A 71,490-nucleotide genomic window follows, 5' to 3' on the forward strand; every position below is an offset into this window, starting at 1 on the left:
GCCTGAGACTCCACAGATGGAGCGCCCTCTTTGATCCATCCAAAGACTCCACAAAGGCTCTCTGACGTACATGCACAGACAACAGTCAAAGCCTTACCTTCTGCCTCTTAGCTTGACTTGAAGTCACACCGAGGTCACCTTCTCACTTTCTAAAACCTTCAGAATGGCAGTGCTCAATCAGAAAGGGAGCGAGTCCAGTCCTTCTGCAGGATCCTGAACACTTGCCTGCAGAGCTGAGCCCAACCAGATCTGCTCAGCAGAGCTCCACCTCCTGTGATAGTGCAGGTTCCACCCCTGCCAGTGTGGTTCCTGTCCCAGAGACCAGTCTGTGATGCCAGGGTTCCCACGCCCAGGCCCCAACTTTGGCTACCACCCACCTCACACCACATCCAACCCCAAAGCCTATCCACACAGGTGGGGTGAAAGCTACGGAGCCCCTCTGATGACATGGTCCAAAAAATGAATAAATTGTGGCCACAAAATACTATTTCGAGGGCACGAAATGGGTATAACGTGCCCACGAAATGCTAATTTGTGCGCACGAAACACTTGACCGAGAACCGTGATCCTTCCCAGGCCCTTGCAGTTGGTTGACAATAAAATCTATCCTGGCGTCCAGGTCGTGCTTAGGTCTGTAAAGCAACTGGGCTCTCAGTATCCTGTTTAAATGTCTCTCCGTAATAATGGTTCCTTGCATTGCAGGCTTTTCAGAATGCATTTGTAGCTCATTCGCAGCCTAAAATCAAACCCAATCATACCGTCTCTGTCCACGGTGTGTAGGTTTAGCCTACTCTCATGCTTATGTCTCTACGGAGCTGTCCAGGAATTGCATCAATATGATGTGCGTATGTTATCCATTTTGTTGCCAAAAATGCGTAATTCGTTGCCACGTTATACCTATTTCGTGCCCTCGAAATAGGTATAACGTGGCCACAAATAAGTATTTTGTGGCCACAATTTATTTATTTTTTGGCCCATGTCAGAGGGGCTTCGTAGAAAGCTAAAGAACACATATATGGTCAATAAAATGTTTCACTCTGTGTCTAATCCAACTCTAAATCATATATTTAAAAAAATAATTTCATATAAATAATCATCATCTTCACTTGAAAGCAACTGCAGATCTGCTTCCAAACAGCCTAAACCAGCGGCCATGGACCGGTGCCGGGCTGCGAGTCGTTTTTATCGTTAACTCGGTTTCCCTGGGTCTTTTCACGTGTGTTATGAATAAATCTTCTTTTTTTGGTACCAGTGCTGGTTTTATTTTGTTGTATTTATCTGCGACACCTTAAATCCGTGAAAATATTGTCGCACATAAACCGGACCGTGGTGCCAAAAAGGTTGGGGGCCGCTGGCCTACACCACCTTTCCTTACCGTTGTCTGTGGTCCATGCCACTTGTTGTGGTGCTGAAGTAGCACTGCTACCTGAATTGTATTATATGAATACTTGTACAATAACAGTATTACATTATTATATTATTACGCCGTAGAAATAAAATAATATAGGAACAGTATACGTCCATTATAAACCCCAGACTGCTCCTATGCTGTAGATGAGACCAATACAGATTTTACTATAGCTGAACCTGGAGCACATAATAAACTGAGGAAATTAACCTGCACTGACTGCAGTGCACCCAGCGCTCACAATTACACATTACTGAAGGGGCCCTGCTTGTAGTGTTCGTGAAAATACATCTGACTAAACTCAGTCCACTGGAGAAAATGTCACACTTTGATAGTAAGAAAGGAGAATAACTGCAGGGAAAAGTGAAATGATTTAAAGCTCGGATCAGGTTCAGTCAGGTTGTCTGATTTACAAAAGCAGTGTCACCAAAATAATCCCACAGATTATTAAAGAAGTGTTCAAACTAAGATGACGACTCATCGAGTGGACTCAGGCCGCTGTCCCCGCTCTTTGCATCATTTAACATGTCAAAACATTAGAAACATGCAGATACAGGGAATAACATCATTTACTTTGTGATGGAACTAACCCAGGCTCCTGTTTTCCCAACGACAGGTCAAACTGGATTGGTTTGGAGCATCAACAGTAAATTAATGACAGGCACAGGCCGGTCGCTGTAACACAGAGGGCTACAAGCAGCGCTCCACCAACTCCATCACAAACACATTTTAAACACTCTTTAAGCCTCTCTGGCTGTAGTGATGCTTTCCAGCAGACGTGCAGATGTGAGTGTTTTCACTCTCTGCCTGTCGTCTATAAACAGAGGTACAGGTATAAAAGCAGATATCACCACACAGGTCTGATGGTGTCTGCATCCATCACATGGCTGAAAGCAGCCGTGCTTTGTACATATTAGACGTGTTAACAGCCCTCTCTCTTATTTGTTTATCAGCATTGTGTGATTTTAACCCCTTAACTTTATGCACGTGTAAAATTTTACTTCCAGTGCGTTGAAATATCAGAGAACATCTTCTCGTGTTGAGCTGCGTGCGGAGACGCCCGATAGATGCAGTGGTGTATGTGAACAAGGGGAGATATCGGTTTTCACAAGAACAACTTTATGAGAAGACAACATGATGACAAGCCAGACAGTCTGGTGTCTGCATCTGTCTCTGTGCATGGCTGAAAGCAGCTCCGCTCTGTACAAATTACATTTGTTTGTCTTGGTCGGCACATTTCGGTCAGTACGCCTGCTGAGACTTCTCAGTGTAGCATCAAACACGTGCACAGGTCATTATTTATACTCTGTGTTCACATGCACGCGTTACTGTGGGCTCACCTGAAGCCTTGGCTGATTGTGACCCACCCCCATTTCCACACCTTGCCACATTTGATTAGGTAGAGGATCAATAGGGGGTCCACGACCCTCTTGGGGACACTCCTCTACACCAGTTGATCTTAGAACTGAAGAAGCTTCTCGGATGAAACATCTTCAAGAAACCTGAAGAAGTCCAGATGCTTTTCTTTCCGAGCTCCTCAGACTACGATGACCTGGGTGAACCTTCACACACGTACTTCAGTGATTTGGTTTTCACAGAGGTGCAGCGGTCTGCACGGCCTCACAGAGAGAAGGCTCTGGGTTTGGGCCTCCTTGTGGGCAAGGACATGTCAGCATGTTGTCTGCACTGTGTTAGTGCTGTGGTGCACTCCACCTCTCACCTGATCGCTGGAATCGTTTGCAGATCCCAGCTCAGCCACCCCAAGCAGCCGGAGAAAAGGTGGATGAGTTTGTCTGGGTTAGATCCAATCTGAAGCGTCTCCAGTTCATTAAAATACTTTTTTCCTGAGATCAGTGTAATAACATTTAAAAAGTCCCACTGTAGCTAAACTGAAGCTCCTTGTACACAGTGTGCACATCATGACGCACTCCCACATTTCACCAAGAACTCCACAGAGAGCATGAGAATCACATCCTGTATGCTTTTAGTTTGCAGGGTGCACGCAGACCTCCACAGTCCCGGGAAACCTTTCACACATGTGACACACTCATTTATGTCTGCAGCACTGATAACATGCTTTCAATACATTATGATTAATGAGGATCTAACTACAAATGATACTGCTCCTATTCAGTTAAGATGTGAGCTTTCATGTACTACCTAAAATCTGCAGCTATTAAACAAAGACCCCAAAACTAAATGAATTTGATATGCTGTCAGTCCTCTGTGCTGATGCAGCCTCGACCCGAGCCATCGATTTAACAGATTGATTAAACAATCTTGTGTCCTTTGTCTCAAAAGCTTTAATGTTTTTGCACTTGTGATTTGTCTGTTTGCAGGGTTACAGACCTCATTCTCACACACCGCAGTGGGAAAGCCGAGTGTCCTTCTTGTGCCTCTGCACTGGTAGCACGGCGACTCCTCTCATGCAACACTGCAGCTAACCAACCATCAGCAGCTCGGGTTACTCGGTCTGATTCGCTCTTTCTGACGGCGACATGAAAAACGTGCGACTGCGAGTCTGTGTTACGCCCACCTGAGCTCTTAAAACCTGTGAGAGATGCAGACATGCTGACGGTTGTGTAACGTTAACAACAAACACACAAACTGGGAAACGTGGATGAATAGCCTGTCTCTGTTACAGCACCCGTCGTACTTATTAATTATACTTCGACAGGTAAAGCAGCTTTAGCAGGAACGTTTTGTGCATTTGTGTAAAATTATGAACAAAAACGCTAAATATTTTCAATCACAGGACTTTTGTTAAGCTGCTGATGCGCAGGATCGTACTCGAAATGCAGCGTCCACGTTTGCAAAGCACATGCAGAAATGTAATTACATGCTGCCTGAACCACGAGGTTTTGGCTAACTGACGATCACTGTTACAGCTGAAGTGAGGTTTTATGCCTGCAACGCAAAGAAATGTTCAGCACAGTGCCAACGAGCTTTGATTATCCATCTGTAAAGGGCCATCAGCAGCCGCGGACCCAACAAGCAACGGGATTAGCGAGAGATGCAATTAAGGCCTCGGCAGGGACTCTGTGTCTGATGCGTGCTGATAGGATTGAGGCTGCATCTCCACATATGCATGCATTATGCTCAGACTGAAGTGGAAAGCTCACCTTGAGTCGCGTCGGTTGACTTCACCATCAATTTATTTGTCTGCGCCTCGTTGTTGGTGAGAAGCCCAAATACTTGGTTATTGGCAATTACCTGCTGCACTCGCTGATGCAAACCAATTATCACATGCAAATGAATGAAGCTGCTGTAGGATTATCTTTGCAATAATACATTACAGAGCGACAAAGATTAAGTGGGACTGACACTCAGAGCCTTCAGTGGGCACAGGAAGAGTCTCCAGTTCAGAGATTATTTTATATGAGATCGTCTGTATGCAACAACAGGACAGAATAATACAGCTAAGCTGGAAAATAAGGTGAGTGATCTCTCATATTGGATTCATTTTTAAATTATTTAGCAGATGATTGCAGAGAGAGCTGCACTGAAAAACATCTTTTATAAACCCACATATAAACTTTCATTTATTGTTTTAGTATCCAAAACATACAAGTTTCATTTATAGAATTTTTCAAGGGATCTTATATCTGTTTTCACTCTTGTAGGTTTTTCATACAAGTTTCACACAAGACAGATACAAACTTCATCTTTTCCATGTGGGGAGCAGCTCAGCCGTGTGGCACAAACTCAGAAACACTTTCTCTGCACAGTCCAAGCAAAGCAACACAACACACGTGTGTGCAGTGCACATGCATGTTCCTGTCTCACAGCATCATATGGGCTGTGCGTGAATCAATTACTCAAACGGGATTATTTTACATCTCACCAGTATTTTAAATGCAGCTGCCAACCAACTAATCCCAGTGTGAGGATGCAGACGTACATGATTCAATAACATGTCCTCACTATCAGTGTGAAACTGTAGGAATGCATAAATGCAAACACAGGTGAGTGTGTCTGCATGTGCGCTGAATAAAAAGAATGCATAAAGACGTGTGTCCACATGTTTATTCTTACTGTCAGCAAAATAATGCAGCAGTGTGTTTTTTAGGATTTTGACAACAGGAACCATCTGTTCACACGTCTAACTGCTGTTAGGAGAGCTGCACACAGCGATCAGAGCCTCAGGCATGAAGCTTTGAAGCATCAAAGCATCTGATTCCAGTCAAACTCTTTAAATGTGCTTTATCACAACATGCACCGTGTTCTTAGTTAACCAATGAGAGGGCTCAGACCTGAGCGGAGAGATGTTCATGTGCCTGGCCAAGCCTTACTTCCCCTAAACACCTGTGATGTACTCTACTGTGCTCTACTGTGCTCTACTGTGCCTTTATCAGTGCAACATGACCAACCTGTAAAAAGTCAAACACAACCACAGTGAGTGTGAATCACTGCGTCACTCACCGACAGCAAGCATGACAAACTGCTGGCTCATTTGCTGTCAGCACTTTCATGGTGTCATTTCTGGTATTATTGCATTTATGCTTTTTTAAATCTAAATAGGCTCACAGAGCTTAGTTTAAACAGGAATACATGTGTGTGACCCACAGTGTTGGAAGGTTGCTTTTCAAATGTATTCCACTACAGATTACAGATTACATGCCCTAAAATGTATTTTGTAACGTATTCCGTTATGTTACTCAATGAGAGTAACTATTCTGAATACTTTGGATTACTTAATATATTATCATGCTGTTTACAACTACATGAATGTCCTATTGCTGTGTGATTTATTACTATTACTGAAGGTTACTCTCCACACCAACACCAGCCACATGTTTAAATCTTGATATAAATGAGTAACAGTAGGTGGACATTAGGTAAGGCTGCACGTTTTGCTTCGATCTCATATAGAAACTATTCCTCGCGTATATAAAACAGGTCCGCGGCTCTGAACCGTAGTAAAGGGACCTCTGGCTGATACGTCGGGTTCGTGTCGGCTCGTAGCTGAAAACTAGCTTTACTTTGTTGTGTGGGTCAACTTTGCTAGCGAGAGACAGAGAGAGGCGTTGAAAGGCTCCAACAGAACTTATTGTTTCAGAGGAAAACAGGAACACAGCGTACAGTCGAGTCTTAACAGCTTACTTACAGCTGGGCTCGTCAGGCTCTCTGTTTGGCTGCAGTGGTTATTATTATATTTACATGCTTCCAGCTCCTGTTCCTGCTCGGTGACAGCTCGTACTTTTCCTTTCTCTCCCTCCTCGCTCACAGACACATCACGGGTACAGCAGTCCATCCTCCCAGCAGCACAGACTACACTGCCCATCAGGCTGCGTGCTTTGGGGCGATGCCTGTAACTCTGCCTGTTGCCTTCATATTAAACCATTTTTTGAATAATAATTTTTAAAAATATTTCTTCACATCATTATGCGGCTGCAAGTAGAGGAGACATGGGCCATGAGATTGACACACAGACATCAGAGCCTCTTAATGCGTGTATGTTTGGGTTTCCATCAGCGTGGAAACTAAAAATAGAGAGAGCATAGCCGAACATATGAAACAGGAAAATACCGCCGAGTAATCCATTTATTTCAGCAAAGTAACCTGAAAGTATTCTGAATACCACCTTTTTAAACAGTAACTGTAACAGAATACAGTTACTTATATTTTGTATTTTAAATACGTAACGGCGGCACATGTACTCTGTTACTCCCCAACACTGCGACCCATCTTATCATTGTGGCACACCAACACCACACGTCAGCCAAAAAGAAGAAACTAAGAGCTGAGCCCCACACGTGTTTATCAGTCGTGTTCGGCTGCAGTGGAGCCATCTGTGGGCACAGTCCTGTCACACGTGTCTTTGGAGGCTGTTTGCTGCTAAATCTGGACTTTCTCTCTTTACAATCACCATTCAGGACGCTTCCCAGATGTTCTGAACAACAGGATTTATGGGCCGTCTAGCATGAGCTCTGCAGTCAGTATGGTTGTAATTCAGTTTATTACCTTCATGGACTCGGGTCAGGCTGCTTTCACAGCTCAGAGTCACAAACTTTATCTAATTTACATTTTTTTAATCATTGCAATTTTTTTGGTCTTGTTTTCTTCTCCAAGCACTTTGTTGTGTTTATTGATCATCAAGTAAAACTGACAACAGCATCACAGTCTGCAACACACTTTGAAATTACATATCAAAATTCTTCAAATTACTGTTTGGAGGAACTTTTAAACCCTTATGTCCCTGCCAGGGCTTTAAGGTCATCCTCGCAGTTATTGTTAGTTCAGCCCAGATCTCGGTTGAAATCTAGAGGCGATCGATCGTTTGCCTTTGCTGCACCTGAGTTATGGAACAGCCTCCCGATTGGCATTCGGGAGTCTGATTCTATTTTTTCTTTTAAAGCACGCCTTAAAACTTATCTTTTTGAACTTGCCTTTTCTACCCGTTAAATGCTGACTGTTAACTGCGACCTATTGCATTAACTTTTTACTATTCCTTTATTCTTGGTGTTCTCTATCATGCGGCACTGGGTCTGCTATAATCTATGTGCTGCAGTCCATTTTATTAGTGGCTTTCTACTGTGAACATTGTCTGCTGTTCTTATTATATTTGATATTAATGCTCTTAACTGTATTATTTTATTGTTTTTTGTAAAGCACTTTGGTATGCCTAGGCTTTTAATGTGCTCTATAAATAAAGGTTGTTATTGTTTGTTGTTGTTTTCTCAGTTACTTGAATAAATAAAAAAACTTAATCTTCTACAGTGCAGAGTCTGTTTGAAGAGCAGCGTCAGGTCCTGTTATGAGCTGACAAACAGAGATCCTGGTGTGATGCTTCAGCAGCAGGAGTCAGTGAGTCTGTATGTCTGTGCACGCCATCATTACACACAGTGGCAACAGATACTGACGGTCTGGTGAGGAGGGTTAGCTCTCTGCTATGTGTTGCTTTTGTTCACACTGTTTACAACCTTGTTCCAAAAAACTTGTAAACAGGAAGTGAACACGATGATTTGATCCCATAAAACTAAACATTTTCACATTAGAACACAGAAATATATTAAAGGTTCAAATAGAAACATTTTAATATTTCACAGAAAATCTTCGCTCATGTTGAATTTGATGGGAGCAACAAAAAAAGTAAGTGATGTTAAAATGAAGCATCTATAGAAACATCATGTGACTGATTAGGTTAACTGGCAGCAGGTCAGCTGGGCAGAGGTTCACCAGTCTGCCACCATCAGTGACAGGGAAACGACATACTGGGACCATCTGTCTGTAGCAGCTTCTCGAGCCAAAGCAGATGAAATCGAATTGTTGTTGGAAGGAGAAACATATACACTTATCAGAAGGAGTTTCCCTTTGAAAGCTGAAACTTTGAAGGATAAAGATGCCAGATTCAACATAAACTCTTCAAGTTTCCCTTTTTTAAAGACAACCTACCCCCGGCCAAGCTTTTCCCCCTAAAACAACCCATGATACACTATCCTCCTATCAATGGACAGTTGTAAAGACTTGTAAAGGTTAAAGGTTAAAAGCAAATGAGCCAGAGAGCCACAAGCAACGTTTTGAACCTTTAAAAAAAACTTTGTCTGCAAATTGTTGAACAATTTCAAAAGAATGTTTCTCAGCGTAAAATTGTAAAGACTATCTCATCATATACAGTACACGCACAGTACACGCACAGTACACGCACAGTACGTGTGCATAATATCATCCAAAGATTCCAAGAATTTAAAGAAATCTCTGAGCGTAAGGCTGAGTGTGATGTGCCTGATCGTCCAGCTCTCAGGCTGCACTGCATTAACACAGACATGAAGTCAGTGCATGGGATCACTTCCAGACATCACAGTGCACACAGCTCTCATCTGCGCTGATGGGTTTTTGTGCACAGAAGAAGCTTCATGTGAACAAGATCCAGAAACTCCGCTGTCTCCTCTGAACCAAAGCGTCGTTTAATGGACTGAAACAAAGCAGAAAACTGTTCTGAGGTCAGACAAACAAAATAATCCTGTGACTGAAGAGGGCAGGGCCACTGTAAGCCAGTGTATCTGTGTATTTCCGATGGTATAGAGGTACATTAGTGCCACATCTGGAAAGACACCGTCAGTGCTATTGTAGAACAACCACGATGCTAACCCTACCCCTGCAACAGCTTTAAAGTAGAAGAGTCCAGTCTGCCTGCAGTCCAGACCTGCATTTGGAGCACTGTGAAACAAAAATACTTCAGAGAAGACCCAGGAGTGTTGGGAATCCTCCTTCAGATAGGAATGGGACAACATTCCTCCCCAGAATCCAGAAACTGCTCCCCTCAGTTTCCAGATGTTAGCGGAGCATTGATAAAAACAGAGGAGACTCCACGGTGGAGTAGTTCATATGTTTCTGCCTTCAAAGTTAAAATGAAACTGATGGAGGCCCGTTTCCTCCTAAAAAAGAAAAAAAAGTATCCATAACTTGAAATTTCGAGTTATGGATACTTTTATTTTCTCGAAATGTCAAGAAAAGTAGCTCGAAGTTTAGACTTCCTTTCCTCAAATTTTTGAGTTAATAACTCAAAATTTCGAGTTAGCGCTGCCAATCAGTGATCTATGTGAATGACGTCATTTCCTTGTTGCCCGGAAGCCCTCAGCTCAAACGCTACAGCTAAGCTACCAGTATTACAGCCAGTCATGACGCACAAATTGAGTATTTTCAGCTTCACACATGATGAAATCCTTGTGTTATTATCTGAATCACACGGTGTTACTATCAGCAAACCTACTCTGGAAAGCGCCAGTTTGTTGTGAACTGGTTTGGAGTGTGCATTCCTCCTTCCCATCCTTCTGGGTAACGAGGAAATGAAATCGTTCAGGTAGATTGCTGATTGGCAGACCTAACTCGAAAGTTCAAGTTACTTTACTCAAAATTTCGAGACTTTTTTTGTGGCGTAAACGGGCTCCCAGACAAACCCATTCTTACTTTAAACAGTTTTTAATGGGATCTGTTCTGCTGGAGATGAAATGTGAGATTTCCAGTCGATTGCGTTCTTTTGGAATTAGGGTTTTACTTCCTCGACGTCCCCAGTGCCGTACGCATGTCCCCAATTATGACTGCCTTCCACACTGGTCCACTGACTGCACGCACACAGCTTTGTCCTTACTCTCTGCTGAACTGTCAGTGAATACTCTGTATGTTGTAAGGACAACCAGCTCATCCCCACTGTAATGACCTCCACTGAGACCCGTTGATGCCACTGGTGAATCCCCAGTTGTTTGTTGGAAGACTTTGCTGTATTAATAAAGAGTTGGGGTCAGTCTTTTGTGCAGATCAGCCCCTTGTTATCAGTTATCCTGCCACTCCATACTGGTCCTGCAGCAGAGGACTGTCGCATTGCCCCCATCTTTTCTTGTAACAGCGATTCTCATCACACACGATGTGGTTTGTGCACAAGATGGGCGACACATTTAGCTCAGCCTCATAGTGGCAATTAAAAGAGCACTGAGATTTCTGAAGGCTTTATATCTCCCACCTGGTGTCCCACACTGGAAAACTGTGTCAACACAGGCAGTAAACACAACCATTAATCACATCAGGAGCCCACAGTAATGAAATTCAAGAATTATTGGTGATAATACACGACATTAATAGAGCTGCTCTGTTTACGCAAAACAGAAGCGAGAGTAAAGTTGTGCACTAAGCAAGATTTAAATTTAAACCTACAACACGCTGTGGAGGTCACTTAATGACAAACAAAGGGAAACATCAATTAATAATTCCTGAAAAGCGCGCATAAATGTTTGTAATTATAACGAAGTGTAAGCAAATGTTTTTAGGACCACAGGTTCAGAAACGTGCTTCACAGTGATGCTCTTGCTGCGTATAATAGAGCGCATTGATCATTGCTGCCACAAACCACAGTCGTTCATCTCAAAGGCTGCAGCTGCTGTTGAAATATGAAGCTGGTGATTGCTCGAGTCTTCATTAACTTTTACCAAATATGCTGGATGTGTTTTTCCACCCAAAAGAAATCTAATAAATGTTTCACTCCTCTCCAATAGTCCACAGACATGAAATCATTCTCAGCATTTAATAAATGTTGAATTATTTTTAAATATTTCACTGATGGTTTTGAAGTTTTCCATATTTAATGTTATATTTCTTTACAGCACTGATGATATGTGCAGACGGTTCATCGTAGTTTCTGTTCGGCTGATTTTCTCTCGTCTGCTCCGTCAGATGTTCAACAACGAATCATTTGGGTCACGAGCTTCCCTTCGTCACTTCATAGGTTTCAGTTTTGAGCATCGTGTTTCTGTTAGCCTGGTCTAATTTATCAATTTTAAACGTGGTCAGAGAATTAAAAATAAAAGAGTCAAATAAATGTTTATAATAAGATGTTTATAATTAAGAACTAAGGGAACACATGAGATCTCAATAGGAAATCTATACTGACGTGGAGCGGGTGATGTGTTGGGAATGAAAGGAAGTCGCATCATTTGATGGAAGCGCTGAAGTCACAGACGCCGTGAAAATCCGAGCGAACAAAAATGATGCAGCAGCCTGGTAAATCTGACAAACAACTCCTGATGAGACGACGGACGCTGTCCCGGGACCTCCTGCCACATCTGGACCAGAGCATCACTGAGCTCCTGAGGTGCTACCTGGCACTGCTAACATTAGCATCAGGAACACGTGAACATGGGCGCCAATCAGTGGTGTCAGCGCCCACGAGGCTGGGTATTGTCACGCACCAGGTAGAACCCAGGACCACCGCAGCAGCAGCGGGACCGATAGCGGGTCCAAGAATCTCATTCTGACTTCTATGGCCTGGCTTATGTCTCCACATGGACGTGCGTCTCCAGACTGAACCGTTCATGTTAAACGACGTTCTCCACGACTTCTCCAGACATGTTCACATCTGTCACACGTGCTCAGGCTGAACCTGCTCTCGTCTGTGAAGAGCACAGGGTGCGATCGGTGGACCTGCCAGTTCTGGTATTCTATAACCAGTCGGGCTCCACGGGGCAGTGAGCACAGAGCCCGCTAGAGGGCGTCGGGCCCTCAGGTCACCCCCCTGAAGTTCTGACTGACGGTCAGGAGTATTCAGACCAGTGGTTGATGGTCATTTTGTAGTTCGTGCACATCCTGCTCCTCCTTCCACACATACTGGTCCTGCAGACAGTTTACGGCCCTGTCCAGCTTCCTGTTCCTGGAGTCTCTGTCATGCTCCTGAGATCATGCTGGGAGACTCACTGATAAGCTGTCCTAGAAGAGTTCAACTCCCTGGAGCGTCTGCAGATTGTCCAAAATGCTGCAGCGAGGCTTCTGACAAAAACATACTCTCATGTAACACCGTTGCTTATACAGCTGCACTGGCTCCCTGTTGAATTCAGAGTCCACTTTAAGATTCTGGTTCTGACATTTAAAGCTCTTCAAGAACAAGCACCAGCGTACACCATTGAACTTTTACAGCCCTACGTCTCTAGCAGGTCCCTGAGGTCTTGTGATCAGGGCCTACTTGTTATTCAGTATACAAGACTGAAAACCAAGGGTGACAGAGCTTTTGCTACTGTGGCCGCCAGACTGTGGACTCTCTTCCTCAGAACTTAAGATCTGCAGACTCAGTGATTACTTTTAAAAAACAGCTAAAAACATCTTTTTAAAATTGCATTTTGTTAACTTTTGACTGTTTTAGTTTCATACCTCGTGAAGCACTTTGTGATCTTTTATCTAGAAATGTGCTATATAAATAAAATTTTACTTTTTACTTACTTGTCTTTTTTTTGCCTGTTTGGTGAGTTTTCCTGACGTGCACCACAGACCGGCTCTGCTGCACCATCATTCTGTCTTCTGTGCTACACTTAAGTAATCATCATATTTCTAGTTAACTGGAGATGAACAATGTGTTAGGTGATGTGCTTCTGCTATGAGTGAATCAGATACACCTGAGTTATTTGAATGCAGTTTTATTGACAGATAGAAGAAACTGCAGTGGCGGAGGCAGGGTCTTTTAAGTGGGGGGACTTAAATGTCTCACAAAGATACAGGACCTGAACCTTTAAGGACTTTTTATGTGTCACTGCTGTGCTGAGAGGAGATGCTCAGCTTATCACCATCAGCATCAGCCAAGTATTGATAAAGTATCTCTCATCCTAAACCCTGGCATGTTTGAACTGATGCTCTGCTGTTACACATTACATGCCTGCTATCAGTTGAACATGAAAGATCGTGCTCGTCCACTAACACCAAGCCGAACAGTGTTTTTGTAGCACCAACGAGCTGTTTAAGAAACGCTCTATAACAAGTGGCACCATGTTGCTGAAAGTCCAAAACATTTCCTGTCTGCACTTCACAATAAACGTGTGGTTGGTGGGAGGTTTGTATCAACAGTACTTTCAGCAGCTCTGGATCAACTGCTGCCGAAGCCATCGTGTCTGACCCGCAGCCACTCTGTGGTGAATCTCTGACCACGCACAGACGTGCACAGAGTCCCGAGGAGCTGCTGCAGGGACGGCTCAGGTTCAGGAAACGAAAATAGCACCGGTGATGCTTGGAGGGGGCGATATGGTGGCCACTCCCCCTCCACCTGTACAGATGAGTTAAAACAGGCTAATTTGCTTCAGTTTGATGGCTGACCTTTAAATGTAACAGCTTCATCTCTTTAAAGTGTTCTTAAATCCTCGAGTCTTTGACGTTAAGTCGATCGAAGAGACAGCACTTAACATTACTCACACAATAAATGGATCAAGGTATGTTGGAATAAAATAAAAATATCTGGATTGCATTCAAATCACACAAAAATTCTGAATATTTACCTGTTTAAAAACAGTTGAAAAGAGACTTCTTCTTCCAGCATTTCTATTTAAATGTAAAAAGTCTGAAAAGCCTACACTTGAAAGTTTCCCAAAGTGAAAATTGGTTTTCTAATGACATGTTGTCAGTAATGAATGTCAGCAGCCCAGTTCTTCCTCACAGCCTGCAAATGAAATTGGCAGTTTTCAAGCAGCATTCGTGCCGGGCCCAAGGACTTGCTAGCTTCCATTTAATCTGTCACACACCGCCATTAAATGCAACAGTGACAAAAAAGCGTAAAAAAGCATCTGCATTTTTCCAGGAGACTCGGTGTACCTTGTTCTTGATTAAAAACAAATGCTCCAACAAAATCATTACATCTGTTAGAGTCCTTTTTGGAGCCGAGCCCTCAGTAACAACAGCTGGATCTGTGGCATTTCAGCCCAAGTGAAGAGTTTTCATTGTGAGGCTGCTGTGGCTTCAACAGGAGATGCTGTCTGGCCCCCTGGTTCAGGGTTGGTCAGGATGAAAAGACTGAATTTAATGTTGCTATTATAGCATCTGACAGTCCTGCTGACGATGTACCATCAAATATACAAACTTTGTTGTCCTGATGTTTGCCCAACACGAGCAGATGTAGTGTTGCTTTCACTGGTTTGGACCAGGCTCCATGTTTCTCATCTGAAATTTAGAATAAGGCCACAGCCACCGAGGGGTCCTCAATGATTAATGCTGCTTAGCTGTGTGTGCCACCTGTGTCTCAATCCCAGTGAAGCCAGCTTTAAGCTCTAATACAGTTCGTACAGGCGAGTTTAATAAATGGATGAATGTTTATTTCCTCTGTATTTGAACGTGGGCCTGACTCACTGGTGACCATCTGAGGAAGTCAAGGATTTGGCTTCATTGAGCCACTGTGGCACTGGGTGACTGGGCTGTCCACTGGGAGGCTCTGTGGCTCAGCCCCCATCATCAAATCTGCAGGTGTCCTTGGTCAGGATACTGAACCCCAAACCTGAAGCATCCACCACTGTTTGAGTGGTTAGAAGCTCTTCGTTTTAGTCCTGGAGCTGCATTCATATCTATGTAGCATCATGCATGTTGTATAAACACGAGTAATATCACTGCAAAAGCTTCTTATGAAGTGGTCACCTGTGACTGCAGTCACCGTGCATCAGCAGCTGCAGTGCCAAGCAGCACACGGACCCCAAATCTGTGTCAGCAAGAGCAAAAACCCTTTGCCCACTCCTCAAAAATCAGACCCGCCCACTCTGCGGGGTGACAACCATCCCACAGGACAGAGGGGTAAAAAGGTTCCAGCGCCAACAGCTTTTCAGATCACTTTCTGAAACGAGTGGATAATTAAAGGCGTCTGTTTGTGTAATCGGTACATTCTGATAACCCAGAAAATGAGTTCCTCTCAGGAATGATTATTCTTCAGTAGCCCCAATGGTTCCTCTTTAAAATTCATCTTAGACGGATCCTCTGGAAACAGGAGACCTGCTATAACCAAGGAGGCAGCGGGGATTTGTTAAGCTTGATCTCAGTAATTGTTCTGTGGGTCTGTAAGCCCTTTATGAAACACTTCTCCTTTTCCCGCTCTAGTCTTAATAAAACTATGTATAACTTATTATTTGCCCCCTGGGATCAGCTGTCTTATAGATGAATTCTTTTTTTAAAGTGAAAATGAAACTGCACATCTTGATTATCCACGGCTTGATCTTATTGCTTTAGTTACTTAGTATCCTCGAGGTCTGAGCTTGTCATTGTTGCACCTTTGAACAGGATTATGTTTATGTGTATAAATATGTAGAGAAATGCAGTTTTGCCTGTGCCATCGCAGTGACAGTGAAGGTCTCGATATTGTTATATGTGTCTAATGCTCAGCTCAGTCTCCACCCAGGGCAGCAGGTCCATTAACTGAAGACAGATAAACTCCTGCCATGCTATCATCATTCTCTAAATGAATGCGTGTCTATTAGGGTCCCTTATAGAAGAGGATACCTGCTACATTCCTCTGGAACAACCTGATAATTGTCCACAAGGCCTTTCTTATTAGAGTGATTTACCATTAAAGCCGGGCGCAGTGAGTGACACCAAGTGCTGCTTGGCTGCCATTAGCGGTCACCTTTCCATTGGTGCTGGCTTTTACGATTGCCGTTATGGAGATGTGCTGTGATCATTGCTTTTACAGCCACTTTTCACTTCAACGTATTTGAAGACGCTGAGCACCACTCATCTCACAAACACTTCTGTTTGCCCTTGTGAAAGCATTAGGTAGTAAATCATGAGCATAATAGGCGTTATTACTCTGCAATTAGTGACTTTCTTGTCTGATGCAATTCGATTTTTTCTTTGCGACGGATGTTTTGTCATTGAGAAGAACTCACACATCAGTTCCTCCCAACAAGAATGTGGGAATGTTAAAGCTGCAGACGGCAGAGGAAAATAGCAGTCCTCCCATAAACAGCAACAACGAGCTTCTACATTACACTGAAGTATAAGTGAGGTTTGGGGAACATCACAGAGCTTCCTCAGCTCCTCTGCACCGGCTACTCTTCTGAAACATGGTTGCTGCAACAATCAATATGGATCAATCAGCAATTTATCTTCTGTGAAAACACTCACTGTTTAAAACACAACCAGCCACTGTGGAAATACGTCGAGTGCTGAATGACACCACAGATGTAATCCTGTCACAGGTCCCAGCAGGTGGAGTTAGTCACACCTGATTAAGCACCCGAAGCATGAGGTGATGGACAGCAGCTTAGACTCAAGATCAGTTTGATCATTTTTGAATATTATGAATAAATTCCAGAAGCTGAGAGTAAATCAGGATCATGTTAAAGTTACAGAGTTTTATTTTGGTCACAGCCGTCTAAGAAACATTCTTCCTAAACCAGTTCAGCCACTAACCTCAGGGAAGCGGATACTGGGAGGATTCTTCCAGATTTCTGAAACTAGTTCAGTGCTGAGACGTCTTCTCTGACATATTTTGAAGATAGTTGTAAGAAACGTTTTTAAACCTCAAACTTCACGCGGGAGCCTCTTCAATGGACATCCAGAAGGAACTCGTGCTTTCTCTCTGACATGAAATTCATATGAGCTGTTCGCACTAAAGTAAAAAGCACCATCACTTCATGCGGAGACCCCTTTGGCGCCAGCAGCAAGGCTGGAGCCGAACAACAACACCCTGATTACGACTGTGTTGAGTCTGTTCTTCCCATTCATGCAAGGCCACCTGGGTTGGCTGGAAGACTGTTTACTTAGCCTGGCGGGGCGAAGGACACTGTCTCAGCTGAGCTATGGACACGCACACACACACACACACTTACACTGATATGCACACTGATCCCCCCTCCCTTTCCAAACGCCTTCGATGCTTGTGCCCTCCCGGGGAAGATGGCAGTCGACTGGACCAGCGCAGACATGCTGCAGGACCGGATGCGCTGTCTACACCGGCTCTCTCTTACCCTTTACCCGCCCTGTTGCTTGTCTTGTGTTTCTATGGTGTGTTGATAGTCATGTGCTTTTGTGCTGAGGTGTTTTTTCTGTTATCAAACTGTTCTCCCACTAGGAGCTCAGTCTGAGTGGAGTTTTTTTCTCCTCCTCTCACCTCATGTTGTTTGTTTTTTCCTATCAGCTGACCTCTCTGACATCCCCAATGTGATGTTTGTGTAAAGTAGGTCAGAAGGTTCCTTTGTAAGTGCGCATGCGCCATTAGCGTGCTGCCTGCTGTAACCCTAATTTCCTTCGGGATTAATAAAGTGTTCTGATTCTGCTATGCAGCGACCTGCAGGTGGAAATACTCTGTAAGAGAAAGCAGACTGCAAAGCTTCTTGGCCTGTAATGTGAAAGCGTGTGTTTGGATACAAACCGTCCTAATAACGTGGGTCACCACACACACGCTCAAAGAATCACTCAGCAATCAGTTCAAATGCCAACAGCTGGTCCAACAGAGGCCCAGAGAAAGAGCAGAGATGTGGAGGGAGGCTAAAAGGGCCGTCGCCGTGACAAACGCTGCCATGGTAATGCAGCTTTAACAACGCTGAGGTGTGATGTAGGAGTTAATTATGAGCCAGAAGGTGAAAAACTGGCTCCAAACTCAGGAAAGCGACTCAGCAGACCTACTAACTGCTCTTCTTTCCCATCCAGCTCCTCCACACTCCTGTCTCCACAATGTCTCCATCTCTGCTGCTATCAGTTAATGAAGCCGGTGTGGAGCAGGGAGCAGCACTAAGCCAATCTGCAGGGCACAGACGAGGAGCGGGGGGGGGGGGGGGGGGGGGGGGGGTTGTGGACAGCGAGACACTCGCAGGCGGTTAGCTCGGGGGCGTCGAGCTTTACTTTGCAATCTGATACAGCCAAAGTTTGACTCTACATACTAAATAGAAAAAGCCTAAATATGGTAATAGAATAAATTGCCCCGAGATTTACTGGATGTCACGAGCGTGGGCACCAAGGAGGCATGTTGCTGAAGTGTAAAGCCATCTGAAATTGAGTTGGCAGCAGCACCTCTAAAAGAACCAGCCGAGGAAAAAAGCTGAAGATAGCTGAAGAGGAATATTCCTCCGAGGTGTCTGAATTGCACCAATAAGGAAGGAGTTGAGCCCTGTGGGTGGAAGGTGCAGTCAGGTTCACTGAATTCTACACAAGCCTATCAGTCTGAATATGACTTCTCCAGAGGGAGTGGATCCCCCACGCTCGGCTGTCGGCGCTGAGCTGTTTTTCTTTCTGGGGGTAATTTGTGACACTCCTCGGTGAGACATCAATTCTTCTTGACGTGGAGAGAAAACAGGAACATTTAAAGGCCTGTATTTGTCATTGTTTTTCCTCAGACAAATTTATTACCGGGGAGGCTGCTGGCCTTCGGGCAGCCAGCTCAGGGTTATTATACGTCTCCTTCATGTCGGCTGTGGGGCCGGTGAGCACACATGCGTTCATACGTGCTGATGTTCTGTTTTACTTCCACTTTTGCTGTTTGCCGATAACATAAATACTCGCAGCACTCAGCGTTTCTGACAATCCTGTGAAAACGTTTAACAGCAATGAGCAAATTTGGCGTGCCGGACAAACCGCTAACACGGTAACAAATTCATGAAGTGCGAATATCGCTGCAGAGTTCAAGTTAGCAGCACTGCAGAACATATTAAACACGATGCCTAATTTATTCATCTCTTTGGTTTCACAGCGGTTCCAGCTTGCAGCTGCGTCTTAACAGTTGGCAGCAAAGTTAAGAAGGAGTACACAGCGCAGCCAGATTCCACGTCAGCTCGACTTGGTTTCTAAAACTTCTCGCTCGAATAAATGCTCCATCTGTCTGTCCTGATCTCATCACCAACACTGCGTCTAATCCTGCCTCCTCAGACACATCACAGCATATTCGCTGACGATTCTCCTCCAAATCAGATGACATTCTGGATTTCGCCGGGGGAGTCAGACCTCGCCGAGTCTTGAATGGCGTCCAAGGTGACATTTTCATCTGAGCCCTCTTCTTATGGCGGTCTTCTCTGTTCCCTCTTCAGGAAACAAGTTCAACCACTAACCTCAGGGAAGCGGATACTGGGAGGATTCTTCCAGATTTCTGAAACTAGACGCTGAGACGTCTTCTCTGACATATTTTAAAGATAGTTGTAAGAAGCGTTTTTAAACCTCAAACTTCACGCGGGAGCCTCTTCAATGGACATCCAGAAGGAACTCGTGCTTTCTCTCTGACATGGCTGCTATGCAGCGACCTGCAGGTGGAAATACTCTGTAAGAGAAAGCAGACTGCAAAGCTTCTTGGCCTGTAATGTGAAAGCGTGTGTTTGGATACAAACCGTCCTAATAACGTGGGTCACCACACACACGCTCAAAGAATCACTCAGCAATCAGTTCAAATGCCAACAGCTGGTCCAACAGAGGCCCAGAGAAAGAGCAGAGATGTGGAGGGAGGCTAAAAGGGCCGTCGCCGTGACAAACGCTGCCATGGTAATGCAGCTTTAACAACGCTGAGGTGTGATGTAGGAGTTAATTATGAGCCAGAAGGTGAAAAACTGGCTCCAAACTCAGGAAAGTGACTCAGCAGACCTACAAACTGCTCTTCCAGTTAGATTCATCTGGATATGCTAACCTTTAACAGAGGCCCAGGATTTCGGGGTTGTTACCAGGACCGGCGCATAAATCCCACCACACACGATGCAATTTATCCTCTCCCAGCACACATATGTATGTACAGACACGTACTTCACGCTAAACATAACAGACTTAATGCCATCACACACAGTCACATATGGATACGGAATAACAGATGCAGACGTACACACTCAGAAACACACACACCCTCCAATAACTGAGAGGCAAGAGGAAGCTCACACAGGGAGTAATCTAGCACCAGGGAAAATGCCAAGTGTCTTATTAGTGGTTTAGCAGAGATGGCTGGGAATCGATGAACGACCCTACTGGTCACAACACGGCACTCCCGGAGACGCACACACATCGTGGCGCTCGCTCTGCGCTATCCATCATAACAAAACAACGAAGGGAAAAAAAGAAACCCCTCCACAGCTAAAGACTTCCTCCTTCTTATCCCCCTTCGGTTCTGTGCTTTGGGAGAGACGTGAGAGTGCTGCCAAGCAAAGGCACGATCAACATAAGGAGTCCCTTATTTTCTGCTTCGGTCCTTGGAGACGACCCCTCTATTCCACCTTCGTGCTGCACAACGATGTTTTTACTAAAGTTATTTTTCTTTTCATGTTATTCTTGAAACTCTTCTACCCACCCAAAAGTTTTTGAAGCTTTAATAAAAGCTGATCAAGGAAATCTTGCAGCCCTGCAGAGGTACACATGTGCATCAAAGCACTCGTTCGGCACATCAGTCCTTTCAGATGGTGAGCCGATGGGGAAAAGGAGTTACTATTAATGATGACAGCAGGTTACATGAATCTGTTTGTTTTAGTCACGTCTTTAGATCCACTGAGTTTGGTTATCCAGTGCTACCATCACACAGAGTACCATTTCTGCCAAAGGTCCTGGATCTTTGTATCCCAGGGAAACGTCAGAGCGGGCGTTCGCCGTTGGAGCAGCTGCACAGGATCTCATCCATGTCTTATACTTACCAACAACAGACTACAGAGTTAGTAAAAGTAGAGAATGTCAAACTTCCTGTAGACGTCTGTAGGTAACAGATGCCACCAAAGGCAGCTTGTTGTCTTTTTGGTAATTCCACCAAATTGTCTAAAAAAAGATTATATTCATAAAACAATAGAAGAATCGAAGAATTGCCAACAACTCTCCCCAAACTAACAAGGTGAAACTTCAAAGGAACAACTTTATGAAAACAGACATCAGGCAACGTTCAGTCCGAAGCATTTCCAGGTGTCACAGACGTGTCCAACCATCAAACGGGCTCATTGGAGATAGAAATCAAAGGAAAGCACCTGGAAACTGACGAAAATTCATGGAAATAAAATTATTTTAAGACATAACTGCCCCATAACAGGCAAATAAACTATACTGTGAATAACCACGTTTACTGAGTGACAGGAGCAAACAGACATCTTTTCTTTACAGTCTGAAAACTCAGGCCGTGCACCAAACTGTGACGTCCATCGTTCCAGTGCATTGTTGTCCATTTCTGATGAAAGCAGAAGCTTTCAACACATCAAATGTTCCATATTTATATAAATTATTTACATCACTGTAAAGCTCGATATCCTCACTGACATGACAGCTTTTGTGCTTCTGGCTGTTATATTAATGTTGTTATACATGACAGCAAAATTGCTTTATATTAATTACACACAGTAGTGTCATCCAGGGAAGACGGATGTTGTTTTGCTGTGCTGTATTTTTATGTGAAGTGTATATATTTATTTTTTATATTGCATGTATTTTGTGCAGTGTTTTATTTAGTTTGCATGTTTTTAGTTGCCGGCAAATTGTCCTGGAGAGACTCCGCCTTTTCCCCCGTTTTGACTAATTGGACACACCTGAAGAGGAAAGGAAAGGTAATTTACAGAGTGCTCAATGACACATAAAAGGGTTGGAGCCGGTGTTCAACAGAGGATGCAACACGAAGAATGCGAGACAGACAGAGGAAAGACACAGACGATCAGAGGGGAGAGCGAGAGACGATCAGAGAGTAGAGATGATCAGATGACCAGCGACTGGAGAGCGAGAGATGACCAGCGACTGGGGAGGAAAAGAGATTACCAGTGACTAGGGACGCGTAGCGGCAGTCAAGTGGCAATAACGACAAGAGCCAGCTCGTGCACTGCGGGAGAACAGAAGCAGTGAGACCGCGGTGCCGATTGCAGTTTAAGGAAGCGGCGGGCGGAGTTGAGAGCTCTGCCCTCCCAGGTAAGTCTTTGACTTATCCTTTTTTATAAAGTAAACTGCCAAAGGAATAGTGACTGCCGCTCCCTCCCTTTCTTCAGTGCACCAGGACGTGGAATGCGAGGAGGAAGGCGAGGACTCTGCTGGGTTTCCCTCTTTTATTACTACGCTGGATTTCTTAGTTTTTCTGTGACTTTTAGGCCGTGGTGGATTCCACTGGACTTTTAATGTTGTGTGTTATTGATTTTTATTGTGTCTTCCCTTGGCCAAGGTTGTTTTAATTCATTTTACCTTTTTAACTATTTAAATATAATAAATTATATTTTTAATTCTACAGTTTTTGTATCGTGTGCTTTTCCCTCGGCGGCTCCACTGCTCTGCCCGCTTTGAGGAAGGTTTCCTTCCTTTTAAAAAACACAAACCATCTTGGAAACATAATCAGCCTTTCCGCTCCGTTACAGTAGTAGTTTGTGTTTCTTAGTAACTACATAAAGGTCACATGGCAACAAGTAGTCGGGAAATTATTAATATATGAAGAAAATAATTAGATAAAATCTCCTCAGTGTTAAGAGATGATTCACAAAAATATAAATGATTTATTATATATTATTTAACTTTTAGTAATATCATATGCATTCATGCATCTAATCTAAGGTACAAAATCCATATTTCATAAGCCATACTTTGTCATTTGGAGTAATGCATGGATGCTGTATCTGTACTGGTCCTCATTAGATCAAAGCAGAAATAACTGCACTCAAAGCACTAAAACCTGCAGCTCTGCCGTCATGCATCATCACTTCATTTTAATTATTTGCAGTTAATTTCATGTTCAAAAAGAAAACAGAGCATTAAACATCAAACATGCGATTCTCTGACTGGTGTGTCGCACCGTCGCATCCAAAGCAACGCCCTCGTGTAGTTAATGAATGATTAAGTGTAGCTGTGGCTGCAAAGCACTTCAGTGTTTTCCCTCTAATTCCTCTGCCTCTTTCTATTCATTAAGCAAGCTGCTGAGAAGTTACTGAAAGAGCGGAACAAACAAGGTTATTCCGCATGAAAGGTGTGCAGATTGCACGGCAGCGGTCGAACAGACAGGAAACAGCTGGTGGTTAATGGCGTTCCCGAAGAAGAGCTGCTGCTGTTCTGACCATCTTCCCCACTGCACTCTGGTTTTTCTGTTAACACTTTGGGCTCCTCATCGTTGTGGCTTCCTGATCTGCCGTTGTCCCTGCTTCCCATTATTCACTCACAAAATGAACTACACAATGCTGTAGTGGCTCCAGGGAGCCTCTGTAAAGTTCAGCCATTGAAATAACCATTTATCCCAACGGCCCCTTGACACTCACGGCACCTGCACAGTTCTGCTAAACTGAAATATTATTTGGAAGTATAAAGTGACTCGTATTCAACTCGGGGTTGGCTGTTTCAGCCCAGTGTGAATGGGCCATGGTGTACAAGCTCCACCTCCAAACAAGATGGACACACAGCGGAAAAGGATTCAAATTAAGAGAATAACGGCCGAGTCACAGCAGTCGATGTTACAGAGATAAAAACCTCACTGACTCTAAAGTAGATCCATCAGAGTATTTATGGAAATACTATTCAGTCTAAATGGAGTAGTAAGAAAAAAGCAGAGTCTAACTTCACTTCCATCCGTCAGCTCATTGCTCATGTGCTTCCTCACCTCATAAAGGTCAGCCTCCCTCTGCTGCCAAACATTGATGCTAAACTCGGGGGTCATGATCGTCCCAGCCAACACAAACTATACCAAAAAAAGTTGCACACACTAAAAAGGTCATGTCTATAATGTAAAGTGAAAGTGATGAAAGCACGAAGTCAAACACGGCAGTGCAGGTGTGCAGTCCTGTGATGTTCTAAGCATGTGCGCTAAAACCAAAGTATGCTAGCAGAAATTAACTTTAGAGTTGGCTTTTCTCATGTTTCACACAGAAACAGAGGCAGCACCTTTCAGATTAGGCTCTTTGAACTAAAGCTAACTTTTAGAGCTTCATGTGTGTTTTAGCTGCACAGATGAACCTTGTGTTGGAGTCAGTTTATGTCATTGATACACAAAGAGGTGTTTACAGGCTTATAGAGCTGGTTTTGTACCCATGTGGTCGTTATATGTTTTGATATTTACATGTTTACACATCTGGATGTTTGCATGTGCATGTTCAAAGCAATGTCTACAGTCATTGGTTCAAAGCAGTAATAAGTATGTGTTGAATCTACCTCGTTGTTTTCCCTGCATTGATCCGAGTATAGGATTTCCTGGCTTCTATATGGCCAGTGAAGTATTCATGAGGGCCGTACACAGGAAGTGTTTGGTTGTTGTTGCTGTGCGAGAGGCTGCTAAGAAAGTTATCCGTCTGTTTCTAATCGCTTCAATCCACACAGCGATCCCTCACGTTACACTGACATAAAAGTTTCTAAGTTCATGAGTGACGACAGATTCATATTTACAGTCTTTCATTTCTAATGTCCTTCTCTCACCCCAGCCAATCACAGCAGATGGCCCCGCCCCTCCCTGAGCCTGGTTCTACTGGAGGTTTCTTCCTGTTAAAAGGGAGTTTTTCCTTCCCACTGTCACCAAAGTGCTTGCTAATAGGGGGTCATATGATTGTTGGGTTTTTCTCTGTACAATCCGGTTGTTCAGTCTGACGTCACTAGCCGTGTCTGGACCTAAACTCCGCTGCAGGTCCATATATCAAACGATCACTGTGGCATTACTGAGAGTTGAAAAACTGTCTAAAGTCTTTCATCTTTAATAAAATGATCAGCATTCTGCTTTACCAGGTGTAACAATTGAGTTTAACATCCAGGCATCCATGAAAACAGAATTTATGACATTTAACGGAGTTAGAAGTTAGCAGGAAGTTAGCTCGCTAGCTTCTATCTAAATACAATATAGCATGTCCTGACTGCGGGGTTTTGGAAACAAATTAAAACGTACAGCTCTGCTATCACTTCCAGCATAAATGAAGACAGAAAACTAAACAGCAGTGACGTTTGTAGGGTTACTGAAGTTGGGCTAGCTGGTATATAATGATGTGCTACGTGACCGCTAGCGACACAGCTACAGTGGGGCAAAAAAGTATTTAGTCAGCCACCGATTGTGCAAGTTCCCCCACTTAAAATGATGACAGAGGTCAGTAATTTGCACCAGAGGTACACTTCAACTGTGAGAGACAGAATGTGAAAAAAAAAAATCCATGAATTCACATGGTAGGATTTGTAAAGGATTTATTCGTAAATCAGGGTGGAAAATAAGTATTTGGTCACCTCAAACAAGGAAAATCTCTGGCTCTCACAGACCTGTAACGTCTTCTGTAAGAAGCTTTTCTGTCCCCCACTCGTTACCTGTATGAATGGCACCTGTTTGAACTCATCATCTGTGTAAAAGACACCTGTCCACAGCCTCAAACAGTCAGACTCCAAACTCCGCCATGGCCAAGACCAAAGAGCTTTCGAAGGACACCAGGAAAAGTATTGTAGACCTGCACCAGACTGGGAAGAGTGAATCTACAATAGGCAAGCAGCTTGGTGTGAAAAAATCAACTGTGGGAGCAATCATCAGAAAATGGAAGACATACAAGACCACTGATAATCTCCCTCCATCTGGGGCTCCACGCAAGATCTCATCCCGTGGGGTCAAAATGATCATGAGAACGGTGAGCAAAGATCCCAGAACCACACGGGGGGACCTGGTGAATGACCTGCAGAGAGCTGGGACCAAAGTAACAAAGGTCACCATCAGTAACACACTACAACGGCAGGGAATCAAATCCCGCAGTGCCAGACGTGTTCCGCTGCTGAAGCCAGTGCATGTCCAGGCCCGTCTGAAGTTTGCCAGAGAGCACATGGATGATACAGCAGAGGATTGGGAGAATGTCATGTGGTCAGATGAAACCAAAGTAGAACTTTTTGGTATAAACTCAACTCGTCGTGTTTGGAGGAAGAAGAATACTGAGTTGCATCCCAAGAACACCATACCTACTGTGAAGCATGGGGGTGGAAACATCATGCTATGGGGCTGTTTTTCTGCCAAGGGGACAGGACGACTGATCCGTGTTAAGGACAGAATGAATGGGGCCATGTATCGTGAGATTTGGAGCCAAAACCTCCTTCCATCAGTGAGAACTTTGAAGATGAAACGAGGCTGGGTCTTCCAACATGACAATGATCCAAAACACACCGCCCGGGCAACAAAGGAGTGGCTCCGTAAGAAGCATTTGAAAGTCCTGGAGTGGCCTAGCCAGTCTCCAGACCTCAACCCCATAGAAAATCTGTGGCGGGAGTTGAAAGTCCGTGTTGCTCGGCGACAGCCCCAAAACATCACTGCTCTCGAGAAGATCTGCATGGAGGAATGGGCCAAAATACCAGCTACTGTGTGTGCAAACCTGGTAAAGACCTATAGTAAACGTTTGACCTCTGTTATTGCCAACAAAGGTTATGTTACAAAGTATTGAGTTGTATTTTTGTTATTGACCAAATACTTATTTTCCACCCTGATTTACCAATAAATTCTTTACAAATCCTACCATGTGGATTCATGGATTTTTTTTTCACATTCTGTCTCTCACAGTTGAAGTGTACCTCTGGCGCAAATTACTGACCTCTGTCATCATTTTAGGTGGGGGAACTTGCACAATCGGTGGCTGACTAAATACTTTTTTGCCCCACTGTATGTTAGCATAATATAAACAAGCTAACTTTTTTCCACTCGATAAAAGTTACCGTGAGTGTTCTCGGTGGTCAGGAACAAATGTAATCGCATGGCAGGATGCTGTAAAAGGACCAAACTTCAGCCAGAAGAACAACTGAGATAATCCATCCACAATACGAGGTTAGTCATTCATATACTGCTGCATGGGCTGGGCTGCAGTTACATCCTAAGGTTTTAAAAACTGAGCTTAAATAAATGATTAGCGGTAATAAAAGCCGAGGGAGGTCAACAGTGATCACTGACTGTTTTAGGAGCTTTTTGAGATCAAATAGAAGAAAATACAAAACATTAAACATGTTAACAACACAAAAGCCACATTAAACGCAGACTACTTTAGGCCCGGAAGTAGGATTCGTCGCGTCATCACTGAACAACCGGATATAAAGCGCCTTGAGGTCTCTGTTGTTGTGATTTGATGCTGTATAAATAAAATTGAATTGAAAAATTGAATGTCTGCTGAAATTGCACTGATTTGGATTATTTACTGTTTCACTGTAGTTAAAGTGTGGAGGTAACTAGCAGCCGAGGCTCGGTGCAGAACGTTTTAGCACACTGCTGCCTCTCACTGATCATCGTGGGGTCGGTTTGGTGTCCTTTCAGACTGGAGTGAGATGGTCTGAGGTTCGGTTTAAGCCCTGAGTTGTATTTTAGAAAGACTGTAAAATCAGATCCAAGCACAAGTGTATGTGAGAGTATTCATAATAAGAATGGAAGCAGACAGAACGACGGTCTGCTGCTTCTCCTTTAATTCGTCCTTTTCACTCGTACCCAGATCTGGATGACCATCTACAAGGAAAGAACACTGTGTCTACCTCTCTCATTAGCATCCAATTAAATTCTGTCTAAACAAACACACAGTCAACAATTACTTGTTCTGTGTACTTTGTTTATTTACTCTATTTTTCTATAATGAGAATATTTAGTCCTTTCTGCCTCGAGGTTACGGCGAGCATCTTTTTGTGCTTCCCTTCAGAAACCCGTCTGTTACAGATGTTAGACTGACAGATACAAAACAGCAGAGCTTCAAACAACATTGTCAGTCCACATTTCTTCTGCAAGCAGCAAACTTATACTCATTATTCTGGGCTTCAGTTTATCACTATTTCATGTACAATTTGCAGGATACTTAAAGGGTGCACACACTTTGGATTCTGGCTCGCAGTGCGAGATGAAAAGTCAAAATCATTCACCTCAGTGTCTGTTCAAATTTTCATGGCGGTCTATCCAGTAGTTTTATTCTCGGCCAAAGAACTGATGCACTGATGCAGTCGAACTGACTGATGGACAGCACCCTCCTTAAAGTCTCACCGCTGGCACGGGTAAAAGAAAAAAGCCAAGCGTGCAGGCGTACTGTGACAGAGACAAAGCCTCGTCCCGAGCTTACAACACACGGGATGGAGGGAGTACAAGGGATAAATGAAGAGCTTATCCCTGCTATAAATCCAACTTAATTCCAGTGTCTAATCAGTATTCTGCCAAAGCCCTCTTTCACACATATTTTCATCTATTATACTAACCTTCCAGTGTCTGTTAGAGAATCCTGAGTGGAATACCTTCCTTTGGTAACCACAGAGAAATGGTAATGTGGGTTTGAGGCTGTGCCAACAAAGAAGCTGCAGCGGGTTCAGTGAATAGATATATTCAAACAAAGAGGAAGCACTGACATCCCCCACACTGCAGGAAAAAGCAGCCTTGGTGGGTATTAGCTCCTGTAATTAGTGGACAGTGTTTAATGAAAGCAACACACGAAGCTGTAGTGGTGATTACACGACACGTCTTTAACACAGAAGCTAATACAAAGCAGAGAGAAGCAGGACAAAGGCACTTCTGTAATTCAAAATGAAACACATGCAGTTTCCATGTGTGAAAATTAGAACAGGATCCTCAAACGTAATAATATAATAGAGCAACAAGCACTTACACGAGTGGCTCACAGCACTCAAAAGCAAAAACAGCAAGGCTATTAAAAGAATGGAAACGTTTCAGGCTGCGTCCACACCACTGTGGACAGTTTTAAAAATGCTTTTTCCGTCCACACTGAGAAAGAAGAAAGAAAGAAGAGCCCTCGGCTCACTCAGAAATGCAGAATAAGTGATTTTAAAACATAAAGAAGAAGAAAGGGAGACTGACAGGACGTGTCATAAGAGTCACGTTCACCAGATGATGGTGGGAAATAGTTTGGTTGTTGGACAAAAGAGACAAGGAAAAATGAAAGAATCTATCTCATCGTTTCAACAAAGGCCGTTTGTTCACTGTAGATGGATGAGACGACTTTACAGAAGACAGATTTTCAGAGAAATCTCAGAGGCATCAGATGCATATAGACGAGTATAAATGAGGAAGAGCACGTCACAATCAATTACTAGACTCTGTACATGTTTATGAAAGATTAACATAGGAAAAATGGCATTTTATCAAAGAGAATATAGAAATGTGATAGAGTAGAAGGGTTCTCACAGCAGTACGGCAGGTCTGACTGGCTGTGACCAGAGTCAGAGAAGTCAGTGCCAATCAAAGAATCCCTTTAATTTTTCAGGTTATTCAATAGAAAAAATATATTTTGTACTCATGAATATACATAGATTAACATGCAAGTCTGTCTTGCAACAGGCCTTTAATTAATCCTTTAAAAATATAAACAGGTTTGTGGAAGTCGCCATGTTCCCTCGTGGCTGGTCTCTAGTCACGTATGTAACACCAAACACCAAAGGACGAGAGAAGTCGTAGGCGTGCCGTGGACGGACATTTAAATTTGTGTCTGCACCTCAGACTCAAGCTATGAATGATCGTACCTGTTTCATTATCTGAGACGATAGACGAGGTCCCCGTCACCAAAGGAAAGTGAAGCCACGACACGTCATCTGCTTCCTCTTTGCTCTTCTCCTGATCTGAAGTCAGGGCTCTAACACATGAAAACCTGCATAAACACAGTCATTGTCACAATTACTTATTGTCAGCAGATTAAACATGTGACCCTCCCTCTACCAATGTTTAGCCGCTCTTGTGGCTAAACAACAGCAGCTGGTTTTAAGCTAACAATATGCCAGCTTATATTAGGCTCTGGTGTCCTAAAATCAGAATTTCTCTCTGATATATAAGTTTGATCACATTCTCACATCATGTGTGAGTGTATTCAGAGTGTCAGAGTCCAACAAAGCTACATCCACTCCAAAAAGAAGTTCCTCTAACACAGATTAACAGCAGCTAAATCAGGCTAACAGAGGCTACAGCAGGCTAACAACAGCTAAATCAGGCTAACAGAGGCTACAGCAGGCTAATAACAGCTAAAGCAGGCTAACAGAGGCTAATAGTAGCTAACAGAGGCTAAAGCAGCAGAAACAGACACAAAGGTTCTGTCTTCAGCAGCTCACCTCAGTATGGCTAGGGATGGGTATTGTTTAGGTTTTATCCAATACCAGTACCAAACCGGTACTTTTGAAACGGTGCCGGTGCTTAAACGGTGCTCAAACCGGTGCTTAAAGAATGGAGAACACAAAATTGGTCCAAAAACCTCTCATATTCAGCTGTTTTTTGTAAAAAGATAACAATGTTAGCCTTTTCTGCAGCTATGGGGCATATATGGTATCACTCTTGGCTGGAAGCAGTGCTTAAACAATGGAAAAAACACAAACTTTGTCCAAAAACCTCTCATGTTTAACTGTTTTCCACTTTTTCTTTGGTCATTTTAGCCTTTTTGGCCAGGGTGAAGGGAGTATCTGCCATCAAACAAGAAGACAGCCGCATGTAGCTATGATGATGTTTGCTAGTTCACCTTACATGCATTAATGTAATAACGTGGTTAGCCTACTCAACGTAAATTACACACGAACAACATTAAACTACTCACGCAGAGAAGCACGGCTGCTGCTGCATCATCATCCTCATCATTTCTGCTACACTGGCAGGGCTAGGGGCCAGGACTCTCCTCTTCGGGTTCTTGGGGATGTTGCTAACTCCGGGTCCGATAACAGGCACCACACCCGCAGTAGACGTATAGCATTTTGTTAAAATGTTATACGTCATCAGATTCGAGGTGTTACCTCCTTTGACAGTATCACAGTATCAGCTTAAAGCACTTGTTGCTGCTGAGTTTGCATCTTTTGCTGTGAAGTACAGCCAGACTTTGACCGCTTTGCCTTGGGCGTTTTTAATCTGTAGCTCCGCTCTAAAAGAACGTACGTACCTGGGCCCGCCTACTATCCTCGGAAACGTAAAATGATTGGCTAGAATCCAAAGTGTGTCACAGCTCAGGAAAAAAAAAGCACCGAAATGTGATGAGCTTCATGTCAGACCTCTTTCATGAAGCTTTTAAGCCTCTTCTGTATAAATAAAGGTGGAGACTTCACAGCAGGGATGTGTACATTTACTCAAACACTTTTTAATGTACTTAGTTACTTTAATGTACTTAGTTACTTTAATGTACTTGTAAGGATTTCCATGTTGTGCTGCTTTCTGTGTTTATTCCATATTTTGGATGCATCCACTACACTGTATACTCCATACGATTTATTTTAAAGCTTTAGTTATTATTTTGCTGATTCAGTATCATAGATCAAACTGTCCAGCCATTTATAAGTTATTAAAATCATCATCGTCAGCTGCAACATTAAAGAGATTTACACATCAATAAATCAATAATCACAATCCACTGATATCATATATAGAACAGAAATGCATAGTGAGGACAGTTACTTTAGCTACTATAAATATATTTTGGAAGTACAACTTGTTTACTGTTTAGGGACTTGATAAGGATCATGACTTTTAGGTTATGATTATGTTGAAATTATCATGCAGCACCACGTTTCGCATGATAAAGCTGTAATAGATGACAGGGCTGCACATGAGCCTGAAAATCCTGTTTTCTGTTCTGATTGTATTTCTGTAGAAACACTCTGATGTCCTGTGGGCTCCTCTGGCGTGTTCTTGGTCCCTGTGCACCACATTTAAAAATACTGGAAAACTCCTGCCGCTGCATCTTTGATTCAGTTTGAATCCTCGGATCTTCCGTACTCCACGGCACGCTGCAGTCAGACACCTTACAGTAAAGATAGATCACTTTGGACATTACAGCAGAAAGTGGAACAGAAGGTTGTCAGTTCTTTGATCCAAGTCCTGTGAGGCCTGGATGCGCACAGCGCTACCTGCAGAAGAGTAATATCACATCTGAATAACTGTTTGATGTTAGTTAAACCTGCCCCATTGTTACCTAATTGCCACCTAATTTTATAGTCACACTGCACATAGTATGTAAATGTTATGCTTCTTTTAGACGTCTGAAATACCTGAGGGAGGCTGAAGTGTTGGTGCACCAAAGGCCAACCAGCAGCGGAATAATTGGGGGAAGGAAAGGCTGCTGATTATTATGGGGTTCAAAGGTTCTTCTGTGGAACCAAACTTCAGCGAATCCCAAGGCGGTCGGTTAGGTCGGCTCCTTCCAAACAAACACGATGAATGCACGGAGCAGGAATCAGAAGAATCCATTCACACGTTTGATGTTTTTGCCAACATAATAAATGAAGCCTGCAGTACAGAACAGTTCCCTACCTGTGAAATCTGCAGCAAATACAACATCATAATGAATCTCATTCGAGAAGCATACAACAAATGTACTAAATCTATAGGGACTTCACGAAGGAAGCAGATGTGGCAGACAACGTCAAGGAAACAGTGAGTGTCGTTGTACAAAGTGTGTTGGACACAGGAGAAGGTGACAGCTGTAGAGATGTCAGGGACTTTGACGTGGTCCAGATTATCTGCCTGTAAACGGCTCACAAATGCTGTTCTTGTGGTCAGAGGTCACAGGACGGAGAAACCATACAGCAGTGACAGGACATGAAACCAGTCTGATCCACAGAGGCTACATCACAGGCCTCAGATAATCAGCTGCTCGCGTCTTGTTGTGAGATAGAAGGTCACCTTCATGTCTTGTAGCGTCCAGGCCTCAGCAGGTCCACGCTGCACCGACCGTCTCGTAGGTGGTCGTGACGTTTTGGCTCATCCTTCTTATACTTCTGAAAAATAGTTTTAGAAAACTCTTCATAAGACATCTCAAACTTGACATGAGAGTTTTTTAAGGACTTGTGCATCTATTTTGCCCCGTAGCTCATGTCTCATCCCTACCTGTCAGCCAAAAGCGACCTGCTGCGCTAAGGTTTCACACCCCTACAGCCACATGTGCTCGGACTGAATTCATTATTCTTTAATGGCACGCGCACACAAACTCTTAAGTTCCTGATGCAATTATTGCTCATACACCTCATGCAGATAAATGTGAGCTGCACTGTAGTATCCTGCTGTTCCTTATTATAAATAGCCTCTAATGAATCGTTACTTCAAGCCTACCGATAGGCCTTTGACATGAGTTATGTGTTATGGTGGTTATGAGAGCACACTGCCAGGAATAATCAGATGGGGTAATTATTGCCTCCTCCAGTTTAATCCGCCTTGGCCACATCCCTACATGTTGCACTGACATTGCGTGGAGGTGTTTCAGAGGCTTTTCTCGCCCTCCCTCATTCTGGATCGCACTTTGTTGGCTGCACGGTACTTTTGATAAACCAACATAAAAGGTTTTTGTAAGACACCATCAGATCAGCTTCAGTGCACCATAGCATTGATTTTTCAAGTGTCTGGAGCTCTGCTGCAGAGATGGAGTTTTCTACAAAAGATGTTCCTTCATTTAGTGTTTTGATGATATTTTGGACCGTGCACCGTCTGAGACGTCGGCCCAGTGTCACGACTTTTCAGCTGAGGCTGGATGGTGATGGTCATAGTGTAACCGGTTTCTGCTTCATCCCGCTGCAACAGTTCGGCCCAAACAGACTCCTCGACTCTGCGTTGTGTTGTGTTTTTAAAAAGACAAGGAGTCTCTGATCGATCGTTGCCACTTTATTTCCTGAATGGAAACAACGGTGTTGTATCAGTGCAAATGGCTCGCCACACACCACTCCGCACAGCACACTCTCGTATGGCTACGGCAGACTGGCAGCGATTACTGCAGCCATATTACAATTTTTAGTATACAATAAAATAACAGCAACAACAAGTGATGTACCTGAATGGAAACAACGGTGTTGTATCAGTGCACAGGCTCGCCACACACCACTCCGCACAGCACACTACGGCAGAGCATCCATTAGCATTCCGCTTTAGCATACAGTTTCACACATTAATAAACAAATGAAAAGTACATAAAACTGGTGTTGGACATGTGTCCACTAAGCACTTATTACACTCGGTGCTCATCAGCTAATCAAACATGTTTTATGTGTCTGTACTACTTGGCTATATCGTGTGCGGAACAATACAACTCACCTCTCGTATGGCTACGGCAGACTGGCAGCGATTACTGCAGCCAGCCTCACCTAACCAGCCACACCGAGAGGGGGGGCGCTGTTTCCCCATTGCACTGATATTTGTGGCAAGTGGAATAATACCATATAAACACTGTTACATTCCCCCCTGCTGAATTCCACTTGCACACTCAAATAAACAAACACCACAAAAAAAAAAAAAAAAAAATCAGGTACACCACAGTCACCATAACACAAACAGAGGACAAAAACCCAATAATCCTCAAAAAAAAGAACAAGATAAAAAAAATCCAATAGCTAATCCATAGCTATCAACATGTGATAAATCTGTTCAGTAATACCAGGTCGTACAGTCACAAAGAAAATTCAGTCAGAGGACTATCCCCAAAGGAAGTAGAAGAAGAAGTTGGCCAGACCCCTTCCAAAAAAAAGAACAAAATATGCCAGTTACATATTTCATCACATCATAACTGTACGCCACTCTGACACAGAAAAATCAACGACAAATGATCAGTTTCAATTCTAAAGATCAAAGTCCCACTTCCACAACAATAGAATCAACTCACAGTTATCAACAATATTTACACTTTAACAGGTCTCTGATGCATCATTTCAATCAACCTGGAAACAGGCTTAAGTAACCGTCCCACTCTCGATCTAGCACGGGTCCCCACCACCCTGCTAACATCAATCGGGTCTGCGTTGGGCAGAACAACTGTGGTTAAGACATGACCCTCAGTAGCAGCTTCATTGTCCTGGTCACCGTCAGTAATGGCTGCCAACTCCAAAACAGAGGAGGCTGCAACTGGGGCCACAGACATAAGCAGGTCAGAATGTTGAACACCAAAGGTGGCATCCACCTGCTCCTCAGTGTCAACAGGGGGAACACTGGTACAGGCAAGCTCTTGATCCACCATGCGGCCTTCTGGTTGAGTAACCCCTGTCATCAGCGAGCCGCTGGACACTGCAGACGGTAAGTCAGACACCCAAGCTCTCGTCCTGTATTCAGCCGTGCCCACTGATGAGTTGCAGACAGCTTCTCCGTCGCATCCAATCATCAGCGAGCCAGACTCAGAAAGCTCATCTCCATCATCCTGAACTGAAGCACCACTGAGAGGGAGGAAGTTCACTGGCATTATCAGGTTGCGATGCACAACTTTCACTTGCCCTGTGGAATCATCCATCAGCTTAAAGGTGTGACTCTCTTCATTTTTGTCAAAAACTGTATAGACAACACTCTCCCAGCGATCAGCAAGTTTTCTTTTGCCACGTCCCTTTTTGTTGGCCAAAAGGACGCGATCACCAATCTCTACTGGGGCTCCCCGCACTTTCCGGTTGTAGAGGTCCGTGTGACGCTTCAAATTTTTGCGTGCCACCTCCTGCGCCAAATCCATGGCTTCTTTGAGGTCCCTCCTCAATGTCTGGACATATCGATCATAGTTCATGATGTCTTGGTGCTCAATAACAGAGCCAAAGATCACATCGATCGGCAGTCTTGGCACTCTGCCAAACATCAGCAGAAATGGCGCATAGCCAGTTGTCTCATGGACTGTGCAGTTATAGGCGAATGTGAGAGCTTTCAGTGCCTCAGGCCACCTTTGCTTGGCTCTTGGGGGTAATGCACGAATCATGTTGCCCAAGGTACGGTTCATCCTCTCGCAGGAGCCGTTTCCCATCGGATGGTATGGGGTCGTGTGAGACTTCTGGACACCTGCCACATTCAATAGCTCGGCAATGAGCACACTCTCAAAATTAGCTCCTTGATCCGAGTGAAGGCGTTTCGGAAAGCCGTAGATGCAGAAGTAGTTATGCCAGAGTTGGTGTGCCACCGCCTTGGCAGACTGATTGGGGCATAGGAAGGCCTGAGCCATCTTAGTAAAGTGGTCTGTGACCACAAGCACATCCACGGATTTGTTCGCTGAATCCTCCGCAGACCAAAAATCTATGCAGACCAGTTCAAGGGGCTCTGATGTTCTGATATTCTCCAAAGGTGCTCTCGCCTCTGGCTCAGGCGACTTGCTAACAACACACCTTCTGCAGCACCGTACATACTCTGACACATGCTTGGCCATACCAGGCCAGTAGAATCTATGCCTGGCCAGATAAAGTGTTCTTTGTTGTCCCTGGTGACCGGCTTCATCATGGACGCCTTTCAGTACAGCGAGCCGCAAGGTTGGCGGAACAACATACAGATGAGTCTTTGTCTTTGAGACGGGATTCTTGGAGACTCGATACAGCACACCATCCCTCACAGTTAACTTGTCCCAAGCCCTTAGAAATCTCTTCGTATCAACCGGTTCACTTGCCCGCTCCCTCCTCGAGGGTCTCCGTCCCCTTTCCACATAGGAGATCACTCTGCACAGCACATCATCACGCCGCTGGTGTCCCACTAGGTCATCATGCGAGAAGGGTTCAGAGTCAGACTGGTTTGGCGTAAGTACAGTCTGAGAGCATTGGGGCAGAAGGAGAGCATGTGGCCACACCCTGAACTCATGTTCACTATGGGCCTGGAAGACAGCTCCCACCTCAGAAGATGTCAGCATTCCTGTCTGTGCAACAGCCGTGCACTGCGAAACAACAGGCTGGTCATTGCTTGAGGCCTTATCAGCTGAGTGAACAGTCCATCTGAAGGCCTCCTGAACCCCACCAGTGGCAACTGCCTCTGCCTCTGCCAGAAGTTCATTATATGGAACCCTTATCAACCGGTGGGAGGCCCTGGGGTGCACGAAGGGCTCCCTGCTCAGCGCGTCAGCCACCACATTTTTAGGACCAGGAATGTACTTTATGTCAAACTGAAAAGGCGCTAGCTTTGCGATCCACCTCTGCTCACATGCATCCAGTCTTGGCTTAGAAAGTATGTAGGTGAGAGGGTTATTATCCGTCCATACGGTAAACTGATGACCCCTCAACCAGTGATGGAACTTGTCGCACACCGCCCACTTCAATGCAAAGAACTCCAGCCTATGCGCTGGGTACTTGGACTGTGCATGATTGAGTGTCTTACTGGCAAAGGCGATCGGTCTTGATGTAGAAGCTCCAGAAGGAACTTGCGACAACACGGCACCAAGGCCACTGCTGGAGGCATCAACAGAGAGCAAAAAGGGCTCCTCAAAATTAGGATGGGCCAGGAGCACTCGATCCAACAAGGCCTGCTTCAGCTCATTGAAAGCTGCCCTGCATTCATCCGTCCAGTCCTCCTCACACAGCTTTTTACGCACCAGCCGGTGCTTTCGCCGTGAACCACGAGGGCCTTTATCCCCAGATGTCAGCCGAAACAGAGGTTTTGCGATGGATGAGCAGTTCTCAATAAATTGTTGGTAGAACATTACCATCCCCAAAAATGAGCGGACCTTCTGTTGGGATGGGACACTCAAACCCGCTTCCATAAGGTCTGCCTCTGCAAGGGATGTAATGGATGCTATTTTGTCAGGGTCTGACTGTATCCCATCAGCATTTACAATGTGCCCCAGGAATTTCACAGACTGTCTCAGGAAATGGCACTTCTTTGGAGCCAACTTAAGGTTGTGAACCTGGAGTCTCTGGAACACCATATGCAAACGCTCCAGTGCCAATTCTTCTGTCGGGGCAAAAACCAGAACATCGTCAAGATAACACAGCACACTGAGGAAGTTCTGATCCCCAAAAATGCCTAGCATCATCCTCATGAAGGTGGCCGGACTATTGCACAGTCCTTGTGGCATACAATTATATTCGTACAACCCAAATGGAGACGTAAATGCCGTGTACTTACGGTCCTCTTCATGCACCTCCACATTATAATAACCCGAAGTCAAGTCCATTGTGGAGAACAATCCGTTCCCTCCCAAAGCAGCCAGTGCGTCAGCCGGATGTGGGAGTGGGTGAGCATCTTTGACAGTTCTAGCATTAAGCCAGCGAAAGTCGTTACAGATTCTCAACTCACCGGACTTCTTCCAAACTAACACCAGGGGTGATGCAAACTCACTGCAAGACTTCCGAATTATTTCCCGTTCCTCCATGTCATTCAGAGCCTGTCTTAGTTTTTCATAATGAGTCGGTGGCACACGTCGGCATGGCAACCGGAATGGCTTGTCGTCCACAACTCGAATTCGATGTAGGCAGCCGTTAGCCTTGCCACAATCCAGCTTGTCTCTCGAGAAGATAGACTCAAACTGGGCTATAAGGCCAACCAGTTTTTCTTTGCCAGCCGGCGAAACTGCACATGAATCAATGTCGATATCAGACAGCCCCAGATTTTGCAGCACTGCATGTAAGGGGCTACAACCACTTGTCACCTCCTGTGAGGATGAATCATCTGGCAGAGTGGAAACATCAGTGACTAGACTCTGCTCATCATGGCACCAAGCTGAGCCAGTAGACTGTTGCATGTTCTGTTGCAAGTAGGAGCCAGTGGGGCTGAAGTTCTCCACTGCTGCACAGGGGGACACGTCAGCCAACTTCATGTTCCGTTTCAGTGTTATCGGCTTTAACAGACACTTTGCCACCCAGGGTCACATTTTCATAGAACAGCTCATCATGCTGTTTTAGTCTGTGTGTGTTCTGAAGAACGGGTCTCCGGCCAAGCTGGCGCTCCTCACAAACAGTGTGTAATACAGATTCTAAATCATCAAAATCATCCTCTTTGGGGGCGATTTCAGGCCTAACACTTGCCCCCTCCACATGTAGGCCATCTAGTTTCCCAGCTGCTGGGTGGCTGAGTCAGGCCCCCTCACTCTGACAGACACGGCCCTGGGGCATTGAGCCCGTGTGTGGTCGCCAGCATGGCAGATGAAACATAGCTGATGGGCTCTACAGTGGTGATACGTAGTGTTCAGTGTCACCACAAATCACGCAAGGCACAATTTTGTGTGTTTGGTTACGGGGGACCCTTACATCATCCTTAGCAGGCAGCTTTGCTTGTCGAGGCTGTCCCTCCAGGACTTTCTCCAACAGGGCTATCACATGATCAAGACGATCAGTAGGTGGTTTTGCATGAAGGCCAGGAAGTGATGCTGAGGGAGAGGTTGGTGATGGTGTAATACACTTACTGTTGCCTGTCGCCTGCTGCACATTAGGACTCACCTCCTGTTGCTGAAAACTCAAGGCACTGACTGCACTAAACTGAGGGGTGCACTTCCGGTCCTTGCCATGCTCCAGCAATTTCTCGTGCACATCAGCAACCGTCCACTGCTGCAGGGGCTTGCACTTGAAAATAAGAGACAGTTCTGAGTCTGGACAGTAGCGGATAAACATAGCAGTCAGCTCTTTTGTCAGATATGCAAAGGACTTATTTTGTCTCTTCAGACAGTCTTCAGTCACCTCCATGGCTCTGTTCAACCTGAGCCAGTAATCAAACGGTGTTTCACCTGAGTTGGGTAGTGTTGCATAAAAATCAGCTAAAGGCATGCTTGAACAGGCAGTGTCACTGAAGTGCTGCTTTAAGATCTCAAAAATGGGCTCTGGGCCCCTCTCAAGACACACAGATGGCTTACTACATATGCCCACCTTGACTATTTCTCGTGCCCTCCCCAGCAGTTTACTCAGCACATCATCAGCTTGTTCAGCAACTGGTACCCCTCTTCTCTTAAAAAAAGTCATCATCATTTCCTCCCATTCCTGAACACTGCATGAATCACAGCCATCCCCTCTAAAACACACAGGTTCTTTAACATCAGACTTTACAATCACATTCAATAGTGAGGGTTCAGATAACACATTATTGGCAGACCCAACAACACTGTTTCCCACTCCAGAGCCCAACCGAGATTCAAGACAAGAGGCAATGCTTTCCCCAATAGAAAACCCAATTTGCGTTGCAATCTCTGCATAAAGGTCCTCTTTTGTGGGACTGGTTTCTGATCCAGCATTTTGTAGATTATCACAGTTCCCATCAATAGGGTTTTCATTTAACTCAGCAAGGACAGGCTTAGGTGTGGAGGAAACTGGGGCTGTCAGCAACCTTGATCTGCCTCTGCCAAATGAATGCAGAGGGGTAAAACCAACTGCCCCCCTTCCCCTGCCAAAACTGGGAAAATCTGCCATGGCTCAATGTGTCCCTCCCTTTTTTTTTCTATTTAACTCTCCAAAAAAAGAAACACAGAGAGCCCCGCCCCGATGTCTCTAAAGAACGCAGAAAATGGCGGGACTAAGAAAAGCCAGTCTCCCGCGACTTTTCCACCTTCCAGGAAGTAGACGGCCCCCGTTGCGGTCGCAGGATTGCAGGAGCTGGGGTCACGGCACCAGTGTAACCGGTTTCTGCTTCATCCCGCTGCAACAGTTCGGCCCAAACAGACTCCTCGACTCTGCGTTGTGTTGTGTTTTTAAAAAGACAAGGAGTCTCTGATCGATCGTTGCCACTTTATTTCCTGAATGGAAACAACGGTGTTGTATCAGTGCAAATGGCTCGCCACACACCACTCCGCACAGCACACTACGGCAGAGCATCCATTAGCATTCCGCTTTAGCATACAGTTTCACACATTAATAAACAAATGAAAAGTACATAAAACTGGTGTTGGACATGTGTCCACTAAGCACTTATTACACTCGGTGCTCATCAGCTAATCAAACATGTTTTATGTGTCTGTACTACTTGGCTATATCGTGTGCGGAACAATACAACTCACCTCTCGTATGGCTACGGCAGACTGGCAGCGATTACTGCAGCCAGCCTCACCTAACCAGCCACACCGAGAGGGGGGGCGCTGTTTCTCCATTGCACTGATATTTGTGGCAAGTGGAATAATACCATATAAACACTGTTACAATAGCATGTGGTTCACTTCATTTTCATACTTTCATACTCAGACCATTTTCTGAAATACTTGTGCCGTTTGGATGGGGCTAATGTGTGCTCGAACTCTCCCACTCCCACCAGAGCAGAGAGGTTTTACTGTAGCACAGAGAACGGTGATTTGCAGTGAAGCTTCCCTGTAAGGTGAAGCTCACAGCAGCACAGCAGCTCTCATAAAGAGGCCAAAGGCTGATTCATTACATGTCTCTGGGACTTCTGAGTTTTGCATCTGCAGCATCTTTTCTCTGTCATATGTTTCTATTTAATTAACTTGTTGACTTACCACAGGGAAAGTGCATTTTGCTGTAATAACAATGCTTGTTTTATGCTGCTGCAGTTGTGTCTGTTTGCATAGGTATTAGCCTGCGGAGGAACGTTTCAGACCCCGAGTCCTCCAACAACACGTAGCTCCACGGTGCAGTCTGACACTGGCTGCTGGGCTGAAACAGGAACAGGAGAAGCAGAAAAAACCACCAAAGACAAAAAGTAATTCCTGAAAAGCACAGACTGCTGCAAACACTTTTGTTTTTAACACTTGGTTTCAATTCAGCTGTTTCTAGTTAGGACTTTTCTCTGGAGCTGACTCACAGACCTGCTGTCCCACATACATCTGCCTTCATCTGGCAACAGACAGGCTCTGGAGCTGGACCGGCTCCCCGGCGTCTGCCGAGGAGGAGGGAACCGAGTGCTAGCTGGAGGAATGAGCGAGCTCCTCACCCTCCCTCCTGCGGGCCCATCACCAGCAGTAGGGCCACGACAGTTCAGAGTGATGTGGACTGGGCAGCGACCTGTTGGTCTGATTCCCAGTTGCTAAAAGTGGCTAATTAGTCATGTGTCTGTATATATTTTCCTTTCATAGTCTCTTCCCTTCTCCTTCTGACTTTCAAAAACAACACGGCTCTCTCCTGTGATTACTGACAGCAGTAAATTTACTTAGATGCACTCGAGTACCCGTCTTAGTGAACCCATCAAATCCTCTAATTGGCAAATGCATTTTCTAGGCTGGGCTCATCATAAAAGGCTCCTGATTGCAGAGACAGAGCCTCTTTCTGTTCAAGACAAAATTCTAAAATTATCGTCCTCTTTGCATAAAAAGCCGACCTATCTTTAGTAAAATGACTAAACCAACAAAATAATTAGAAGCATGGTGGGAATAAAGTGTCCATCCTCTCACTGTGCAGCAGGTTATTCTACATACATCAATCATCTATAACTAATTGTAAACAGAGACAGAGGTTTTATTACAGTATGAAATTATCAGTGTAATTAGATCCCGAGCATGTGAGCAACAGAGCCTCTCCTCCGATGTGCTCCCTCTTTGTACTACATGTAGGCACACTGATAAGGATGATGAACGGCTTCTCCCGTAGCTGCTGATGGATGATACTGTCATTGTGACAACATCAAGCGAAAAATTTAATGAAAATCTTTGATACCTTGAGGCTTTTTGCGGTGGCACAGTGGTAAATGAGAGAAACGCGAGGTTCATGGCTCTCAGAGATTTCACTGAAGCCTGACAGCAAATGAACACTGACCATTATTCTCCCGGTGTGCACAAACATAAATCTACTGTACCTCGGCACTATATGTGTTTGACGTTCCTCTCGCCATCCATGGTTAAACAGTTTGCTTTGACTGAGGAGCCCCCGCACCAGATCTGGTCGGCTCACAGGAAGCAGTCCTTCCTTTGAAATGTAGTTTTAATTATCTCAGTTTCTTAGTGGAGCTGCATGTTGAGGGTCTCCAACTCTCCTGGTTGTATTTACTGCATTACCTGGCAGGCAGCGTGGAATAGGCACAGAGGTTTGTTTTGTTATTCTGCAACAGGCTGCTGACAGCTGTGCAAGATTTAATCAGGCTAACCACGGTGGATATGGCATTCGCAATTACACTTTGACACTCAAATTGGAAACAGCAGATACCTGATGGCTGTGCAAGGACTTAATTAATCTGCTGTGAGGGAAGGCCTTGATACGTGCAGGCTGGTGTGGAGAACACCTGCTGTCCATCTCCCTTTTGTAATTCTTTAATTCCAATTATCAACAATAAGTACATTTTTGGATGCAATAATAATGTTCCAGCTCAATAAGTGGGGGCTGTTGGATGAGACCAATCATTTACAGCTGGTAAGGAAACGCGCCTGACCACAGAAAAACAGCTTTGCAGTGTGCCGTCATGTCTGCTTCAGTAACTAATAATGCATGAGTAAAGGTGAGTATAAGTGCGCCATAAAACAATGTTCAGAGAAACAATATTTTGTTTGTTCCACAGCCTGTTTGAAGCTGCACGGCAGCAGATGGTGAGAAAACCGAAGCTCAAGATAAAACACACAAGGTGTAAAGATACTCATTTAAATGCAGAGGACTGTTTGTTTGTTAAAAAATTGAAAATTGAAAAATGAAAGGCTGATATCCTGCTTTCACAATGACAGAAAGGGGTTTTTCTGATGTACCAGATGCAGCATTAATTTGCCAAGTCCTTCAAATGTGGCACAAAAACTGGTCCGCTGGTATTTTAGGCATTTATTTATCAGTCGGCCTGCAGTGTTTCCATCTCTGTTTCTGGATACCTGCTGAACGAGCTTCCTGCTGGGGTTTTAACCACAACACAACACATATCGCCTCTAGCATCAATAATTGTGGAAGAACAATACATCTCCATGTGCAACGGCACCTTTAACAACCTTCCTGATTATTTAAAAAACGTGTCCTACAAGTTAAATCGGTGCCTCTTTGACAGCGTGGCATTTCTGATGTCATGACATTGACGCTCATCGAAGTGAAGGTCCGATGTGCTCGCTGTAATGTCACTGCAGAGCTGCTGCAGAGCTGCTTTCATCAGTTTAAGCTACAGTGAACAGTTGCATCAGATCCTGATAATGAGTTTGTGTCTCATCTGTTAGTGATTACAGGACTGTGCTAATGTGTGTAAACTGCCAGTCTCGTCTCTGGTGAGATGCTGAAATAAGGTCAGCATATCCATAAAAACTGTGGCTGTGCCTTCTGGCTCAGATAATTTTCCATATGCACAATAACTCAATCAAGCTGCTTTTTTTCTTAAAATTCTCAGCCAACTGAAGAAATCAGCACTTCAGTGCATCGTTCGTGTCATTCTGCTCGTCTCATATTCAGAATCAGTCAGACCACTCTGGATAGCATCATATAAAATACTCTTAATGCTTCCCCCAGGTACACCTGCTCAACCATTCGTTAACACAAACATCGAATCGGCCAATCACATGGCAACATCTCAGTGCATTTAGGCATGTGGACATGATCAACACGACCTGCTGAAGTTCAAACATCAGAATGAGGAAGAAACATGAACGTGGGATCGTTGTTGGTACCAGGTGGGCTGCTCGGGCTATTTCCGAAGTTGATCGACCCACGAGCAGCAGTTCTCTGGGTGAACATTGTGACCGTGTCCGTCCCTTTGCGACCACAGTGCACCATCTTCTGAGGGCTGCTTCCAACTACGTGCCACATCCTGGTCTCTTGAACCTGAGTGTTCTCAAATGGCCTTCACAGTCACCTGATCCAACAGAGCCCCTTTGGAATGTTGTGGAACAGGAGAGTCACATCAAGGACGATCAGCTGACAAACCTGAAGCAACCATGTAGTGCAGTTTAAATGATAACAAATAATGTGAACTATCCAAAAGAATCTCTCACTTCTGATCTTGGATGGTGATTTTTGGTCCTTCAGCGGTTACTTGCCAAGAAATACTGAGTGGCTGTTTGAGGATGGCTTGTCGTTGCCTATAGTCTCTGATGTTAGCTTGCTCATCCATCCAACCATCCTCACATCTCCTTCAGGGTTTCAGGCTCAAAATGCCTAACTTTCCTTAACTGCTAAACAAACTGTTTTGGTCTCTTTAGCTAAATTAGCCTCCATAACAGCTGCACATGGGTCAGTGGACACTGATACAGGCAGCTAAAGCTAGCTGTGCTTCACCTGTTTATTAAGGACTGTAGCAGTGTTGGACCAAGTTGTTTGCTTTGCACTTACTTTCACCAACAGAAGCTCCGGGTATTTGTCTACTGACAGAGTGCTAGCATGTTAGTAATGTTAGTAATTAGATGGTGTCTGAGTCTGTGTGATACATACAGTACATGGATGGAGCTAGCTTGTTAGCATTAGCCAATAACTGAGCACTCCACCCTAATATTAAAAACAAAAAATAGCAGCAAAGAAATGCTTTCAGCTTCAAACTGTGCAGTCATAAACTAATGGATGACATCATTATACACAGTCCAGGGTTGAGTCAGTCTGGACATGCCTGCATCTTTGCTGCGCCCTGACACATCCAACTCAAAGACAGTGGAGATCATGTGACGCCTGACCAACAGACACCGAGGACTCGCCCAAGGTTCGACTTTACCGATCCAAAGGAAGAATGATTGTTACCGCCATCATTGCTCCAACAGCGTGGAGCTGGTGATGATGCTCCACCTCAGCAACACAATGCAGGGCAAAGTGAGCTGTTCACAGCAGAGCTGCTGCGACAGTGACAGCACGGAGCTCTATGGTCAAATTATATTTGGTGATTGATTTTGTGTTGCAGATACGGTGTCTGTGGGCGGGTTTATCACACTTACACCAGTGAAAACAAGCTCATTCATTCATTAGCGGACCACGAGAGGTAACGTCCACCTTGTCCAATGAAAGCTGTTTTGATTCATAAAAATTAAATAAAAAGATATCTGCCATCACTCATTATGCGATACTATAATTAATATGAATGCGCACAGCCATTAATGTTCCATGAACTAAATGTTTAATAAGGACTGACAAACATTCATTCAGTCAATCAACAATCACCAGTGGATGAATCCTAGTAGGGAGCACAGTGGCATCACTGGTGCTCAGAGCAGGCCTGCAGAACAGCAACACTGCCATCCTGTGGGCAGAGCGTGCACAGGCGTTTCCCGCAGAGACTGCACGCAGACAGCAGGATGTGGCACAGTCGCTAAAATAGGAGTTATTCTCTGTCCGCTGCATTTATCTTACAGGGCGAGCACAATTCCACCGAGTCTGTTTCTCTTTCTGTATAATGAAGGACTGTGATGGTGCTTTATCACTCGCACATCCTCATCCCCAACATTAGCTCAGATATAATGAGGGTTACTCAGAGGACGGGGGCCTCTCTGCAGAATGATAAAAGACCCCAGAGTGTGCCGGTGACACAGCATCGGTCATTAGCCGGGCTCACTTTGCCCTTTCATGTATTTCTAAATAAGTGCCTTCCTGTGGGTTTAACAGACCACCTAATCTGCCTACTTAGAGGCGCAGGCGAAGAGTGGGGATCCAGAGAGGTGAGTGTCAGGCAGGTAAATGTGCTTATCAGAGCTGTGACATGTTTGGCTTCTCTGGTGGAAACGCTGCCACAGGCTTTTAAACCTAGTAGGTTTCACCGGAGATGGAAATTACGGAGGATTAGTGTGTTTGTGTTAAGTATGGAGGAAATGTGGAGCCATTATCATTACAGGCTGAAAGTCCCCACACTATTTCTCATGTTAGCTTTCCCTTTAGTTGCGCGGGCCTATATGATCAATAGCGAGCTGAGGAGTCTTATCTGTGGCGCGGTACAGACGCCGGCCCGGAGCTGCTGCACAGCCTGAGGACGTGAGGGATGTTTCGGCTCGGACAGTGAAAAAGAGCAAATCCATAATCCCGGAACATTATATAAATAACCCAGCTTGAATACTCGGGGACGTTTCAAAATGAGGCAGAATAAGATGAAGTCAGATTTAACAGCAACACAGGAATAACCCCAGCTGTGTGGAGGAGGGCGGCGTGTACCTGGAACTACAGCAGCCCCTCCTGTAACACCAGGGAAGGAGCTTCCTCCCACCCTCCACACGAAAACTATTTTCAAAGTGATGTATGGTCAGTCTTTGCCTGGTGATGTAGTCAACCGTGTTTTCACACTGTGAAATGAGTTTCAGTGACCCGGCCGCCCCCGGGGCTTCAGCTACGAGAGCCCACGACCGGTTCATCTCCAGGGTGGCGTCACACAATTCCTGCCGTAAGATAAGGCTGTGAGGTTAATATAAATGGTGCTACTACATCACTGTCAGATTGGAGAAAAACAGGCCGTTGGCACTCTTCTGATGGCAGAGGAACAATCGATGCAAAGTGAGTGAGTGCTGGGTTATTTGACCAAACTAGGCCGTATGCCCCACGGGGACCACGGACTGGCAGCCACGTTTCAGTGGATAATGTCGCTGTAACTGTGGCCATAAAGTAAGTGGCTCCGCTGCCTCCACCAGAGGGCGCTGTGCAGCACACCGCCTCCCCTTACCTGCCACACCACCAACGTTTTTACATCTGTCTGCAGGAAGTCGGACATTGAATCGAGCTCCTTACAAAGACATGAAAAAAGGAAGAAAAGCATTTATTCAGCAGCTCTCAGCCGCCAACAAACACACAGCAGGGTCACCATGAACATCTGAATACACAACAGCTGGAGCATCAGAGCTTCACTCAGACACACAGCAAGGTAAGAAGGTTCTCCCACAAATGCACACACACTCTTACACAACATACATACCACACACCCACAAACATAGTTTGAATTTTTGTTGGCACAGCGTGACTCAACACAGCATGAAGCCACTTCTAAGGTACTGACAATGTAGTGCATGTTATTCAAAAGAAGATCAGGACTATGGAGACTAACAGACTGAATGCATTAGCAGGGTGGCCTCCTGGATTGTCGTGCCTCCCAGCACCGATCCAACCTCGCTCCTGGACAAACGGTGGCGTCTGCGCTCTGAGGAGGGTCACACCGACGTGGCAGAGCTCTCTCACCATTCATTTCCCACATTCTTAAAATACAGAACAAACGTTAAAATATCTCATCGCGTGTACGTGAAGAGAAATGAGTGGATTCTGAGTCAGCGAGGATGTAATTTACAGCTTCACTGAAAATGGTTTTAACATTGATTTATGGTGATCGTGTCAGGACACGACTGCACTGCGTGAACCTCCTGGGATGAAAAAACCTCAATTCCTCGCATGAAACTGAAGAAAAATATTCAAGAAACCTGAAGGCGGGGGGGGGGAAACCGGACATTAAACTTGCAGCTTCAGCAGCTACTGCAAACACAAAGTGGGCGATGGAAACCTGCTCCACAGAGAGGCCATCAGTGTACATGCAGTCTACACTGACTGCAGGCCCAGATTAGAGGAGGCGAACAAACTAACGGCTTTGTAGAGAGAGAGAGGAACCAAAGGAAAGGCAGTAAACCGCTGAACGTGTCGAGCAGCACAGTTAGTGTCAATGGCAGTTTGGTCGCTGGCTTCCTGTGAGCCATCAAGCGCTGCAGTCGCCGTCCATCCTCACAGCAGAGCCAGTCAGCTTTCATTCATTCAGATTGGCAACATAGTGGTTGCGATTGTTCTAGACATGAAACTATAACAAGCTATCAATAAAAAATAATCAGATTCATTGAGATCAAAGACGCTGAGCTCTGCTCCTCTGTTCTGTGGAGCTTTGTGTTTTCAGGTCCACGAGGAGCTCAAAGTAAACAGCATCTCTCCCTGAAGCTCTTCTTGTTCTTCTTGTTCTTCCCTTTCCCGTTCTTGTCTTTGTTTTCAGACATTTTCTTGCCTCGCACTTCACGCATCAGGTCAAAGAACACCTGGAAAGAAATCAATCGCATATTTATAACACATACAGGACTCGTGTGTGAAAGAGTCAAAAGCTCAGCTGTGCAGAAGCTTCAGGCACGTTCCGATTCCTCAGTACTCTATGTGACGGCTCCCAGTAAGACCAGCAGCACGCGGGCGTTGGTACAACTCATCGGGCGGAGCGGGTCACCCGTGTGCATCAGCACGCCCTCCCCTGCTCGATCTCAAAGGCTAAAATTCCCCAAAAATAATTCAAAAAAGAAGTGTGGCAGGTCCACAGAGATTAAACCAGCTCTCAGAATTTCTTTGTTTGCTGTATGGAGGGTCGTGGGCATTAAACCTCCCTGTGCCCGCCCACCTCCTTCCTGGGTCTGGGCCTCATCCCAGTGGGTCATGCTGGAAACGGCCCCACTGGGAGGCGCACTCTAATTTCTGTTGAATCACGTTTACGTCACCTTCAGTGCCTAAAACTTGAGCACAGCTCTGTGCTGGTGCGTCTGAGTGATGATACCTTGTCAACGTTGGCTCTGGTTTTTGCTGACGTCTCCACGTACTGGACGCCCCACGCCTCTGCCTTCCCGCGGGCCTCGTCCACGGGCACCTGCCGACGCTCCTCCAGGTCCGACTTGTTCCCCACCAGCAGGAGCGGGATCTTGTCCTCTTCTGCCTTCACCCGCAAGATCTGCTCCCTGTGAGCACAAATGATTATTTGGTCTTTCTCAGGACGTTTCCCCAAATCTAACATGATAACCAGCTGGCAGCGTCACAGAAACAAAGACTTTTACAGGTTGATTAGCAGGATCGGGGCCGGCGGACGTGCTGCCGTCATGTACACTGCTGAAAAACACTCATCTAACTTGCATTGTAGCCGTTTGGAGGATCCCATCCTCTCCCCTCTCAGCGAGCCTCAGAGGCTGACGTGTTTGATTCAAAGTGCTGCTGACTAACGTTTGCATTAAGCTTCAGTGTTTTGTTGCTGTGCTCTAATCCTATCTGCACCTTCCTGCCACAACACGTCCACACTGACACGCCTCCCCACTGACACTGTGACTCTACACGATCTGGATATTCATGTATTATCCAGACACTGAAAGACACTCGTGGGTGCAGATTGTTGCTGATGTGCCGACTCTGGATACTCTACAGCCGATGTGTAACGAGCGACGATGGCTGATGATCAGTGATGTCATTTTTAACCACTCGCCGGCTTTCATTAATGGCACCAAACTGAACACACGCATCCGTACCTGAACTCAGCAGTGGCAGCGAAGGACTCGGGCTCTGTGATGGAGAAGACCAACAGGAAGCCCTCCCCGCTGCGAAAGTAGTTGTCCCTGATAGCAGCATAGTCCTCCTGCCCGGCGGTGTCCAGGATGTCGATCTGAGCCTCCTCCCCGTCCAGAACCACCTTTTTCCTGTAGCTGTCTGCTTTGGTGGGCTCGTAGTCCTCCACAAACTACACGTGAAGAGGCAGAGCAGTGGCGCCTGATCAGCAGTGACTCAGCAGGCTAACATGGAAATCAGACGCATGGACAAAAACGCCTGCAGACATGCTGCTGGGAGCCGGAGCTCTCCCCGACACAGGTGGGGACCAGTGACAGCAGCGCCTCTGTTAGGCAGGAGTGGCTGTTAGTCTCAGGCTACAGGGAGCAAGGGACTCATTTCACATTTATGGTAAACCACTGAAAACATCATAAAGGTTGCAAATAAAATCCAGATAGTAAAATAAATGAAGAGTGGTCACGCCTGCAGCCAAACCCCCTCATCTGCTGTCGTGACCTTGCTACAGCAGTGCCTTAGAAGTGTTAACTCACCTCATCGTACATGAACTGCAGGGTGAGGGCTGACTTTCCCACGCCGCCGCTGCCCACCATTATCAGCTTGTGCAGCACCAGAGAGCTCTGGTTTTTACCCTTATTGGCAGCCATCACTGGATTCTTCTTTGTGCCTCTCTTAAACACTCAAACACATGTGCACAGGTACACACACACACACACACACTCACGACCTGTAGAGGACAAGAGCGGAAACATCAGTGCGTACAGTAAATAACCTCCGTGTGCCGAAAACACAAGCGTACCGTGGACGAGCACGAGGACAGATGGCAGCTGCTTCTTAGCAGCTTTCACTCTGACTCGCTGTGCCAGGACTCCAGGCTGTGCTCCAGCTAATCTTAAATCTTAACCCCCATCATCTCCATTAAAGCACCAAATTGCCTACTCGTGAATCCTAGAACTTTATAAAGTTCGCCATCAAAAGGTCATTGCAACTGATCAGAAGTAATGAAGCCATCATTCTTCAGTGCAAAGCAGCATTTACAAATGCATTAAACAGGCCACCGTGTGCTAAACTGGTTAAAGAGCAGGGAGACGTGCCTGCCATCTATCTGCTCTGTAATGGCTCTGCCCTCACAAGGTGAAAGCTCACAGTCAATTGCTTTTACCCGACTTCACAACCTTCTCTGTGTCAGATACGATAGCTGCCGTGCCCTCACCTGCTCTATGCTGTGGACATGGTGCTGTGGAGTGCATCAAATAAGGTTCACAACAAATCAGCAGTCTAACAATGTTTACCTGCAGTGCTCAGCAGGAATCAGAAGTGCTTCTTCATTATATGTTTGAGCACGGCCGACAGCTTCAGTCATAACCAGCAATGTGTGAAAGCCTGTTGATCTGATCAGTTAGGAGATGACTGAGTGTCCGAGGAATCTTTTCCTGGCATTAAGCGTTTCTTATCTACCACCTTTACACGAAGCGTCACAGGAGCTTGTATACAAGCAGGCAGAAAGTCAGACGCGAGTGGAGCTGGTGGACGGGCCGTGGTGGTAAAAACACTTCACTTCCTGTTGTCACAGTTAGTGTCACACATGAAAACCATGTGACAGTTCGTGCTGACATCATTGGTGGACTCTACTTAAATCACAAGGCTTAAACTAAAAGCTCACAGCAGTCAACAATCAGTCAAAGTCCCGTGTTCAGAAGGAAATGCGTTACTGCAGACATTATCAGCTCACTGCTGTAACTGAGAGGCGATCGTCATGAAGAGAAGCTGATGTTTTTGCATCCATATCATAGGATGCATCTGTGACTGTATCTGTATCCTGAGCTCTTATGACCCATCGCTTCCTGCAGAGCAGCCTGCTAACACAATTCCAGCCCTGATAAACACTGATGACTTTCAGTCCTCATTAGTTAACCCCCATCTGTGTTTAAGGCATCGTCACTCCCCGTTTGTTATCCGCGCTGCACCCTTGACGCTCATGCCGGACAGGCGAACACTCATCAGCCACTGAGGCGCAACAGCTGGCCACTCCGTGCACGAACCATACAAGCTGAGATGAAGTCTGCACAGTCCATCACAGGAACCCCAGCTCCCTCATTGGGACGATGCTGAGCCTCCTCTGAGCTGTCACACTAACAGCAGCACACAGCTGATTCCTGGCGTTATTCTAAATCTGCTCCACCCAAACAGCAAACACTTCATTTCACAGAGTGGGCTCAGTGCTCACACTCAGGAACCTCCTGCCTCTCACACATGTAATAGAAGAGCTCTGCAGAAGCTACAAACTCCTGGAGGGAAATCAAACAGCAACAACCTGTGTGTGAACGTCAGTTTCTTTACATCGTCTGACAGCAGAACTCGTCTTGCTGCGTCAGCCGTCGTACGATAGCTGCTGATGCCGGCGATGAGGCATCGTGGTCTTCCTATATCCTAGCAGGAAGTGAAATCTGATCTGTGCTCTTCCTGTCTTTGTTATCAGTCACAGGCCAGGATACCCACACAAGCCTACACATACCCAAACACCCATCAGGAAGGCAGCTGACACAGAGGAGGGGTCACCGTGTAAATTATTTACTGCGACCCACTTCTCCGTACGCCAGCGCAGACACAGACTCCATCATAAACAAAGCAGTCAGAGCCAATAAACTCAGGCAGTGTGAAACATGCGCATCATCAGAATCAGAATCAGAATACTTTATTCATCCCGAGGGAAATTAGGGGTTACAGCAGGCAGCACGCTAATGGCGCATGCGCACTCACAAAGGAACCATCATGTGTGCTTAGTGGAAAGTTTCCGAGGGAAGTTCACACAGCGAGGGTGGGGCCGTGTCACATTTCCACCAGCTGCGCTGCGACTTTGAATGCAGGGTCAAAATCAGGGGACAGTTGCAAAAGATATGAAAAATTCATATTTAAGCATGACCCACATCCAGGAGCTGAGTGCGCGCGGTGCTGGTCCTTCTTCGGGGCGGTGGGGTTATGGGGGGAGCCTACAAGGCCGCTCTGGTTTCTAAGGCTCCTGAAATATAGATGACACCAGCGCAAGAATTCATTAAGATTCCCTTTGGAGAACGGCCCGATGTTCCCTCTGCACTCATCCTCACACTCTGGCAAAGACGTACGGAGGTTTGCAGAGACTCTCGCAGATCCTAACAAAAGATTACAGCAAACAGAAAGTGTGAAGCACCCAAACTGGATTTATGTGCCGAGTAAAGCCGAGACATCTGAGCCAGACTTGTAAAGAGCCCGAGGATGCTCCGTCTTTCCACATTCGTCTGATCCCAGGGGTGGGGGGGATTTCCTCTCCCTGTCTGATGAAGAAAACAGTGATGTTTATTCCCTAAATAACAAACCTCCAAATTCCAAGGATTTCCAAAGGAGATCAGTTAGTTTTCTCATCTCGATACCGATCCACTGAGTCAATCACAACACTTATGTGGCCCACCGATACGTCGCGCATGCTAAACAGCTTTCACTTTAATGCTTCTGTCCTCTCAACACTTCCTTCTTTTCCAGCAGAAGTGAGGGAGCACACAGTTCCCACTATAACCATAACTGGAGCTCGCTGTGATAAAACAATACGATGGAGGTAAGAGTACGAGCAGGTCACACACAAAAAAATAAAGACCTGCGGGGTTATTTACCAAACATCTGGGCATCAGGAAATGATTTTTCCTACTTTCAAAGACAGCACGCAGCAGCACGAGAGACATCTTCAAAAAGCGAGCTCCCCACTGTGCATACTAACGACCCTGAGCCAGGAGAGTGTACAGAGAAGCCTTTGACCAAACTGGGCAGCAGGGACCCGGATCGTCTGTAACAGTCCTCGCCCTCCGGCCGCAGCGAGCGGGACCTTTCAAACAAACGTAAACGCATACGAAGTCTTCACTGATCCCTGCAGTGGATCAGCAACACGCCTTTAACACAAAGCAGATATCGTTGCTCCCCATGCTGCAGCTGACCCTGATGATCTTATCCAGACACTCGAGTCGTTCCCATTCCCGGAGCATTCCACTGGACTGATTCACCACGGAGAGACCGATGAGTCCACTTCTCAGCACACATTTCATCACAAATGTATTTGTTCCTGCTGAGCAACTCCCAGCTGCCCACTACTTATCTCTCATTGCAATGTAAACATATCTTTTCATTTTCCTGACAAATAATCACAACGGGCCCCGGTACATACCACCTACACCAGCGCAGCGGCCTGCAGTGCCGCCCCTGGAAGAAATAAAAGCACCACCTCACATTTCCGCTCCATCTGTCTTCACGGAGCCGGTGGTGACGGTAAACTTCACTGCTCTCACACTGTCTGTACCATCGGAGAAGGCGAGGTGGTCAACCTCAATCTGCCTTGTAATACTTCCACGCTGGAGCGAGACATGGTGCTGCGGCCTGCAGCTACAGCTTAAACACAGACGTGGGTTTAATGAGACAGCGAGGCGACTGGACAACTGTGTGAAATCTAATCTCCCAGGCTTTGCATCTGTCGAGCAGAGAGAGCGACGTGTGCTCTAAAAAAGAAATGAACAACAAATACTCAGTTTAAAGATGTTGCTCGTCCCGACCGGGACAGTTACACTTTCCCCTACTTTACTCTGTAACAAGGCATCGATACAGAAGCCAGGACACGGCTGTAAAGTAATAACCAATATGATGGTTTATTGCTTTGCTAACCAAATGATGTCCGTGTTTGTGCTTCCCCTTCAAAAAACTACCGGTTATTAAAGCAGATACAGTTACAACCTGAAGGACGTAAAACATCCTGAGGTCTCCACAGAGGCCTGAATGAGTGAAAGACCCCGGCCGTGAGGTGTTAATTAAAACTGAAACACACCGACCCTGGGCTACCATTGTGTTCCACAAACACTTATTTGCATAAGCAGTTCCTCTTCCTTTAAGGAAACAGGATGTAATGCTTTCCATATTTGATGTGTTACACATATCAGTTACAACTACTGTGTGTAAATATCTGGACATCAGAACATGTCGGTGGGCGTCTTCTAGAGAAGTACACCGAGTGCTCGTCCAGGCCGAGTTTCTACTTCTAATTAAGTCAGACAGAACTAGACAAAGCCCCGTCGGCCTGCTGAGTAAGGCGCCGTTTATCACTGCTACGCACTTACCTACATCAGCACACAGCCTCACTTCTATTTAATGACAGACCTGAGAGGATGGCACTAATGCTAATGCACAGCAGGAAAAGACCGCAGCGGGCTTTCAAGATAATTCAGTGAACTTAAGTTACATAAATAACCTGCATGACTCTCAGCACAGACCGTCTGTTAGTCAGTGGGCAGCAGCAGCCTGACTGAGCAGGTTCGTCAAGAGTAACCAAAGATAATGATCCACACTCGGTTCACATCGATATGACATCTACCTGAAGTACCTCTGCAAACGGACCGTCTCAGTGTCAGCAGCTCTCAAATCAGCGTCTGTGAGCGACAGGCAGAAACAACCAATAGGACGGCTCGTTCAGCAGACTACAACCTCGGCTCAGCGATCGCTTTCTGTCATCTGATCTCTGATCAGCTGTACTTAGAAACAGTGGGTAGAAAATGTGACTTCAGCAGCTCAGTGAGCAGCTCTGTGTGTTTGCTGTGGACCACATTACAGCCCAGATTTCACAGTTGTTCTGACAACAAGAGAAACTTTTACTTACTTCACTTGTGAGTTTGTCTGCATTAAAATGCAGTACGCAGGCTGTACGTCCCTGCTGGTTATAAATGGGTTGTTTCATGGTTACTCCTCAGAGCTACACATTGACCAAAGCTCACCATTCCTCTAGGTTATCCACAGCAGGATTTCCTGTTCCTGCGGGAATGTCACCGGCTAAAGTAATTCACTGGGATTTCAGATCTCCGGGTCACAGGAAAGTGTCAGTTTGGTTATTTCTGCTTTACGTGCTGTCACATAACTCTTCTGATATTTGTACCATTTTCTGGAACATAAAATTACTGGAGATAAAAAAAACTTTTAATAAAGTTTCAGTCATAGTGATTTTTTAGCAGCATGCTATCAAACTCCACTTAGCTCTGACCCAAGAAGAAGTGAGAAGCAGCCCGTGGGTGGATGTTAGCTCAACATGAGTACCCACTGTCCACGTAGGAAGAAGGGAACCTTGGAGGAGTCTCCAAAGGTCGATTCTGTTCATCTGGACGTAGCGTTTTGTGGGAGAAACGTTTCATCATCATCCAGCTGACTTCTTCAGTCTCAGCTGCAGGTTTATAATCTTATAATCAGTACATTTGCATAATGACTGAAACCAGCCCACTGAGGAACAATGGGCTGGGAGGTCAGTTCTTTCATCATAACCATAAACCTTGGAAGAGGCCTGTGGGGCTGGGGGGTAACTTTCTCCATAAACATCTCATAACACTATAAAAATGGATATGGGCCCTTTAAATACAATTTCCCCCAAAACAAATAAAAATGGCCCACCAGCTTTTAGAAACCACAGGAATTCCCACAAAACTGATGACCTGCTTTTCCTGGAAGAGCTGTTATTGTGCTTGGATCAGCGCGGTGCTCGGGAGCTGTTTACGAGGGTTTCAGAAGATCACGAGACTGTGAGCTTACAGGATGTCACTGCTGCTTTAAATGAGGTGTTAGTCAGCCCAGAATGACACGAGTCTGTGTGATGAACCACACACGGTCACTTTCCCCTCACACAGACCCACAGCGGGCTTTGTCAAAGAGAAGGAAAAGTGCTGCTGCTTTGCCAGCATCGTCCCTCCACCAGCACCTCAACTGTATACATGTAAACACGGAGCACTCACCTAGCTGCCTTCCTCCTCACATTTCTGCACTTCACCGGAGGGTTAAAGTGACCATTACAGGGCCTCCAAAGTCAGGGGGCTGACAGAGGTGTCCCTCCATACAACAGGAGAAACTCCATGTATGATTTTCTCCGTCACATACAGACAGAGGACAGGTGTGACAGCACCAGCATGATCTCAGTGTTAGCACACCAAACTGTCCTTTTCGCTGACATCAGCTGAGTTACAGGAACATGAGCCGGACCTGGCTCACTGGGTGTGTCCACTCATCTTCCCAGAGGTAAAAACTTTTCAGCAACTACCGCCAAACAAAGTAGAACCGCTAACTTTACCCAGTCCGTCTCTAAACGGTAACTTTACACAACAACAGAGCAAACAGGAGCGGTAAAGCCGCTGTAGTGCCACAGCACAGCCGTGGAGAGGACAGGCTGTGCTGTGTCTGTGTTACCGAGGCTACACCGCCACTGGAAGCTAAGCTAACGACCGGCCAAACAAACAGCTCGTGCCTGACGTTAGCTTCCACAGAGACAGCTAATCAGTCACCAGTGTGTGTCCCGGTGTCCTCACAGCCGTGGGTGCTGAGAGGACAGCCTTTGGACCCGCGGGGTGCTCGCCCGTCCTTACAGCAGGTGCGGTACCGTCAACCTCCCCAAAGCCCCGGTTACAGACTCACGGTGTTCCGCTTGACCGGGGCTGCCCGGAGCCTTACCGAAGCACGATCCGCTTGTCTGCCCGAGGCTGCCGCTATCTTGCTGAGCGCGTTAACAGCGAACACAGAGGCATTGGTCTACATATACAAACCGCTCCCGCAACAAAAGCCCCACCTTCCGGAAGTACAAGCTGCAAACGGCAGGATGTGACGTAATCAGCCTGACTGCCAGCGTTTACTTGGATTTCTAACTGGACAGGATTACTACTAATAAAAAAAAAATTACTACTAATAATTATGAATTATTAATTAATAATTTTAAATAAATAACAAAAAACAGTTTAGTGTAACAGAGTGGTGTAAAACTAGCACAGTTACTGTCTATGAATCCTCGGAGTTAATACTCAAAACATGTTGTAGGAACTTTTAAAGACGACCAGGTTTCTGTGACGTGACACCGCAGGGAAAATAAACAATACTCTGAATTCAGTTCAGTTTGATTTATACGCCACCAAATCACAACAGCACGAGCCTTACGGAGCTTTGTATTGTAAGGGAAACCCCACAGCTAGCACACGAACCCTGCGATGGTTGTGTACAGTGACGGTGCTCCAGCAGCAGCTTCAAGAATAAGATGATCAATATTATGATCTACAATGAAAACAACAAGTACTTCATACTGACGGATGTGAGGTAGTGCGAAATGTTACATAAACCAATGTGAAAATCATTTTTAACATGAAAAAATAAATAAAAATAAGACGGATTGTGGAAAAGCAAATTCTTGTGAATATTAGAGCAAAACTCAAATAAATAGCTCTATAGCTTTAACACTTTAAATATGAGAAACAGACTTGTGTGGAGTCTTGTGTCCTGACAGGTGTGTTCACCTGTTACAAAGAGGAGAGGTTTCCGAGGACGGTGGGAAGGACTTCCTGAACCGCTCTTTCTCGCAGCTTGATTGGATAATTCTCAGGGAGGAGGAGCTCTGCTGACCGGACCGGAGCAGTTGTGATTAGTGATGTGCGATACCACTGATTTCCTTTCCGATCCGATACCAAGTAAAATTCAGGGTGGTATCGACGATACTGATACTTTGTGCAAAAACTTACTTTATTTATTGTATCTCACATTATAGCATCATCATGATTACAGGACATCATATTACTTGCTCTTATCACTTAATAATGCAGAATTCATCATATAGAAATAAAAAACCTGAAGTTGTGGCTATTTGAACACGCTGCCTGCCTGCAGCACTAAAGGACTAAAGGAGAGACGTCTGTCTCGCCCTAGCAGCACCTGTCCCTCTCCTCTTCAGTTTGCCTCAACATACGCTCGTCCTATTCTGTGATCTGATTTCCTGTGAGGTATCTCACGAGGTTAGTGGTCTTGCCACAGCACCTCACTGTCTTGCCACATGTATTGCAAACCACATCTCGGCTGTTTGTGGAGGTAAAATACGTCTGCACGTAACTCCAATTACACTCAGCCATTGTTGCGAGTGCGCACGCCAGGGGCTGGACACAGTTATACAGCCGTATTTTGCACATGACTATGAAAGGCAGAAGAGGAAGTAGTTCCTTCCAATGTTGACAATCCAAATGATATAGTTTCTTTCCACTGTGTTCCTGTTAATGATAAACTACAAATTTACCCTAAATGACTAAAATATCGATATTTTAATGTGAGAATCGATTCTAGAACATAAATGACTGGTATCGGAGGAATCGATATTTCAGTATCGATCCGCACATCACTAGTTGTGATTGTCCATGATGGAGGACGGTGTGTTTAGTGAACTGCGGCCCCTCACTGACTCAAACACCTCCAGATTCTGACCAATGAGGTTCCAGCTTGGTGGACTAGTTTGCTGATGCTGCTACAGACGGACAGAAGTTCTCCAGCACAAACGGAAGGACCTGAGGTTCCTCACAGAGTCCAGTCGGCTCATCCCCTTCACTGTTGGTCCTCCAGTCTGTGATTCACAGAAACGCCCACTGAGACATAATATTAAGAACAAGTGTTGTAGCTCAGACATGCCAGATCAGCAGTTCCATGACAATAAAACCACCTGCTGTCAGTGAACCCTGACCTCTGGCTAAATACTAGCCAAAGTAAGAATAAAGAGAGCGTCCCAGACATGTTTTGCCTTTTACAGAAACTCAAAATGTGAGTTCTCCTGTCCTGTCGTAGAAGAAACGTTTTATTCTGAGACACAGGAGCAGCACCGCCATGTCTTCCTACATATTGTTAGAACAGAGATGATGATTTTTTTAAAGATGCATGGCTGATGCTGTGAAGATAAAATCCAGGTGTGATGCTGAGACTCAGTCCTGTTAAAGCGGATGTTGCAGCCGACCTTAAGCTCGTCTAGTCGAACGAGCCAAAGCAGAGGCAGTGCAGCTCTTATTGCAGTGTAATGGGCACTGTGCCTCTTGCAAAAGTGTGTATAGAAAATGAATGAGTGGATGGAAACTGCACGACGGGGACTTTTGCAGACCACGTTTATGGAGGTGGCAATAAAATGTCAGTGAGCTCTCTGGGCCGGTTCTCACTGAGGTTTGTAAACCACCGTCTGTGCTCACACTTTTTAATCCTTCTCTTTATTCTCTATTCATCCGAGAAAACTGATACATGAGACAGTTTTCTAAAATAAAGGCAAAGATGAGATATACACAAATTATATTATTGTTTATATTCAGAGCTCACATCGTTAAAATTTAGACTTTGCATGGTTTCTCTTTTTCCCCAGTCTGGGTGATTTTCTGCCTTCGTTGTTCCACTGCAGGCCTGGCTGAGGAGTGCACGGCACCATTACTCCATCAGCTTTTTCCCTCCTGTGGAGGTAATGATGTGATTAATTTAACACACCTCAGAGTACAAATGTTGACAATCCCACAGCTCCGTGCTATAAAAAAGCAGAGCCTTTAAACATTTATGGGCACAATTCCTCTTTTGCTATTAAGGTGTGAGGAAAATAAATTGAAGAACAGTAAACTGGGAATACAGACCTTTATACCCGCCCTGGAGAACCACCTGCAAAAATATATATTTATCTGCAGCGCCGACTCAGCCGTGTAGAACCAGCTCTTTACAATTATGCTATTAAACACGTCCCAGCTGACAGAAGACGACCGCGTGGTCTCGCTACACTGACCCGAGGTGCACGCGCCGCAGACGCCGCGCTGCACGCGCCTGATAATGATGCTGAAAATGGTAAAAGTGGATCTATTTCAGGTAACAGTCCGCCAACACTGGACAATGGAGGGGCTGTGTCTAAGTTAAGGTGAATGAAGACCTGGAAATATAAATTCATCTTATCACAGCAACACTTTGTAAAACATGAAAGCTACACATGCACAGTCTGTTTGATCTTAATGGGATATTCACGTGTTTACAGACGCAGACTGGAGGTTTGTGCTGCCTCTGCTGTTTATTTTGATGTTAAGCCTTCACATGCATACTGAGTGTAGCTGTAACCAGCTAACATGTAGGTGAAAAACTTCACTCCAGACTTTTGAGCTTTGCACTCAATCACAGAATCGCTCAAAGCTGCAAAATCAAGTCTAAACCGAGGGTCATCTCCCAGTTTAGACTCAGTGGGGCTTTGAGCCGTCACGCCAAAAACTAAAGAAACCAGTTTAGACTCGAGAAGCAGAAAGAAGCCTGGAGAAAGATCAAGTAGACTTAAAGCACAAGCTCAGGTCAGATGAGATGAAACTAGAGACGGTGCTTATGTCTTGACGAAGAAGGAAGGAGTCCAAAGAAAACCCCACAGTGAAACTCGGCAGTGGGAGTCCTGTGCATCTGGAACTGGGAATCTCGTCAAGGAGAATCATGGAGAAAACACTCTGCAGCAAAACTGTGTCTGGGTCGTGGCTTTGACAAAGACCTCGAACATGTGTCACTCCTGATGTAGACCGACCTCCAGAAGAGTTACTGGCCGGCACAAAGACACGTCTGCAGGGAGAACTGAAGACCGTCAGCTGTAGAGGAGCGCTCGTGATCCGGGACTGCGCAGTAAAAAGGCAAAAGTGCAAAGAAATGCTACAAAATACTGAGAGACCTAACTGACGTAGGTTGTTTATTTTATTATTTATTAACATTTAGCATTAGTCCAAGGTTATCGATATTACATTTAAGAAGAACAGCAGGCCTGTGTGGTGATTTTGGTGAACAGGAGAAAGTTCCCTAATGTTACAGAAGTATTACTTTTTATTTAAATGATAAATGAGACAAGTGGAATCAAGACTAACCTTCTGCCTCAGCTCAGTTTCTGCTCTCATACATGATGCAGACCTTTACGATTTTCCTCCTGCACCTCTTCCTCACCTCCAGGCTGTGAAAAATAAAAGAGTGGACCCTGACAAACCCAGAAAGTTAAGTATTGTGTTCAAATAGATCTGGCAGTTTGATGTGAGACTGTAACTCAGCCCAGTGAAGCTCTGACGGAGATAAAAGCCGCAGCGTTGGTGCAGATGGGACGACTCCATCTTCTTTGGCAGGTGATGATGAAACATAGTGGCTGTAACAAAACAAACCTTTTAGCTTGTGTGCCGGCTGCTGGTGTCAGAGCAGGACCGGTGCCCGTCTGTCTGCTAACAGAAGCCACTGCAGGCTCTGAGACGCCTTCAGCACAGACTCATTCCTGCTGACACCTGAGCCGTCTCACGCTGCTTCGGCCGCGGGCCGTAGGATGAAAGAATTATTCCGTATTCCCAAAGATGAATCGAGCCTGGAATTTGTCTGTGCGCTGATCCTCGAGCCCACCAGGGGGAGCCAAATACACCAACTACTGTAAAAGCCTTGCTCAGATCTGTAGTGCGTGACTTCGAACATTATTAAAAACTGGCACAGCTGCACAAACGGATTTAAATTTCCTTCAGACAGACAGAAGAAGCACGTAAACATGCTGCCACTGCATGCATGCTTCAAACCATAAGCACAGGCTTCAGTCTGCATGCTCATTAAATAAGCATTCTACTCACACAGTCATATTTCAGCTCCATCAGTTAATTTATTTTCTCTTACATTTGATTTCACACATTCACTGTATCAGGTGTCTAATACTGGGTTGGGTTCATTCATCATGGCTCTGCTTTGAGACTGCAGCCAACATCCTTCAGGCAAGTTCAGGAAACCAGCTCGGCTGGACCTCAGCAGCGACGCTCGCTGTGATCTTTAACCGTTGACGTGCTGTGCATCCCCAGATGCTTTACTGCATATCTTGATGCGAACCAGCTGGAACAGGCGTACCTAATGAAGTGGCTGGTGAGTGTGTGTTCCATGCGTACCCAAATTAAAACAGAATCTTTTAGTCTGGGGGGGTTCAGTTGTTTCCGTGCTTTATAGCTTTTAATGAGAGACACATTAAACATGGCGAGCACAGCTTCTGCTTCCAAACCTGCTCAGACTGTTCGTCTGTCTGTGACCTTAAATCGGCGCTTTCGGGCTTCACAGACCTGCAGAGGCAAAAATGTCATCGATGTCATCGTGAGTGACCGTGCTCCGACACGTCGCCTCTCGAGCGGTCCCGCTTCTCAGGTCGTCCCCGCTAAGTCGAGCTCGTGTCTGTCGTCCCGCCTGCTCTTTCCTTTTTACGCCGCCTCTCATCATAAGCCTCCTGAGAGTATGAAAACGAATTCTCCCGTGGACACGTCTCCTCGAGGCGAGCGAACGTAAGGTCTTTGGCGCTGATCCTTCTGGAGATGAAGCCCAGCAAGCTTCCTTTTTGAAGGTTTGCAGCTTCCTCTGGACGCTGAAGCACGAGAAGAGAGAACATGAGCACCTCTGCAGAACGCTAAAGGAAGACTTCCTGAGAAAGTGTCGCTCTTACTTGTAGCCCGCTGCCTCCAGGCATTTCATCTGCCGGCACTTTAACTGCAGGAAGGTTAAAAGGCGTTTTTCCTTTCCCATCCTCTGGGATTTGCACCAGCGAATCATCTCGTCCACACGGATCTCCAGGTGTGAGAAAGAAGCAGCATCTCTCACCTGCTTCTGGAACTCGTGTCTCCTGTCAGCTCTGCTCGTTTGTTTGGGCGTCGACTTGCCCTCGAGTCGCAAGAAGAAGAAGTAAATACGTGAACATTAGAAACAGTAAAAGTAGAGACGAGTCACGTGCTTGCTCACATACCTCTGTGAAAGTCCTGCACAGCTTGAAAAAAGACTTCCTGTCTGCTGCGAGGCCGACGCCTGGAGAAATATCAGGGATGTGAGTGGGGATGTGGGGAGGTTCACGTCTCACTGAGGTCACGTTTGCGTTGGGAAAAACAGCGCATGAATGCAGACTACCTCTTATAACTGCAACGCCGAGGTCTTCTTTGAGCTTTCTTTTCTGCGCGCAGGTCTTCTTGGCTTCAGCTGGAAGTTTCTTCGCCGCCTGCTTCTTTTCCTGCCGCGCTCTGCTGTGCGCCGCAGGCTTGGTCAATAACAAAGCATCAGAGGGACCGAGGAACTGAGCCAGATCAGCTGGCAGGGAGAAGTCTGTGAGGAAGGGCATGGGCTGGACTCGGGCTACGTCTCTGAGAAGCTCCAGGAGCTGCCGGTAGAGGCCGGACAGGGCGAGCAGCACGCCACGGAAAATCACCCTGAGAACGCACGAAATACAACGTGTTAACACTTTCTGCAGACTTAGTGCGCTCTCTCTCTAAATGCACGTATGCTGCAGAAAACGTCCTGACCACAGACGGCTGAGCATGCTGGTTATCACCACGTTCAGGATGACAAACTCCTCCCACTTCATCTGCTGCTTTGCGAGTCTGAAACAAGCAGCTGTTAAGGGGAAACCTGCAGAGGGCACGAGAGTCAGACTTGGTTCAGATGAAGACATCCGCACGTCATTCACGCGGAGATCGATGCCGAGTCTGAGAACAGAACGGCCTCACAGAAGGATACGTGAAAGCTCTGCTGCAGCGACGCAGCGTGCAGCTCGTCAGCCGAGCGGCCCCCAGCACTTTGAGACAGATCCACTCCAGCGTGGGCTGACTGGGAACGACACACTGGCCGTCCTTGATGCTCAGCTGCCTAAAACACACAGACACACACCACTGCAGACTGTGGCAGAAACTGACATCCACACAGAATTTCACAGTTTGAATCTCCGTCCTATCTTCTATAAAGACGTCCGTCTGCATGCTGAGAGGACTTCATTCATGCAGTTGCCCACCCCCGGTCTACTGTGGGAATAACACACATTTTCATTGTGCACTCAGTAAATAAAAGCTGAGTGGACTGGTTCATGAATCCAACCTGGTCACAGCAGTGAAGGTTCACGATGAAGACCTGCTCTGCACGTCACACACTTCACAGCGAGCCGCAGACTTACCTCTGGATCCTGTTCGGACACAGATCTGACAGTTCCTGAAGAGCAGCATCGAGCTTCATGTTCTTCAGCCGGTTCACACACTGCTCCACCTTTGAAGGAAGGAACATGTAGGTTAGTCTGCTAGTTGACTAAGGCCAGAACACCGGCCTAGTGAAAACATCTGGATGATCTCCGAGACTTCTGGGAGAACATCCCGTGGCCTGAGGAGACAAAAGCTGAACGTTGGGAGGTTTGAGTCCCGTTACATCTGCATTAAACATAAAGAGAACATCACAGCAGCAGTCGGACACGGCGGTGGGAGCGTGATGGTCTGAGCTGCTCTCTAGGAGAATGTGGGCCCGGCAGTCATGCAGCAGCAGCAGCTCCACCTCTGATTGGCTCTGAAGAGAAAATGAAGGTTCTGGAGCGTCCGAGTCAAAGTGTGGACTTAATCAGACCGAGGTGACCATAGACAGGCGCTCATACTGGAAAAGCCTCCAACTATTCAGAGTGGGACAAAGTTCCTCCACAGAGACGTGAAACACTCACCATCAACACACCACAAGGTGTGGACTGCAGTGCTGCTGGGCACAGATACCTCGTCTCCCTTGATAAATACAATCAGCATTAAAAACTGCAGTTTATTTTCACTCAGGTTATCTTTGTATTAAAACATCGATCAGTGAAGGACAAACAGCAGTCTGTGGAGGCTCACTGATAACTTATGCTGGAGGTCTTTCTGATGCTGTGACTCTGGAGACATTCAGGCTGTCAGTCTGATTACAGCTGTTTTATTGTCCCCAGAGTCACAAACACGCAGCCTTTCATCCTGTTAATCATGATTTCCATGTCTGTGATGTTACATGTAACAACAGTCTGAGGCTGAACCTGGATCGGGGTGAACTGGGGATGCATCGATCCCATATACAGCACCGGCCTGATCCTGACCTAAATGACTTGATCAGATATCAGGAGAAATAAAAAGTGTAGCCCGATCCTTTAAATATTACAAAAGTGCCTCATGAAGCTTGCGACACGGCATAACCGAGGTCGTGACCTTAGCACGTCGGAGCAGTATGTGTCATGCGATAGAGCGGTCGTTGTGTGCGAGACCTGTCGGCGGCGTGGAGTTACTTCAGACTGAAAGAAGAAAATAGGAAGATGTGGTAGCAGCGTTGGGAACTTTAACACCACAAACATGATTAAACACTCACAGAAATACCAAATACAGGAGCACACAGAGTTTATCCAGTGACTCAGTACAGAGTAGGGACGGGTACCGGTGTCCGGTGCCATGATGGCACCGGTTCTGACATAAACGGTAGTAACCAGACCGAAAAGCAGCGCACATTTCGGTGCTTTATTTCGGTGCTTTTTTTTCCTGAGCTGTGATACACTTTAGATTCTAGCCAATCATTTTACGTTTCCGAGGATAGTAGGCGGGGCCAGGTACGTACGTTCTGTTAGAGCAGAGCTACAGATTAAAAATGCCCAAGGCGAAGTGGTCAAAAGTCTGTCTGTACTTCACAGCAAAATATGCAAACTCAGCAGCAACAAGTGCTTTAAGCTGATACTGTGATACTGTCAAAGGAGGTAACACCAAGAATCTGATGAAACACCTGGCGACACATAGCGTTTTTTTTAAAAGCCGAGAAATGCGCCGTATTTGATAGCTTGCTGCGAGACCTCACACCGAGCACATCTACTGCGGGTGGGTTGCCTGTTATGCAACATCCCCCAAAAACACGAAGAGGAGAGTCCTGGCCCCTAGCCCTGCCAGTGTAGCAGAAATGATGATGCAGCAGCAGCCGTTCTTCTCTGCGTGAGTAGCTTAATGTTGTTCGTGTGTAATTTACGTTGAGTAGGCTAACCACGTTATTACATTAATGCATGTAAGGTGAACTAGCAAACATCATCATAGCTACATGCGGCTGTCTTCTTGTTTGATGGCAGATACTCCCTTCACCCTGGCCAAAAAGGCTAAAATGACCAAAGAAAAAGTGGAAAACAGTTAAACATGAGAGGTTTTTGGACAAAGTCTGTGTTTTTTCCATTGTTTAAGCACTGCTTCCAGCCAAGAGTGATACCATATATGCCCCATAGCTGCAGAAAAGGCTAACATTGTTATCTTTTTACAAAAAACAGCTGAACATGAGAGGTTTTTGGACCAATTTTGTGTTCTCCATTCTTTAAGCACCGGTTTGAGCACCGTTTAAGCACCGGCACCGTTTCAAAAGTACCGGTTTGGCACCGGTATCGGATAAAACCTAAACGATACCCATCCCTAGTACAGAGTTCATCCAGGCCTCCAACACGAAGCAGAAAAGTATCAACAAACGCTTTTGGAAAACATTCAGAGTCGCGAGAAACTCCGTCCAGAAAGCAACAAAGCAAAGCTGATAACAGAGAAAACTGCTGAATTTGTTGTACTCGATGAGCACAACACGTGTTATTAATCTGTCTCTTTATCCTGTCTTCCTTCTGTCACCCCAACCAATCACAGCAGATGGCCCCGCCCCTCCCTGAGCCTGGTTCTTCCGGAGGTTTCTTCCTGTTAAAAGGGAGTTTCTCCTTCCCACTATGGGCGATCGTGGCTCAAGAGTTGGGAGTTCGCCTTGTAATCGGAAGGTTGCCGGTTCGAGCCCCGGCTCTGACAGTCTCGGTTGTTGTGTCCTTGGGCAAGACACTTCACCCGTTGCCTACTGGTGGTGGTCAGAGGGCCCGGTGGCGCCAGTGTCCGGCAGAATGTGTAAAGCGCTTTGGGGTCCATAGGGACTAGTAAAGTGCTGTACAAATACAGGCCATTTACTTGCTCATAGGGGGGTTTCTCTGTATGTATTACTGTAGGGTCTACCTTACGATATAAAGCGCCCTGAGGCGACTGGCGCTGTATAAATAAAGCTGAACTGCATTTCTGTTGTGGGAAATGTCAGTTTTTGGTGCTTAAAGGAGCATTGTGAGCCTCGCTACGTGCTGCCAAACCAACGTTTCATTAAAGGCATAATCAATCAATCAATCAAGTTGTTGAATACAAACATTATTTTGTGATGATATTGGGCTTCATGTGTTTTTCAGAACTTTGCATAAAACTGCGTTTTGAATGTTACTTTAAATACTTAGATCTAAAGTTGGAATTTGTAATGTTCTTGGATACCGGTGATGACGTTTGTTTCAAAGCTTTAAATAAAAAGATCAGCTGAGCTGAGCAGTATTTTGGCTGCTTACAAGTATAATAGAAGAACTTTAGTCGTTTTTTTGCTTTTTTTAAATCTTAATATGACATTTATGACTAAAAGCAGACTATACCGGAGTCATATCGGTATCCAAATCTATGACATCAGTATAGGACATACAGACGTGGCGTCATCCATCCCTACTGTGAACGACAGGCTGCCTGGCTGCATGGAGGAGGAACATGTTGTCGTCGTGTTGGTGTTGTTCCCACATCATCATGAAAATGTTGTTCCAGGATCAACATTGCAAGTGACCAATCACATTGTTGTGACGTTATTCTTTTGCGCGCCAAGCCATTCGTGCATTTATGAAATTCCAATGTTGCAAGGACAATATCAGTTCTGCTCAGCGTTTATTAAAGGGTTACGGTCAGGGTCAGGGTCCGTTGATCGGCGGACAGAGGCGGTTTCTCGCAGCTTAAGTACAGTTTTTTGTTTTACGGCGGTTTTTCCCGAAGTCGCAAAAGTATGACGTCACAACATTCTGATTGGTCACTTGCAATGTTGATCTGGGAACAACACCAACACGACGATATCACCTGTACGTGACTCGGAGCTCAGGTGGGCGCGCTCCGAGTTGCCCTGAGCTCTTAATGAACACACCCACGGTTGCCCTGGAGACAGCGCTCACCTGCTTCAGTGCCTTGAACGTCTTGTTGCCCCGGTAGCTGTTGTTCAGGACGTACAGCAGCTCGTACAGCAGCCTGACCTCCGTCTGAAGCATCTCACTGCGGAGCAGCTTCAGCACATTTTCGCGCTCCGTCAGCAGCGTTTCAACGTCTGCAGCTGCACAAACACAAACACCATCATCATCGTCACCTCACAGCCACGCGGCGCCGAGTCCTGGCTCTCCCACGTGGGTCGCATGCGGCGTGTTATTTCGCACACAGCACGTCAGTGACCGCGCGCTGCGGCTCGTACCTGTCTGTGCGGTGAAGGGCACGCGGACAGCGGACACGGCGCTGGGAAAAGGGACGTTGACTCTGTTCCAGAGCTCCACGGCCATGCTCGAGTCTGCCTGAAAAACAAAATACGACCCGGAAGTCCCACAGCCAATGGCGTACGAGCACGCGTAAACGTCATCGTCTGTGTTAAAGGCACCGCAGTCGCCGAGTGTGCTCTGCTAAAGTGCTTACAACACAAATGATTCCTCCGAGTAGTTATCACGAACTGATCAGAACAAAAGCGTAGAAACAATAAAGGCCAATAAATATTAAAATTATGAAAACACAACGAGGATAATGACAATAAACGTGTTTTAATAGAGCAATGGATTATTAACACAGCATTTGTAAACATATACGTTATTCCTGTTTGCACACAATAACAGAATAATTATTTCATCCAAACAAACACGGTGAGGGTCAAAACTGAAGCCCCTGAAAAAGTGACCTTTATACTGAAACACAGCACAAACCACCGCTGTGCCACAAGGTGCTGTCAGGAGAACAGCACTTTATTGTGACAGTACAGGCAGGAAGCAAGCACTCAACTTCAAACCGAGGGTCGTCTTCCACTTTACACTCATAGAGGAACTTCAGCGAGGGGTCGATGTGAAAACCTCCATGTGAAAGAGTTTCTTTCAGCTCCTCTCACAAACCGACAGCATCATCATCACCTCGGTGTTCTCCTTTGTGCTGCAGGCGGCCTCTGAGGGGCTCCTCCTGACCCATAAACCAGGACTGTTCTTAAGGCTCCTCAATCCCAAACAAACGTCTTCTCGTGTACAACTCCTGAACTGTTTGTTGCATAGTTTTTAGTGCTGCTAAAGGTAGTCTGTGCAGCAGAAAAACACCTTTAAACTGTAATGAGTTATGACTTCAGATGAATACGGAGAGGAAGTGTGAGGAAGAGTAATGTCTGCACAGACTGATTTATCAACATTCATCACCATGTTGCACATTAAGATTCGGGTTTCACATACTGTGCAGAATAAAAGCTCCCCATGTGTTCACACAGACGCCCACTGTGAAATACTGCCATCGTTTATTGGAACAAAAGCAACAGATTTAACGAGAGGACATTAAGGGGCCTGTGCCGCCTGATTCCTGATCCAAGAGATGACTTTTAGGTTCACTTCCTCCATCACGGACACCTCAGAACGGCCTTTCACCTTCAGTCCATGGCTGCCTCCTCGTAGCCACAAAATCTCAACCTGAGCTTTCATTTCTTTCACCGTTGTGTCAAAGTGAACCTGAGCGAGGACACAGAGCAGAGTGAGCACTGCAGCACGTCCCAAGAGCAAGAGCAATGTCCCGTTACACAGATGCATCAGAACTACATGCAAACAGAACAGCAACAATGAGCACACAGGACAGTCTTCTAATAGTTTAATAAGGAAACATGCATTAGGTATGAATCTCATTCCTCACCCTGTCACACATGTCGTCCTCAGTGCCCGACACAAACAGCACACGCGTGTGCGCCGGCAGCACCCTTAGATCTTCGCTCCGTTGGCGGTGTGCATGCGTCTGTCCTGGGGGGTGCAGGGGGAAAGACAAGCAGATCACACCCTCCACCGCGGCCTCGGATTCCTCGCTCAGTCGCCTAGCTAAAGCTGCAGCCGCACGACACCCCATCGACCTGCCTGTGGAAACGTCACAGTGTTCAAGGACTCCCACTCAGTTATTTCTACACTGCTGCATGTCCTCGTCTTCACTTGAAACATAGATGGAGGTTCAGAGGTGAAGATGTGGTATCTGGTGATGTCATCAGTTAAAGGCAGGCGCTCATGGACAGAGTGCGGTCTTTAAGCCCCGGACATCAACGTGGGGTCTGTTTTACCACATTAACATACTTCCCCCCAAAGTAAACTGTTAAGGTACAACAACACTTTGCAAACTGAAGTACGTGAGACAAAATGACCCGACAGCGTTTCTGCTCTGAGCTCTTCCTCTTTTGTTTTGAACATCTTAAGGCTTCTTACCTCCAAAAAAGACGCGTTTTACTGTGAACCTCTGCAGTGACTTCAGGTAGTCCTACAGGTAGAAACACGTTAAACAGCACACGTTACATCATACTGGTGCTCTACAAAAAACGTGTAATATTGCACGTAAAGCAGTGAGTGCAGTTTTGACTTTAACACGTACCCACACAGCAGTGTACGCCTTCAGCCTGTGAGCCAGGTTCAAACCTTTGCATGTAAAGCGCAGGCACAGGAAACCGTGTGATGCCAGCTGGTGAGCCAGAGAAACCAGCTGACTGAAGTTCATGTCTCCCCCGGCTCCGTGCGTGAGGATCACGGCGGTGTGAGCGTCCGACATGGCGGCAGGGACGCACAGGGCAGCATCTAAAGATTTGGCCCCAAACGGCACCTTCACCGCCTCCTGAAAGCCAGCGAGCAC

At 45.7% G+C, this 71,490-nt stretch overlaps 3 protein-coding genes and 1 long non-coding RNA gene across 7 annotated transcripts in view; all 4 read right to left on the bottom strand.

Moving 5' to 3' along the window:
• Positions 1-40,813: 40,813 nt before the first annotated feature.
• Positions 40,814-45,559, bottom strand: LOC146691380 (uncharacterized). Its single transcript, XR_014915586.1, has 2 exons — positions 41,095-45,559; positions 40,814-40,898 (listed from the first exon to the last, which is right to left on the bottom strand). It is a non-coding gene; the product is annotated as an uncharacterized LOC146691380 (long non-coding RNA).
• Positions 45,560-47,636: 2,077 nt separating this feature from the next.
• On the bottom strand, positions 47,637-57,798 carry LOC146691381 (ras-related protein Ral-B). Its single transcript, XM_085434771.1, has 5 exons — positions 57,668-57,798; positions 50,710-50,903; positions 50,143-50,351; positions 49,407-49,584; positions 47,637-48,906 (listed from the first exon to the last, which is right to left on the bottom strand). Exons 2-5 carry the CDS (start codon positions 50,821-50,823, stop codon positions 48,784-48,786), a joined length of 624 nt encoding a protein of 207 aa, XP_085290897.1. The 5' UTR covers positions 50,824-50,903; positions 57,668-57,798; the 3' UTR covers positions 47,637-48,783.
• Positions 57,799-62,938: 5,140 nt separating this feature from the next.
• On the bottom strand, positions 62,939-69,207 carry rmp64 (ribonuclease MRP subunit p64). Of its 3 annotated transcripts, none has more exons than XM_085434790.1 (9): positions 69,068-69,207; positions 68,778-68,932; positions 64,935-65,023; positions 64,505-64,633; positions 64,291-64,368; positions 63,902-64,197; positions 63,744-63,802; positions 63,447-63,661; positions 62,939-63,368 (listed from the first exon to the last, which is right to left on the bottom strand). In XM_085434790.1, exons 1-9 carry the CDS (start codon positions 69,150-69,152, stop codon positions 63,065-63,067), a joined length of 1,410 nt encoding a protein of 469 aa, XP_085290916.1. In that variant the 5' UTR covers positions 69,153-69,207; the 3' UTR covers positions 62,939-63,064. The 3 variants fall into 3 exon arrangements, with proteins under 3 accessions (XP_085290916.1, XP_085290915.1, XP_085290914.1); XM_085434789.1 differs by lacking the exons at positions 68,778-68,932; positions 69,068-69,207 and adding exons at positions 68,267-68,311; positions 68,686-68,753; XM_085434788.1 differs by lacking the exons at positions 68,778-68,932; positions 69,068-69,207 and adding an exon at positions 68,220-68,275.
• A 177-nt stretch (positions 69,208-69,384) lies between these two features.
• Positions 69,385-71,490, bottom strand: part of tex30 (testis expressed 30) — a 3,129-nt gene continuing 1,023 nt past the window's right edge. The window contains exons 2-5 of one of the 2 annotated variants that reach the window (XM_085434791.1): positions 71,236-71,472; positions 71,073-71,124; positions 70,519-70,733; positions 69,385-70,340 (exon numbers count right to left, since the gene is read on the bottom strand). In XM_085434791.1, the coding sequence (XP_085290917.1) occupies positions 70,170-70,340; positions 70,519-70,733; positions 71,073-71,124; positions 71,236-71,472 (675 nt within the window). In that variant the 3' untranslated portion in view covers positions 69,385-70,169. Of the gene's footprint in view, positions 70,341-70,518; positions 70,734-71,072; positions 71,125-71,235 lie in introns of both variants that reach the window. The other variant, XM_085434792.1, reaches the window with a different exon arrangement.

This window comes from Copadichromis virginalis, linkage group LG16, assembly GCF_057382275.1.
Source record: "Copadichromis virginalis isolate Kocher_CV1m ecotype Utaka linkage group LG16, C_Virginalis_male_GT1.1, whole genome shotgun sequence".
NCBI classification, from domain to species: Eukaryota; Metazoa; Chordata; class Actinopteri; order Cichliformes; family Cichlidae; genus Copadichromis; species Copadichromis virginalis.

Coding starts and splice junctions, on each gene's coding strand:
- LOC146691381 (XM_085434771.1), bottom strand. CDS start 50,823: ATGGCTGCCAATAAGGGTAAAAACCAGAGCTCTCTGGTGCTGCACAAG. Junction 50,352..50,709: donor TGCAGTTCATGTACGATGAG/GTGAGTTAACAC, acceptor CTTCACGTGTAG/TTTGTGGAGGACTACGAGCC. Junction 48,907..49,406: donor CCAGAGCCAACGTTGACAAG/GTATCATCACTC, acceptor ATTTCTTTCCAG/GTGTTCTTTGACCTGATGCG.
- rmp64 (XM_085434790.1), bottom strand. CDS start 69,152: ATGGCCGTGGAGCTCTGGAACAGAGTCAACGTCCCTTTTCCCAGCGCC. Junction 68,933..69,067: donor GCCCTTCACCGCACAGACAG/GTACGAGCCGCA, acceptor GTGTTTGTGCAG/CTGCAGACGTTGAAACGCTG. Junction 64,198..64,290: donor AGCATGCTCAGCCGTCTGTG/GTCAGGACGTTT, acceptor GTGCGTTCTCAG/GGTGATTTTCCGTGGCGTGC.